Raw genomic sequence first — 68732 nt, forward strand, 5'->3', positions numbered from 1 at the left:
TGTTAGACACAGTTGCAAGGCTACCACCAATACATATATAATTGATGAATGAAAACAGTGACCAGGAGCTAATTGAAAGGTCATTGAAACTGTAAACGTTATTACAAAGCAGGAGAGAGGAACAGAAAAAAAGAAAGAAAACCCAGTTATGCAGAAATATGTAACAGCAGGGCCTTTGAAGACTAAAGACCACATCTGGCACAGACACCTGTTGTGCGAAGACACCTGCCCCTCAGCCCGGGCAAACACCTCTGGGACAGAGGCTGCAGCGGACAGCCTGTGCCCAGCCCTGGGTACCCACGCTCCGGGACAGAACACGCGCATCTGGACCCAAACCCAAATAAGCAAGGCTGGTTCTGCAGGGCATAACGATAGTGATTACACGCATGTGCTCGCACACAGAGACTGATTGCTGGCTGGAAGCCAGTCCGGGCCAGGGACTGAGTCTCTTCTCAAGTTCCAGGTGAACTTCCTAAGTCGCACCCTGTAACTTCGGGCTCTGGCCCGGCCAGGTTCCAGATGACATCCTCCACCTCCCAGCCTCTGCACCCTGCCACCCTCCCCGGCCTCCCTCTTTCTAAGCCAGGGCAGCGGGGACTCCACATTCTCCCCAGTCCGATTCCCCGGACTGACGAGGAGGAGACAGAGCCCAGGGCAGGGAGGGGACGCACTTGCTGCCACCAACACCTCATCTGCAAAGCACAGGGTGACAGGGTGTGACCCCCAGGGGAGCTGCCAGGCATCCCCCCTCCCAGCACAACCGGGTCCCTCTAGTGAGGTCCAGACGCTCAGAGCCCTCGCACAGTGGCCCAGCCACGCCCTCACCCACTGGCCACCCGAGGGCTCTGAGCTCCAGTCTCCCCAAAACCCGCAGCAGGCTGCCCCCCGCCCCGGCAGCCCCCCGTGCTTTCCCTCCCAGTCCCAGTCACTCCCTGCCTTGCCCCGCGAGCCGGGCCTACCTCTGACCTAACAGCCAGCTCCTCCGGGAGCCTCCTCGTCAGTATGCCGCTCTTGTGAGGAAACAGAGACTCGGAAAGAGGAAGCGAAGCCTGTTTCTACACACATGCCCTTTCATAAGATTGCCCAGCTTCTCAGAATTGTGGACACGACATCGCTTGCTGACAGCCCCAGATGCAACTTTTCCCTAATGACTCTCCCCGTAAACGCCTACGCACCCTGCAGGTCTCTGTGCTCGGTGTGCCTGCTGCACACAGCCCGCCCTGACTGCACCCTGGGGAGGCAGAGGGAGGCGGCCCTTGCCAGAGCAGAAAAGCCTAGGACCAGACAGCCCTGCATAGGACTGCAAATCCACTGCCTCTTAGAGCGCCACCTTGTGCCCACCACCTGCACGTGGCTTCTCCAAGCCTCAGGACCCCATCTGTTAACTTTCACAGGAGAATCTGTGCACCTGGCAGGGCTATTGAGGGCACCCAGGGAGGTGCTGCTTGGGCCGATCTCAGCTTGGAGTTGGGCACATGGGAGCCAAGATATGCAGGGGGCTGGTGGCATTATGAGTTCTTGGAGTCCCCCATCCTCTGACGCCGTGCCCCTTTTCCCAGGGGGGTGCAGGGCTGCCTTGCTGACAGCTCACATTCTCTCTCCCGGGGTCCAGCCTGGCACAGGGGAGGCCCTTAGTGACTACCGCATCTGGAGTGAATGAAGAAAGGAAGGAACGAACGAATGAGTAACTCCCTGTACAAGCAAGGCTGGGCGGGATGTGTAGGGCATCCCCTGGTGTCGAGGTTATAAGTGGCACCGAAAATCTCAGTCACCAAAACAAGTGATATTTTAATGCAATATGGTAAAAAAATAAAAATGCAAGAATAGTCATGATGAACAACAACAACAAAAAACCAAACGTTTAAATAAAGACAGGATCAGCCCCTGTGCTTGGCTGTGCCACACTGGAGTGGCAAAGGGAAAAGTGGTTGTATTTCTCCCATGAGAGGTGCGGAGATGGCCCAGGGGCCACCTGGAAAGGACCAGTGGGAGGGTAGGAACAGGACCTGCTGAGAAGCCACTGACTTCTGGCCTGCTGTTCCTTATTGTCCCCTGACTGGAAGGCCAGGGCTGGCCAGGAAGCACCAGGAGGAGGCATTGAGGTGGCTGCAGGCCTCAGAGGACTCTGGTTCTCCTGTTGGGGCTGCAGTCTCCTGATGTCCCTGTCCCTCCCTGGAGTGGCAAGGCCAGGCAGGGCTTACGTAGGGCTGGAAGGAAGGACTAGAAGCGATGGCCCTGCTCTTCTGTCCTGCCGCCCCCATCAGGCCTCCTTCCCTAAGTTCCCCGTCATGCTGGGCTGAGACCGGGGACCTGGAAAAGGGTTGCAGCCAGAGCTGGCCACCAGGCACTCAGTCTGGAGTACAGTGCTGGGCCTGTAGGTCAGGGGTGGGCAGCGTCTTCTCATCGTGAGCTTGGCTCGTCCCCGGACCACCAGGCCAGGAATGAATTTCTGTCATCCGGAAGTTGGGAGGTCTGTCTTTTGCTCAGGGAAGGCCTGACTCTACTGCTCACCAAGAGAGGCCCAGAGACACAGCCAGTGAGTAATCGGCTCAGGTAGAAACTGTGTGGGGTTCAGAGCTCCCTTCTGGGGGTGCTGTGGCCCCTTCCCCATCTTTGTGTTCCTAGCCAGGAGTGGCATCCTTGTGCCCCTTTCTGAGAACTTGGGCTGCGGCCTTCACGGTGCACTGCAGCTGAGGTGTCTTCAATGTCATGGGAGGACAAATTTGAGGACACCTGTTCCCACCCTGACTGTGTCCAGTGACTTCCCCCTTCCTTCCAGGATCTATAAACACCCCAGGCTTTTGTCTCAGGCTTCAACGGTGAGATAAGGGCCAGTCTGTGCCAATCCACCTGATCTTGACCTTGCCTTCCAGGGGGCACAGAGCAGGATTGGTGCAGCCAACTTTGTACCATCCAGCGAGGGATCACAGGCTCCTGGCCACTGTGATGCCCCATCTTCAGGTTACCACGGGGAGCCTGGACCACCATTCCACCAGAGAATTTTAAATTTCCATACACCAATGTGCACAGATCTCGAGTGTACGGAGTAGTGAATATTCATAACCACCTGGCCACACAGCTACCTGCAGACTGAGTAGAACGACCCCCGAGGCTTCTGTCATCCTCTTGCAATCACTGTCTCTCAAAGGCGACCACCACCCTGATTTCTCTCACTTTGACCCAGTTGTGCCTGCTTTTTTCTTTCTTTCTTTTTTAATATTGTGGTAAAATATTCCAAGCAGAACATTTGTCATTTTTACCATTTTTAAGTGTACAATTCAGTGGCCTTAGGGACGTTTGTGTTATGCAGGCAGCCATCACAGCTATCTGTCCCCAGAAACCCTTCCCTCAGTTTCCAAACTGAGTCTTGGTACCCACTAGTCAGCCATGTCATCCCCACCTCTCTGAGCCTCTGAAAGCCACCGTCAGGAGCTCACATGAGCGGCATCATATGGGATTTGTGCTTTTGTGCCTGTTTTGTCTCACTTAGCTCAATGTCCTCAAGGTTCATCCGGGTCACAGCATCTGACAGAACTTCCTTCTGTCTTAGGCACTTTCCTGGTCACTGAGGCACCATACCCAGAAACCTAAAAGAGGAGAGGTTTATTTTGACTCCTGTTTCAGTCCATCATCAGCTGGCTCCAAGTAAGACGGTATGACAGAGGGACCTGGCGGAGGAGAACTGCTTACCTCATGGGGACCGGAGCAGAGAGAGTGAAGGGAGTAGCCTCAAAGGAAGTTATACACTTCCAGGTCACCGCCACAGTGACCCACATCTTCCGAGCAGTCCCTACCTCCTAACAAGTCAGCAATAAGTCTCCATATTCCAATCAGTCACCTCCCCAAAGCTGCACCTCTGAGGTGTGAGGTGTGAGGCTCTTGGGGGACATTTAGATATAAACCGTTACACCTTCCTTTTAAGGCAGGGTGATATTTGATGGTATGGATAAACTACCATTGCTTATTTACTTGTTTTTCCTGGACTCTCAGATTCTCTCTGCCTCGTGACAAGTACAAATAATGCTGGTCTCAGCAGACGTGCACAACTGCCTGGTCAAGCCCCTGCTTCCTGTACTTTGGGTTTGCTCAGAAAAGAATCACTGATTATATGCTAATTCTCTGGCTAGATTTTTTCTTTACTTTTTTGTTGTTGTTGTTTGTTTGTTTTGTGGACCGGGATCGAACTCACATCCTTATGCTTGCAAGGCAGGCAGTGGATAAATTTTTTCTTTTTTTCCTTTTTTTTTTTTTTTTTTTTTTTTTTTTTTTTTTTTTTTTTTTTTTTTGAGACAGGGTCTTGCTATGTAGTTTAGGCTGACCTCGAACTAATGGTGATCCTCCTGCCTCAGCCTCCGAAGTCCTGGTCTCACCACCATGCCCGACTCTCTGGCTAAATTTTTGAGGAGCCACTATTGAGTTGTGTTTAGGCATCTCTGGTATGGAATTGCTTTATACCTGCTTTGCCTTAAATACTTCCATTGCACTAATAGGTGAAGGCTCCCTGGTACCAAGAGCCTGCTCAGTTCTGCTCTTTCCTTCTGCCTTCCTTTCCCTGTATCTGAACCTCAAATTCTGGTCCAAAGACCACCTGTACTTCTGATGAACTGGTAGAGATGCAGATTTTAGATTTCCAGATGAAATGACAGAATAAAGCAACAATCAAAGGCATCATCTCCACGGAACGGATCCAAATGAATGATCACAACCAAAGTGACCACTGAGGAAACGGAACCACCCTCTGGTCTCAGCGTCACACTGGATATGAGGAAAGTCCTGGGGGTGTCTGGTAGGAGTTTCTCTGTCCCTGCAGCCAGAAGCAACATTGAAAAGAAGGCAAGTCGACAAAGCCCGACAGAGATGTCCTTCTCGTGAAGAGAAAGCTGAGGAAAGTGCTAAGGAATAAGGTCTACTCAAACCTGGGAACACGACTTTGAGGGTCTTCGTGTCACCCAGTCACCTGCACGGCACCCAAAACGACTCAGCGTGCTTCACCTTCTCCACAGTGAGTTAGTTTTCCCCCAAAAGGAAAACAGTTATACCTTTTGTGCGGCTGTGTGGACATGCTGAGGATCCATTACACTACAAACTAGATTCTGGAGAAACATAGACTGTAAATGCACTGCTGGATTTCCCCGGAAGTGAAGGAATTCTCTAAGGCTCCTCACCCAAACAAACAAACAAAAAAACATACGATAAACAAAAATAATGAGCTGAAGCCTGAACTTTAGGCAAACAGGAAATAGCATCAAACGAATTATCAGTACAGATGTCAATCAGCAGTTCTGACAGTCTGAAATTGAAACCTTGGGCTTCCGGCAACATGGGGCAGCTGAACCTGAAATTCTTCCTTAATTCTAGGGGATCTAAATGGATTCCAGGGCTGTAAAAGCCCTGCCTCCCAGCAGCAGCACAGGCGAATCTCTTAGCAGAGAGGCATCTTCAATGAGTCGTCAACAAACTCACAAGGAAGCAGATGAGCTGCTGGGTGGACCCCCAAGAAACACACATAGTGGGATCGTCAGATACTAGGTATAAAACATAGCTGCAGGAAAGGCAGAGGCAAAGCTCACGGTCACTCTTTCTCCCCTACTCTTCTGCCCTCTTTTCTCCTTTGTCTTCTATTTTACCCATACTCCAAATCTGAATGTACCTAGGATGGCGGGCATCAGTGGCTGGAGGAAGTTGCAGGTAACAGCAGAGCCCTCATAAGAAGGGCTGTACCTCTGATGCCCTTGAAGGCACAAGGATGCCCTTGGAGGAGACAGAGAGATGAGGTCCTCAAATGCAAAGAAATCTTAGGAATCCCACCACTATTTCCTTGGCCCTCTCTTTCCATTTTAATGCAGAGTGTTATAGTATAAAAATTCCCATTTGAATGAGTCTAAGACAGCTCCTTCAATAAATGTTAAATATTCTCAGCGAGAAGAAGCGTTCTGTCTGGGTTTAATTGAGCACACCCCCAGGGGTATATAAAATAGCACGTCTTACAGTTGAGGCCATTTTACGGGGTCTGAGAAACCCAGCAGAATGTCCGCGGAGTGTCGGAGTCATGGCAACCAGGGACTGAACATTTACATAGCAGCCAGACATAAGAAGAGGAATTCCCCCACCTCTTCCTCCATGCCTCCCAATAGCCTTTGGGTCACTGTTACTATCTTCGTGTACAGATGGAGAAACTGAGGCAGAAAAACAAATCATCAAAAGTAGTAACCTAGGCATATGGCAGCCGGGCATCTTTTTCCCACTTTCTTTTCTTTTTTTAATTTTGAAACTTTTTCAAGAAACCATTCCAGGTGGTACAAAGAGCTCTCACACACGTTTCAAGGGGAAACCTCCTTTGAGTTCCATGAATCGTCTCAGCAATGCCTTATGCAGCGCAGGATCCCATCCTGGACCGTGCATGACATTTAGTTGACACGACTCTCTGATCCCTTCTGGTCAGGGTAGGTGCCTCGGTTTCTCTTGCTGTCTGCCAGTTGTTCTCCAGAATGTCCCTCTGTTTGGATTGGCCTGTAGACCCCGATTATGCATTTGTGACCAGAATAATGGAGAAGGGATGCGGAATTATTCTCAGGGCAGTTTGTCACTAATGAGGTTCACGCTGCTGACTTGATTAAGATGGTGTTGGCCAAGTTTCCCCACTGTGACGCTATTATCCTCCTCTTTTTGTAGCGAATAAGCCTTTGGTGTAGCGATTCTGTGAAATCGTCTCACTCCACCTCCCTGGCCAACCTCAGCAGGGAGTCCTGTTCCTTTCATTAATTATTATGGTAACAATGACGGCTAAAGGGAGATTTTGAAATTATTTTTGGCTGCTTACATCACCCCAGATTTGGCCGGCAGGAGGCCCTTCCCACTGGTCCGCATCCTTTGTGCATCTCCTCCACTTTCTCTAGGACCTTCCCGGCCTCTGTCAGGTGCTGCAATCTCGTTCTGCACTTGTCTTGCCCCAGCCGCGGACCCAACCATTTCTCCAATGGCTTCGATTCCTCTTATTGGAGAATGACATTTGGGGCCACAAGTGTACTTGTTTCCTACTGCTGGGGACGACTGTCCTCAGGCCCCGAAATGGACAGAGCCAAGGAATGGATGGGTGGGTAGACCAATAAATGAATGAATGTACATACTCACTGCTCTCTGTGTCTCTGCACCTGTCATTTTGAAAAATCGTAATTCCACACTGACACTCAGTTTCAATGCCACACCACAAATCTCACTGCAGTTTTATCTCTGTCTGTCTGCACCTTCCTTCTGGCCTTTGAGGACACTGACTTCTATCGTCAGGACATTTACTGAGCTGTTCACCCCTCTGCTACACCCAAGCAGCCCTCCTTTCCTGCTTGGTGGCCCCTTGCCCTGCCCTTGTGCCCTTTGCGATGGGTTTGGATTGTGTCCCCCAAAATAGACTTGCTGAAGTCTAAACTCCTAGTGCTTCCTACAGTGACCTTTTTTGGAAATAGGGTCTTTACAGACGTGATCAAGTTAAAAGAAGGCCTAGGGTGGGCTCTAATCCAATATAGAAAGGGAAAATTTGGAGACAGAGTCAGAACAGAGGAGAGGGAATGAGGAGATGGCCTATGACTAGGGCAACACGTCTGTGAGACAAGCATGACCAAGGATTGCCGGCAAATGCCAGAGGCCAGAAGACGTCAGGAAAGATTCTCACCTGGGGCTATGGAAGATGATGCGTCTGCTGCCATCTTGATTTTGGACTTCTAGCTCCCAGAATAGTGAGACAATAAATACATGTTGCTTTAAGCCATCTAAATTTTGATGATGTGTCACAACCCAAGGACCCCACTGCACCCCTTATATTGGTGCTAGCCAGCCTGGGGCTGCCTTTGGGACTCTTGGGACAGTTTAGTTAGTGACTGTGGCTGTAAAGGAAGGAAGAGAAGAATCAGAATTTGAATACAGACCCATCTGCATCTAGAGCCTCTGTCCTTAATGATTTTGCTATTTTTATAGACTAATTAGAGAGACCAAAATAAGCCTATTATCAAGCAGATCTTAATAGGTTTTCTGGTAGGGACTGGTGTGCTATCTCCTGCTGGTTGAACAGAGCCTGCATCCTGTTTTTGTTCAGCCTGGGAGCTAAAAATGGCTTAAACTGTTTTAAATGGTTGGGAAAAAAAAAATCAAGAGAAGAATAGTATTTTGTGCCATATGGAAATTACATGAAATTAGTAAAATTTCAGTTTCCGTCAGTAGCTTATACAGCAATGTTCTGTCTTTTGTCCTCTTCGGGCACGCTACAGTTTTGCATTAAAGTGGCAAAGTTGAGTAGATGAGAGACCATATGGCCAGCAAAGCCTTGTTTTACTGCAGTATCTGGTCCTTCATAGCCAGCCCTGTGCTTGTATAGGCATCCAAATAGCATCATACGGAGTGTGAGAAAAAGACATGGCCTGCACCTAGGGGACAAGAGAAGACTTCTGGGGGCAGGGACATGGGCACTGGGTTTCAAAGGATATAAAGTTTTGACATTCACTCATTATCATTGATTCATGAAAACTGAGTACCAGCCGTGTGCTCATAGGTGATGCTCAAACCTTTTGTCTGAAGCCAGGGGAAGCCAGAGACTCATCTCTTGAGGGGCCAGAGGATGATGCACAGAGGAACTGTCCCCAGAGCTGGGCCTGGGAGAGAATGGAGGGAGGCTCTTCCCAGGTAGAGGGAAAGGAATATCTTCCTGGAGATAGTAACTCGAAAGGGGTCTGCTTATTGACCTGGCCAGTTAAAGAGGATGCCTGGAATAAGACTGAACCCAAACTCTGTCTTCCCCAAGGTCATAACCAATTAGATGCTGAGCTGAGGCCAACCCGACCTCTCTAGGCCACAGCAAGAGAGCAAATGTGTGGTTCTAAGCCTTCTGCACCTTTCTTCGTGCCGTGCACCCCACTCCTTGAGCCTTGGGGAGAAACATAACCAAAGGAAGCTCATTAGGCCTGGTGTTCATGGGAACCTCTGTGAGAGACATCCCCACCTATCCTGCTTTCCCCGAAGAACCTTTGTTGTAGCATCTCACATGCTCTGGTGCAGCTGCTTGGTCTCTTGTCTCCCTTGCTAGCTTGACAGCCAGTGAGCAGGAACCACACTGTTAATTTCTCATCCACAGTGCTATGGAGTTGTAGATGCTCAATCAGTGTTGGTTTTATGGAGTTGAATTGAATGGAGTGGACAGGATGGGGTGGGGTTGAGGGCCAATGGTAAATGCACCAGGAGATTACTTCAGCAGGGCTCAGTGTCTTCCTCCATTGATCACACATTACAGGCTCTTCCAAAGGTCCTCTTATGAGTAAGTGTTAGATTCTCTTATCTGGGAATCAGTCTGCAAACATCCTTTGGTTTTTTATTTTTCTTCTTCTCCAATTTTATATCTAAGTGGACTTCCTTCTTCTTTCTTGAGCAACTGCAACTACCAAAACCTCAATTCGTTATCTCCCAGGCACAGCCAGCCACTGTCCCGAAGGTCCACCTGGCCCTCTTACCACCCCTCCTGCCCTCAGATCTGAATCTGTGTCCTTTCTGCTATGGCAAAACCTCAGCCATCCATGACTGTGCCTGTCCCCTCTGCCACCCTCGTCCTGCCTTGCAACCCTCTCTGCACCAGCCCTTCCGAATGAGGCCACCATGTTGCCTGACCCTGGGCACCGTTCACAACATTCCGTGGGGTTGGGGCTGGCTGTGCAACACAGTGACCCTGAGTGGTCACCAGAGGCTCAGCCTCTCTCTTGCTCAGGGAAACCGTCACCCCGGGATTCCCATGAGCCTGTACCTCCCACTCAGTCTCTGGCTCAAAATTTCCCTAAATCAGGCCGTCCGCTCCAGGCCGGCACCGAAACTCTTCTTCCCTAACACTTGGTGTCATTCATTCCCGCTTCTCTCTCCTGCGCTGTTGGTACAGAGTTTCCTTCAGCCACGAACGTAGTCAGTGACCAGAATGGACCAGACTCTATACCTTCGGAACCACTATCATCACAGGGAAAATACCCAAAACACAATGACCTTGACAAAAACGAAAGAGTATTCTGAAAGGTGAGTATGAATATCATGTTAAAAAGAAGCAGAGCCATTAAGAGGACTAGGTGGTAAGGAGGGGGCAGGTCCCAGCTTTACAGGTGACAGCCAGTGTCGGCCTCCATGGAGAAACTTGGCCTTTTTGCAGGGGCCTCTCTATACCCTCTGTCACCGTATCTCACTGTATCTCACTTCCTCTATCTGTGGAAGCTGAGCTGACAGGTCAGCAAGGCCCCCCTTTCTGCCCCTGGCCCCTGCCCTTGGTGAGGTGGGAGCCCTCAGCACTGGTAAAGGTCCACTTTCTGACCCCCGCTTGTGCCTTTCTTTATGGACCACTAGGAAGTTCTCGGGAAATCGCTGTTCCCTCTGAGAGGAATTGCTCATCTTTTCCTTGATCATCTGAGAACCTGGACAGGACTTCAGAAGTTAGAAGGGATCCTATGTCTTCTATTTGCTTTAATATGATTCCTAATTTCCACTTAAAATGCTTTTCCCCAGGAGTGCACTGGGTTACAAGGTGGCCTTTCCTGCTAAGCCCATCACGGACATGGCTGTGTCATACAGAGGCTTGTTCTACAGTTTTGAGTTTCTATGTCCAGAAGCAGGTAGGAAGTGAGCTCTTTCCTCTTGGGTGATTTAGATCTAGATGTCCCCCAAACCTCATAAGCAGGGAGGGATTTTGGAAGGTGACTGAATTATGAGGTGTTGTAGCTGACTTGCTGTTAGGGGGTAGGATCTGATCTGAAGAGGCGGGTCACTGTGGAAGTGACCTGGGAGGGGAACCTGTCTTTCCAGCTCCTCCTGTGACTCTTTCTGCTTCCCAATTGCCATGAGGTGAGCAGTTTTCCTCTGCCAAGCCCTTGGCCTCGCTGTCCTGCCTCGACGCTGCCCTAATATGAAATAAAAATATGGGTCACAATAAAGCTGTCCTCCTTTGAGTTGCAGGTGTCCCGTGTTTTGTCCCAGCTATGGGGAAAGCGACTAAGACTGCTCTCCAACAAAATGAATAGGAGAGCCGAGTGTGATGACACACGCCTGTAATCCCAGTACTCTGCAAGTCTGAGGCAGAAGGATGGCAAGTTCAAACCCAGCCTGGGAAATTTCGTGACTTAGTAAGACCCTGTCTCAAAATAAAAAGTAAAAGGAGCTGGAGATGTAGCTCAGTGTGAAGGCCCCGGGTCCAATCCCAATACCACATACACACGCAAAAAAGAAAAGAAAGGAAAAGAAAAGAGATGTGGGTACAGCGGGGGAGAGGTAGAGAAACACTAACCAGGTGGGTCACATGAGCGTTCCCAAAGTTTCACCTAGGATACACTATCTGTGCAATCATTTGAAGAGAATAATCATTTGCAGATTACATTTAGGGAACTGGGAGGAGCCAGGATGGAGGCTCGAGGAGGAAAGGAGAGTTGGGGCTGCGAGAGGATGGGGATGTGGTGAGGGCTGATTCTGGAGAGATTCTGAGCTGCAGTAGATCGGGGACCTTATCACGCACTCAGATGTGAGGGTTTCATGCAGCACATCTTGTGATCAGAGTTGCCTTTTGCAAAGATGAGCCGAGAGCTCGCTTTGGCGCACGTATACTAAGATTGAAAAGATGGGCTGAGAACGGGTGGGAAGGGTCACCGTGTCACCATGAGGACGGCGGTGCTGACTGCTTGGGACTCTGTGGGTGACAATGAGGGGAAGAGTGAATTGCAGAGGTGTTTAAGGGACAGAGTCACGGGGCTTGGTGGTCACATCATTCGGGGCATGAAGGAACTGGGAAGGGTGGGTGGGTGAGTGGTGGAGCCGGAGCAGGGTGTGCGGACAAAGACGCCCATGGCAGTTGGCATGGACCAGCGCTGGGCTCTGCCAGGGGAGAGGTTTATGGAGTGAACTAGTGTCCTTGGCAGTGAGAGCTGCTCTGCCCCCCTGGTGTAGAGAACCAGTCTGTGCTTGGTGGCCTCAGGGTCCCATGCTGCTTCTTTCTGGGCCATCTCCACAGCCTTACCTTGGACGACCACCTCTTCCCCACTGTAGAAATGGACAGCTCACATCTCCCCTCTGCAGGAGCATCCTGAGTCGAAAATGGCAAACTACAGAGAAGGCCTCAGCCTCCACCCGCAAAACCATGGGCTGCTTTCGGAGTGTGGGCCAAGGTGGTGAAAGAGATACCAGGAACCAGCATCGTGGTCGGGAGTCCTGACCTGGTCGAGAGCCTGTTGGTGCCTGATCTGAGGAGGGAGGGTAGGACAGCTGCTCTGAAGGGAAGAGCTCCAGACCCCTGCCCACCAGCAGCACCCTTCTCTAAGCCAGGTCGCTGGCAGGAGACCAGAGCCCAGAGACTCTGGCAATCACTAGTGGCAAGAAGAGTCATCCAGGAGAGGGGTGTCCCCGGGCCAGGCTGACCACGGGGACAGGGACAGCAGTATTGTTCTGAGGACTGGTTGTTCACAGGGAGCTGGGCCCCGGAGCCTCGGGTGTGGGCCTCCAACTTGAGCCTTGTGAGACAGGGACCCTGGCGTGGGAGGAAGGCAGGAATTCAGTTGTCCCATCTGTGAGTATGTGTGGATCCCAGCTCCCCAAACCCAGGCTGGCCCCAAGGATGAGAAGCAAGGCTCAGGACAGGGTCAGAAACAGTCCGGATCCTGGGCATCTGTCCTGTTTTAGAATAGGGCTGAAGATGGAGCTGAGATGCCAGCTGCGGGTAGGAGTCAGGGGACTCAGTTATGGGGAGAGGACCTGGGGCAGAAGCCAGGTGTGTGGTCACTGCAGATACCCAGAGAGGCCAGGCTAGGCTGGGGGCCCTGTCCAGGGTGCATGGATGCTCACACTCTATCTGTAGTTTCCATCACTTGGTTCCCAGAGGCCTCAGAAACCCTGCTTCCCTCCAGGGTCTCACTTGGCCAGGGCCAGAGCACTACTTTCCTCTCCCTCAGTTGCATAATTTGATTCCTTTGAATCGATAGCTGCCTGAGCAAAACCAAGGAAGTGGTGAACCATGTTGTGGGGTGATTAGTGTGGGCTGGTGGGGAGCAGCAGACTCCCGGTCACTCACACTGGACGGCCTCTGGCAGGGCAGGGACGGTTGAGGGTGAAGGAGACAGAGGAGGAGAGCTGAAGAGGTTCAGGCTCTGTGGGGTCATCAACACCAGCCCCAAACCATCGACGCCCTACCTGATTAGGGCTCCCGAGGGCCTTGACCCCAAGCACTGCTCCTTCCATGGCCTGGCTGATGGGCGGCCTTTCACGGAACTGGTCTTCCTGTAGGCCCAGAAATTCCGTGTCATCTCTCGCTGACAAAGGGGCCCACCTGCAGCAGCCCTGGGGGTCCTTGCTTTCTCTGTGGTACAGAACACTTGGAGGACATCTGAGGGTGGGAACACATCTGGTAAATCCGGGGTTGGGGCTGAGGTTCAGGGCCGGTGGACCCTGCCCAGGCCCTGTGCTGAGCAGTAGCGGTGATCTGCGCCACCAACTGCTACCGTGGTCCCGGGGGCCTCCTGCCCTTTACGTCTAGGAGGATGAACCCCACCCATCCCAAGGCTGCCTAACAGAGTGGCCCTGAGGAGGAGTCAGTCCCATGTGGTACCAAACGATCCAGAATACAGGAGAGGTCAGCTGCCTGACGGTTACCGCCTTCCCCAATAGAGTGCGGGGACCAGGTCCAGCATATCGACTTCGTGCTTCGCCCCCATCACTGCCGGAAAGAAGCCCAGAGCACTGAGAATCCCTGAGATGCAGCAATTCATCCTGGAGTACTTGCACATGTCCTCCTCAGGCTCCTGTGTGATCCTCCATTCTTTCGTGGGACTCATGGTTTCTATGGGTCCCCTCCGGGGCCTCCACGGAGAGCTGCCTCCTCTGTCTCTTCCCTGACCACTCCCTTTGCTCCTCCTATGGGTTGAATTCTGTTCCCACCCCTCAGTCCAATGCTCTAAATGTGGACCTACTTAAAGATAGCGACCCATGGAAGAATCACATCTAATGGGGTCATTAGGGTGGGCGCGTCCCTTCAGAACACCGTGTCACCCTGAACGTGGCCTGCAGGCCAAGAAGAAAGGCCTGGAGGAGATTTCTGCACAACCCTGGGAAGGGAGCAACCCTGCTGACACTGGTCTCCACCTCTGGCCTCCAGCACAGAGATAATACGTCCCTGTCACCTCAGCCACCCATTGCTGGCACCTTCAAACCTCCCCTGAGCACCTTGCCTCTCTCTCCGTTGAAGGATGTTTATCACATGGTCCTGTCACTTGCTTGGTTTTGAAGTTCGTGGCAGCAAATTTTACCCTTGCCTTTCAGCGTTGAGGGCATCTCCTACTAATGAGCCCATCTGCCTTCACAGATCCAGGGGGATTGAGGCTTGCAGGCTCCTTCCCTTTCCCTCCTTAGATCAGCATTTCCCAAAGTCCATCCATCCCATACTTCAGCCTCGTGGTCGCTCATTTTCTTAGCGGCAGAATTGGACCCAGACTTGGTTTTTCCCACCCCATCCCCAGCCAGTAAGGGAAGCACAGAGTTTGAACCAGCTACCACCCGGCGCGGCTACCTACACCTTCATGTCCTTCCCCAAATCTCTGGACCCTTCTGGGTTTTAATGTCTTTGTTCGTGACCGGGAGTTAATACTAGCATCTGTGGTATGTTTTGTGAAGGTAGAAATACGGAATTTTGTGATGCACGACAACCAGAAACCTTAGGCTATGATTATTTCCTGGAAATGAGAACAGCCTAGCAGGCAGAACTTTGTAAACTGAAAGGATGGGAACAGAGTAAGAGAGAAGACAGTTGTGTTATATTCCAGTAGTAGATTCAGGCCTGAGACACAGACTTTCTAAGATGCATATAATGATAAAGTAATAATTACAACTAGTTTCTGTTTATTTTGTCTATCAGGGACCAGTCCAGAAGCAGAAGCCGTACTAGTCATTTGACCAGAGAGAGTTTCACATAAAGAATTGTTAATGAAGTATAAAGCTGTTAGCTAAAAAACCTGTAAAATAAAGACAGAGCGAGATGGAGAGAAAAAGTTGAAGATATCTTGCAGGTAGCAACAGTAGGAAGCAGCCAGACTGGAGAACACAGGGCAGGGGTTTGAATTACAAAGACTTAGGAAGAGGAGCGCCCTGAAGGAGCACCTCAGGCCTGGGGCTGGGGAGCACTGCCTGGGTGGCGCTGGTGTTTTGGGTGGGGAAAGCCAGAGCCACTCAATGGAGCCAGTTCCGCTGGTGTTGGAAAACTACTAAACTGCACAGATCCTCTCAGGCCCCAGCCTCATCACTTGCCTTGGAATCCAGCTGACTGCAGAGTATGGCAGGGGAATCCCAAAGAGTGCTGCAGCCCAGCCTAGTGTGGAAGGACAGACAGGCTTGGAGCTGAGACAACACCTCCGCAACCAGCCTTGGCAGGTTGTTCACGTGGAAGGAAAATGAGGAAACAGGCTGAGGGCAGGTTGGGAAAGGTTAAATTCTGAGGCCAAATTACTCAGAGAATTCCCTGGGCGTCTCTGTTCCGAGCACTCTGACGGCCTCAGGGTGCATCTTTCCAGAACTCAGGAAACGGAATCCGCGCTGCAAAAGGGTCGCGGAGCCACCTCTGGGACGGAAAGACGAGGGCAAGAGGTCTGCAAAGCCGCACGAGATGCGGAGTTGGCCCCTCTGCATTGGCAGAGGTGTTGCAATAAATATGAACACTCCACTTAACAGTATTTCAGAGAGGAAGGAAAGTAAATATGGAAAAAAAATGTTGAATCCAGTGAACGGGCAGCATTGGAACCAGGGTTTGTGGGTTGATTTCTTTCTTTCCTTTTTGATTGTTTCATGTTTATTAGGTGGTGGAAAGCTCCCGTTCTTTCTTTGTTAGTTTCTGAAATTTGTATTAGTGCGTGTTTGCAGCACTTAATGATTACATCGCGGTAGGGAGTCGCGTGTGTCCCATCCCCGAATTCTCTCTGCTTCCCCGCCTCGCCCTTCCACTTCCCCTTCTCTCTTCTTGTCCCGTTGCCATTTGCAGAAGATCTGCCCTCCCGTTCCTATCGCCTGTCTTCTATTTTGCTCTTCCGATTACTTACACTTGGGGTCTCTCCAGTAAGAGAAACGGTGTGGTATTTAAACTTGTGTGTATGATTTATTCCACTCAGCGCTGTCTTCCTCTTCGGGGGTCAGAAACATTTTGTCGTTTTCGCACAATGTCAGCCTGGCCGGTCCCAAGCGTCTTTTGTTGTTTCCTGCCCTAGCCCCCTCCCAATGCATGTGTGCACATGCACACGCGTGCTCGCACACACACACACACAAGCATGAATGCACGCTCACACTCTCAATCACTCTTATCTGCAGGTCCTGTGTCTTGGTCACACGGATTCTGGACTCTGGCTGTCCAGTGTGCAAGGCTGGTAGGATCTGTGGGAGCTGCTCCTCCTCCAGGGCTCGGCTTACCAAGGGGGAGAGCAGAAGCCCCAGGCAAACTCAGCAAACCTCCCTGCTGCTGTTAGGTGGGGCCTTGTGTTGTTTCAGTGTGCACCAGGGAAAGGAGCCCATCTTGCCCTGCAGGGAACAGGTTGCTGATTTCTCATAAACAGCTTGTGAAAGGCCACTGAGTGGTCACAGTCATGTCATCATGTGGCTCCTGGACTGTGTCCTGCTTCTAGGGCGGTTTGCTTTCTTGAAGGAGTCGTGCCAGGATTGGTTTAGCAAGGCGGCCCTGGGAGCAGTGGAAACGGGATGGAGGTGCCCCAAATTCCCTCAGAAGTCCCCAGGGCCCGCCGTGGTGCTCCATTATACACCGCCTATTCCAAACTCCGCAGCATTTCTTGTTTCTTATCAAAGCTCAGGGAAGGCTGGGAATGTAGCTCAATGATAAAGCCCTTGCCTGGCATGCATGAGGCCCTGGGTTCAACTCCCAGCATGGAATAAATAAATAAACAAACAAACAAATAAATAAATGAAAGAAAGGAAGAAAGCTTGGGTGACTTCCCTTTAGGCTGTCTTCTTTTTATTGAGTAGGTACCCTGTGCCAGGCTATGTACAAAATATATTTTCTTATTTTTACAAAAACTCTATGACAGAGGAAGCTGCTATTACTAGGCCATTTTGCAGACAGGGAAACTAAGTCTCCTCCCCAAGTCATCCATTGAGGAAGTGGTGGAGACAGATTCACGCTTCCCCCACAGGGTCTCATGGCCTCCCCTGCTTCCCTCCTCTTCAGAGCAGCCGGCAAAGGGTGGCTGTCCACCTTTCGTGTTGAGCACACACCCTCCACACCCAGCCGGATCTACACTTCCTTCCTTTTGTTCCATCCCTCATTGGCCCTAAAGGCAAACCTCCAACCACAGCACCCATCAGGTATTACTGCAAGCATCTGCAGGCAAAGTGAGAATTAACCGGAACATCCTAAGTGGAAAGTCCCCAAGTTTTCACCTTGGAAAGAGAGTTCCGCGTCCTTCCTGACAACAGCACTAGACTTGGACTCCTGCCTTGGCCTTTCTTCTCCAAAGGGAGGCTCACCCAGCCCAAGCGTCATCCTGCCTTGTCTTGCAGGAAAGCCCCTCACTCCATCACGTCAGCCAATAGAGCAGAGAAAACATACTGTGGTCCAGGTCACAGCCGTGGTCACGACAAAGAATGGAAGCCAGTCCCTCGCAGTTACTGGCATCATGCAAGCATTGCAGAGAGGTGAAAGGCCGCCCTCACCCTGCCAAACCTTTCTGTGGCCAGGAGAGAGAGCATTTGGTGTCACATACCAAAACCATGCACATTTCCATGGATGGGACTGGAAGGCTCTCTGGTAAGTGAAATAGGCCAGATACAGAGGGACAGATGCTACCTATTCTCTCTCATTCATGGAAGCTGGAAAAGCCCATCACTATGTAGAGCAGAGATGCCTAGAGGCTCGAAAGGGGAAGGAGACACGGCACTAGAGGGAGGTGGTTCCAGGTACCAAAACACAATTGGATAGAAGGAATAAATCCTGGTGTCCTGAAGCACTGTGGGTAATGCCATAGTCTGCACTTTATGAAGATTGGAAAGACAGGGACTTGAAGACCCCAAACATAAGGAAATGACCAGGACCATGTAAATGTTACTGTCCCTGATTTAATGACTAAATACTAAATTTCTGTGTGGAAATATTACACTATACCCTCTGCATACGTACAATTAGTATATATCAATAAAATTGTTTTGAAGAACTGTGCACTGACCCACAGTCTGCACACAATGCTAAAACTTTTGCCATCGTAGATCAGAATGTCTAACTTGCACAAAATGAAGTCCAACTCATACGAAACGAAGTACAAATAGATAATGTGAATCTTCCATGGAAACCAATTTTAAAACCTTAAATCTATATGATATCTTTAAGGTCATATTTGAGACATACAAACCTATAACATAGATGAAAGCGTAAAGTATAATATACGAAAGAGCTGGGGGCCTCCCTCCCCACCTCAAGCCTGAGACCAAATTGCCCTATGTCTTTCTCTCCTTGCTGTCCCCCTCCCCCACCTCCACTCTCTTCATAACTCTCATCCTGAATTTGCATTTGCTATGTTTTGTTCCTGGTTTTAAGCTACCTAAAAATAGACTCATATCTCCCAATGCTTGATTTTCTAATTTAATTATGTTTTTAAGAATCACTCAATTTGTTCTTGTGCTATAACCACTGGACGAGTTTTCTAGGCTCTAGACAGGTATGTTGTTCACCTGCACGGGAGCTGTTACAAAGAAAGATGCTGTAACTATTCCTGCCTGTGTGCCCTGGTGGTAGGTAAGAGTTCATTCCTGAATTGTAAAACACTTGATTTTTTTTTTTTTTTTTTTGGTACCGAGGATCGAACTCAGGACCTTGAGCTTGCAAGGCAGGTGGCAGAATCACTGAGCTAAATCCCCAGCCCAATACTTGAATTTTTAAAAATACAAAGTAATCACAAATAGCCTTCCAAAGAGATTGAACTAATTTGCATTTCTCTTATGTCTCCTGAGCATCTTTTCCTAGATCTACTGACAATTTGCTTTTTTCCTCCTTATGTATGACTTTGCTCATTTTTATATAACTGAATTTTTCTTACCAAGGTGCAGAAATTCTTAACATATTTTACATATTCTACGCATACTAATATTTTATCAGTTACATGTCTTGCAAAAGTGTTTGGTTTATCTCGTGTCTTTTGTAAAGAGATTGTCTTAAACTTAATATAGTCACATCTTTAAGTTATTTACTTTTGTTTTAAGAAACCCTTCCATAACTGAAGCGATAGTATTCTATACACCTTCTCAAAGTATTGTTTTCCTTGTTACAATTGAGTGCATCTACAATGGCCATTTGGAGTAGTTTATATTTGGCTCCAATCTCATTTGATTTGTGCTCCATGTAACCGAGCACTTGACAAACACCATTCCTAGATTTTGTTTCTCTTTTCCACTGATCTGCAAAGCTACCTCTTCAACCTCCATGTGTGCATGGTATTTCCACACACTCTACTCTGGCTCATGGGAGACTGTCCATTCCTGTGCCAACAACCACCATTTGCATTTTCATTGCTTTATAAATAAGCCTGCTTTCCAGGGGAAATCGACCATCACTTTATACTTCTTCAGGAGCAACTTGGCTATTTCAGGCCCTGAGCTCTTCTGCATAAAATTTAGCCGAAGTGTACGAAACTCAAAGCAAAACAAAACAACAGAAAGAAATTATTAGACTTTTTTTGAATCACATCAGACCAGTGGCTATCTATGGGTCAGTTGGGAGAACTGACATCTGTATGGTATTAGTTTCCTAGTCATGAAAATGTGCTGTTTTTCCCTTTATTTTGGTTGCTTTTAATTTTTCCATTGCTTTAGACTTTTATACAAATGAGTCCTGTATATTTTTAGTTAGATTTATTTCTAAGTAGTCTAAAGATATCAATCAATGTTGTAAATTGTGCCTGTTTTAGAAATGTTCTTCAAATTAATTATTGCTGTCCTGTAGAAAAGAAATTAATTTTTTGCTATTTATATAATCAGCCACATAGTGGAAATCACGACTACATCTAATAATTTGCCTCTATATTCTAGTGGATTTATAATATAGACAACTATGTTAAATGTGAATGATAATAGATATGCTTTTGCTTCCCAGTCCTGTGCTTTTGTTTCTTTGTAATGCCCTGTGAGTCTGGCTAAGGTCTCCAATGTTGAATAGCTAAGTGATAATAATGGCAAGTCCTGCCTTTTTTCTGCCTTCTCAAAGAATTCCTGCTATTATTCTTCTGTTTTCCCATTAAGAATGATATTTGCTTGTAGGTTTTATTGAAGATGACATTGATATGTTACGGACATTCTTTTATTCCAGTATACTAAGAGATGTGTGTATAGAGTACAATTTAAATCATGAGTGGGTCTTACATCATATAAAATTCTCCTTCCCACATCTTTTGGACATTTCTTAGTTTATTCTTTTGTATGGTGATAGATAATATTTGCATATATTTAAATGCTAAGCCTTCCTTTTATGCCTAGGTTAAACCTAACATAAGTATTTGTGTTACTGAGCTTTTGTTGATTAAGTTTACCTTATTTATTGAATTTGCTAAAATTTTGATGTTCATATATGTAACTGGCTTATTATACTTTTTGCTATTTGTACCATTTTTTTCTCTCATTGAGTTTATGGGTACATTCTAGGTATACAGTACAGTTACATTCATCATTGGGATCTTGTACCTTTACATGACAGGTCTTGTGTACCATTTTTGTTTGAGTTTTGCAATAACCTGAATGTGTCCTGCAAAATTCGTGTGTTGAAAACTTAATCCACAACACCATAGTGCTAGCAGGTAGGGTCTTCTGGGAAATGCACTGATCTCAAAAAAATCCAAACAAGATTTTAGGCAGAGCCCATAGGAACAGCTTAATACTGCTGTAAGAGGACTTGTGGAGTGGGTTTTCTCTCTTTGGTTCTTCTGCCTTGCATGGATGTAGTCTTCCTCCCCGCAAAGGACATGGCCTTGACTCTCCATTGTGGTAGCTGACATATTGGATTCTAAGGGGTTGGTGCCTCCTTCTTGGACTTCCAGGCCCCAGAACTTGGAGGAACACATTTCTGCTCTTTATGAATCACTCAGTCTGTGGCATTCTGTTACAGCTGCACAAAATGGGCTAAGACAGATATCAAGATTGTTCTGTAAAGCTGTGTATGCATAGCGAGGTAACTCTTCTGCTTTAACTTCTTTAATTATGAAAAGAAAATCCAGACTGCTTATTCTTCTGACTTTCTAAACCAAGTTATACCATTCTAAGTTTTTATTTAATTTCAATTTTTTAAATGATGATATAAAGCTTTTGATAGAATTCTCTCTACATCTCTTAAATCTCTGCTTTACCTATAATTACAGTCTTTTTCATTTTGAAATACAATTTCTTCTTCTTTATTTTTATTCTCATTAAAGACTTCCCAAAGAACCTATTTTTGGATTGGTTTATCTTTACTATTGTATATTTTGTTGCTGATGTTCAGTTGTAAGTTTATCTTTATTATTAATTTCTTCTTCTTTTTATTAATTTCTTCTAATTCTATTGATTTCCAGTCATTTTTCTTTTTATGTATTTTCTGTATTGTTACATTTAACAACTAAAATATTTTAAAAACTCCTCATACATTTAGAAATTTTAAAACATACACCGTAATAGCCACAAGCTCAAAGAAAATAATCACGATCGAATTTAAAGATTTACAATCAAATGACAATATAAGACATCAGAATTTGAGGAATATGGCAAAGTGACATTTAAAAAAAGCAGAGACATTTGAGGCTCTTTGTGCCATAGAGGCAATAGATAGAGAAAAGAGTTGTTCTATTGTCTAGAGTGACAGGTCCCCACCAAGAAGAAATTAAATTGCTACTACACAGAGAAGGCACAATGTCTATGTCCAGGACCACAGCTGCCTCTTGGTATTTCCCACCCCATGGAATACTGAGAAGTTCTGATGTAACAAGGACTCAGATCCCACAGGAATAAATTCTTTGGTGACTGCACTAAATGATGACCCTGTTTGACGAATGTGCTGCAAAACAAAAAGTAGCTTGAATTGCCAACTTGGAACTGTAGCAATTATGCGTATATTGTTTAACTCATCACCTTCCCTGCTGCTTTATGTAAAGAAAGCCCATAGCAGTCAATGCTTTAGTTTTCAGGTGAGAGTATGTCTGTGTCAATATGAATGTGCAATGACTTTAGAGCTGATGGGACTTCCCATGTCCCCTGTCTTGGGAACATGGCGTTTTCTCACCGATAAAGGAGGAGAGTAGCTAGTAAAGGGTAAAATGGGTGGATTGTACCAGACCTTTTCATTTGCCCATTCACAGCCACTTTGAGTTATAACAGTCTCGTCCTACAGCTTCCAGCAGGTTCTGGTAAGGGAGTCATTTTCCCTAATGGAGATCAGCAGGAGGAAGGCTAGCGAGGATGGGTGTTTATTCTTCTAGTTCCCTCTGTGCTGATTGTGTGCACCAACGAAAGTGCATTGGTCATCTCAAGGGTGTCCTCTCCTTACAGGTGCTGTAAATACCATCAATTTTTTTGCGGGGGGGCCCATGGTCCTTTCTTTGGAATAGTAAAGTATTGTGATTTTCCTACATATTGCTTATATCTTTATAAATAATCCCTTTATTAAGCTCTCTGAATTATTCTGGCCAGAGGACACCATATTGTTTCTACTGATTATCTAGTGATCAGGAGTCAGGAAAGGTCCTCCAACAGTAGCTCACTCAGACAATTGCCTCTTTTTTGTGTGTTTGGTTTTTTTTTGGTACCGGGGATCGAACTCGGGTCCTAAGGCAGGTGGCAGAACCACTGAGCTAAGTCCCCAGCCCAGCCAATTGCCTCTTTAATGACTTCTTCCAGGGCTCTATACCATCATCTTAGATTGCTACCTACGAAGTCTATTTCTAATTGGGTAATTTGCTGTTATCTCCTGCTCATCGTGAAGTGCTAACTGTTCAGGAAAGGTAATCAACTACTCAACATTACCATATTATCAATGGACATATTTTCATCTGTGTTCATCTATCATCATCATCATTATCATCATCACTACTGGTTAAACCTTATCTGAATTTACCAGCAACTTCCCCATCATGGAAACAATGACCTGTAGGTTAGTCACAGTGTTTAACTCATCCTTTCATATCAGGTCCTCTAATTTACTCACACTTTCGGCTGATAAATGTTTTTGTGTAAGAATGAAGTTTACATCACAGTCTTCCTGTTAGTTATAAAATTTATTCTTCAAGCCTTCATAGGGAATTTTTGTTTTGTTTTGATTTGTTTGGTTTTTTTTTTTTTGCAAACATCATTGAAGCCAGAGTGTGTGTCAAGAATTTGTTAATGTTGATTTACCAGCATTGTATTCAATATTGGTAATTGTGTAAATGGCATTGCCAAGCTTGCACTTCTTGGAGTCACGGAGTCTCAGACTATGTGGTTGTAGCTTGCAGAAGGTTGGAAAACACAACTCTTCCTCTAAAATTCTTTGTACACAGGCAATAATACACATCCCACCGGGGAGAAGTAAAAGCTGAAACACTGCCTTTTACAAGAAGTTTAGGAAAGGGCTGTGCATAGCAGTTTTCCAGGGATGATAACATTTTACAGTTGTATTTTCCAGTCCAGAATGGCTACAATAAGTTTATTCCACTGGTATAAAGTCACCACTAATCATTCAGAAAACACTTCTCTTAATAGTTTCACCACATCAACATCACCACATTGGAGCCCAAGCTTCCAGTGCATGAACTTTTATACAATCCCTAGTATCTCTGTGTGTGTGTGTGTGTGTGTGTGTGTCCTTTGCAAATCTGAAAGTTTGCCTGGTCATCTTCTTTTACTCATTTGTCTTTTGACCTCATTGTTCACATCTTCACACATTTTAGTCATGTAAGTGTCCTTTGCAAATCTGAAAGTTTGCCTGGTATCTTCTTTTACTCATTTGTCTTTTGACCTCATTGTTCACATCTTCACACATTTTAGTCATGTAGTTTAACATTCTGTAGGCACTGGGCTCTAAAGCTGTCACTGGCCTTCTCATTCACAGATTTGTTGGTCTTTGACTGTCAGACTTTGCTTGATCTTACTCTGAGTGATGCCTATCAGCCTACACTAGGGACATTTTAGTCCAGAGGAGACTTCCTTTTCTTCTGTTTGGAGCTAGAAATGCCCCTCACCCAGGACTCCTACAGCTCTCACTCCAGAGACTTGACCTAGCACAGAAGCCCCAGCCTGACCTCTCAGGCTCTGTCTCTGACAACAGCATGATCTTTATTCTTCAGAACAAGAGCCATTGTTTTTCTTCTCTGAGCAAAGACTTTTTTTAGTGTGTAGAAGGATTCTTGGAGGAACCCCAGCTTCTTGCAGGGGTCCTGGATCCTCCAAGACTATGTCCTAGCCAGGATGGAGGTGTTCTCTATGAAGAGGGTTCTTCAGTGAATCTGGTCAGGCACCACCTGAGAAGCCAAATGACTGGGTTTGGAAGAGCACACATTGAGAAGCCATTTTACTTCTTTTTCAAATAGATTAGAACGTACTGTTATGGGTTAAAATGTGTCCTTCCTTTCCAAAAAATATATGCTGGATTCCTACTCAGGAATGCGACCTTAAACGAAAATATAGTCTTTGCAAAGGTGATCAAGTTATAACGAGGTCATGAGAGCAGTGTCTTCATGAAAATGGAGTTTTAGACAGGCTTGAATAGAAGGATGGCAATATGAAAAACACAAGGAGAAGATGGCCGCTTACAACCTAAGGAGAGAGGCCTGGAACTGGTCCTTCTCACACAGTCCTCGGCATGAACCAACCCTGCAAACACCTTGAATTCAGACTTCCAGGCTCCAGCCTGTGATATATTTCAGATGTTGTTGAGGACACCTAGTGTTTGGTTGCTCGTGTGGTAGCCCTAGCAAACTAATACTTGCATTAATTTAATCTACTGAAAATTTTTAGATCTTTTTGGAATCATATTCTTAGCTCTTAGTGGTGGCTACCAGGTTTATGATATCTAGTCGAAATGATCAGAATATGCTTCTGATATGTGCTAACAATTCCAGCAAGATACAGAAACCTTTTACCTAAATAGCTCCATTCCCTGCTCTCTGTGTGCTAAATGTGACACAAACACAGTAATACATTATGATGATTGCTGTACACAATCTTAAGTCTTTTAAGTAAGAGGATGAAGGAGATGAATTATCATCTTACTTACTACTCTTGTCTGTCATAATTTCTTCCCATGGACTCAAATTACCATCTACAGCCATTTTTCTACTCTAATGATTCCTACCCTCTCTTTTGTGTTGTTATTGTCAAATACATTGTATTTCTATATAGGTTTAATGTTACAATTTTATACTTTTTCCAGGTTTCTTTTTAAATCACTTAAGAGATGAAGGAAAAAGAAATGGGCATCCATACTGTCCTTTATTATTCACTGTATAATTACCTTATCAAAACTTCCTATTTTTTTGTGTGTGGATTTGAATTATTATTTATTGAAAGCTCCTTTCAACCTGAAGAGTTTTTAATATTTTTTGTACAACAAGTGTGCTTTAACAATGCATTCTCTCAGTTTTCACACATCTTGGAATGTTTTCATTTCACTTTAATTTTTGAAAGACAGCTTGCTCAATACAGAATTCTTGACTGACAGTTACTTTTTACTTTCAACTATTTGAATTTGTCATCGCCATTGTCTTTCGGCCTCCCCCGTTTTAGATGAGAAGTCAGTTGTTGCTCCTATTGTATGCTACTCCTCTTACATGGGTGAGTCATTGCTCTCTTTGTACAGTGACACCTCAGTTCACTAGCATCCATTCCACCGTTCTGGGAAAGATGACTACATGTGACTTCGTGCCGGTATGATGGCCATGGTTGTGTTCATCGCCTCATGCAAAGTTCATGAATGGAAGCAACATTTTGCTAATCACAAATACAGTAACACCATTCATGAAGTGAGGTATTATTGTATTTGTCTGCCTATATTTTGACTATGATAGATGTTGTGGCTCTCTTTGTATACTACTTAGGGATATTTTTAGCTTTTTAACATATAGATTAGTATTTTCCCTAACATCTGTGAAGCTTTCAACCATTGTTTCTTCTAATCTTTTTTCTTTCTCTTTATTTTCTGTCTGGTATTGCCATTATGCATATGCTAGTACGCTTAATAGTGTGCCATATTTCTCTGAGATTCTGTTCACTTTTCTTTATTCATGTTTCTTTACTAAGTTCACATATTCTATTGATCCATTTCTCAGGTTACTTATTCTTTCTTCAGCCAATTAAAATCTAGTCTTGAGACATTAGGGAATTTTTCATTTCCATTATTGTACTTTTTAACTCTAGACTTTCAATTTGGCTTCTCTTTTAAAAATCATTTTGCCTTTATATCGCTCTTCCCCATTTAATAAGTGATTGTTACTATACCTTCTTTCATTTATTTATTTATTTATTTGTACCTGGGATCAAACTCAGGCCCTTGTGCTTGCAAGGCAGTTGGTGGAACCACTGAGCCAAATCCTGCCCCTTTCTTTCTTTTATTTAAACACGATTTCTTTCAGTACTTTGAACACATTTATATATGCTTTGAAGTCCTCATTAGCTAAGTCCAATATCTAGCCCCTCCTCACAGGCAGTTTCTGTTGCCTGATACTTTCCCTCCCATAGATAGGTACTACTTTCTTCTTTCTTTGAAATTCTCATAATTATGTTTGTAGAGAATTGACTATTTTAGATAACAAATTATAATGACTTTGGATATAAATCCTCCTTATCCCTCTGGGGTTTAATGCTGCTATTATTGATTGGTCATTTGTCTTAGATGAACTAATTTTTGTAACATTGATTTTCCTCACAGTGTGCAGCTGCCTCTGATGTCCCTGTTTAGAATTTTTCTCCTTAGTTTTTAAAGCTTGTTCCTAGGAATTGCCCTTGGATCTCCACAAGACACTTCTTGGTGAATGGTTGTGCCCAAGTCCCTTTTCCAAATAGTTTTATCCTTCATCTTGGATTGTGTTTGTGGGTTGGAGACTGCTTTCACAGCTTGGAGTGTTTATAATTTTGTCTCATGTTTGTTCAGAATTTCTTTCTCCATTCATTCCTGAGAGCAAGCAGCCATGGGCATGCACAGCGCACACTGCACACAGTCTTCTAGACCACCAGGAAATGAACATAATTTCAGCTTCCTAAGAATCTGTGAATGATAGTATCTTACTATGCATCCACTGTTTCATCAGAAGTTATGGCTAAGTGTGTTTTTCTGATAGATCTGCATGCGGTTTACAGAATTATTTTAAGTCTGCCACTGTTCCTACTCTGATTTCTCCTAAGTGGGTGCCACCTGCAGAAATAGTCTTCTACAACTCCCAAGGATAACTGTAATCCTAGAGAAGCTAAACTTGGTTGTATCTTTCCTCGGATCTCCATTGCATTTATGACCTTGCATTTCATTTCTTGTGATTATTATCTTGGAGCTATTAGTCTCTTAATTTCTGTCCACTGAGATTTCCATTAATTGTGACAATGCCTCAAGTCTCCTTCCAAAAGTCAGTTCCCTCAGGTAAAGCTACGGGATTCTCCATCCTTCAGTCTTATCTCTCTCCACCGGCAGAACCTTTGCACCACTACAACAGAACTAGGGCAGGGAAGCAAGATGCTTCGCCTGGAGTGACATCTTCCTCTTGACAGCCTCTTCTACGTGAACACTAGAGTGTGGGGTGGTGTTGATTTGTTGTTTTAGGATATCCCTCTTTGTGTGGAATCTATTGTGGTTTAAATGTCCTCCCCAAATCTCATGTGTTCAGAGATGGGGCTGTGGGAGGTGATTAGATCTGCGTCAATGGATTAACCCATTGATGAATGCACAGCTGGATGTGGTCCTGGGAGGTGGAGCCCAGTGTAGGGAATTAAGTCACTGAGTACTTGCCTTTGAAAGGCATAGCTTGCCCCTTCTCCCTTCTTCTCTGGTCGTAGGTGGAAGCGTGCTGGAGCTCATGGGCCGTGGAGTCGGTTCTTCTCATTGACATTCAGCGATCTTCCACCAATAAGTCTTCCTCCAACTGCTTAATGCCCTAGAGACTCCAACTGGCTGGCAGTGGGTGCTTCCATGTGTTAAATGGGTGCTTCACTGGCGAGAGGGCCCCTCGCACTCCTCACACTACCATTCTGGAAGAGACATCTGCTGAACTCTGATGGCTTTGGGTGGAAGGAGCTCCAGCTCACAGAAGACCTCGTGACTCGGGCTCCCCCTCATCTCCGGAAAGATCAAAGCCCTTGCTCACCTCTGACCTCACCCCTATCTGCAGTACTGACAACTGGCACCAAGATCCATCTATCTTCCTCTGCTCTGCCAGGCAATGGCACCAAGGGGGCAGAAGAAGTCCTGAGCTCATCACACAACAAGGATGGGCATCAGAGGGACCCCAGGGGCCCAGGAGCAGACAGCCAGTACCAGGAAAAGGGGGTGGGGGAGGGGCAAGGGGACAAAGGGACAGCAGGCAGCGGAATGGGTGTCCCTGGATTTCTCCCTGCTAGATGTAAATGGCCACAGATGATACTCAGACAATGGTATTTTAATCTCACTTCTCTCTCTCTCCAAAAGAAACTATTTCCCCAGGCAGGCCCTGTGAGATGAAAAGGTTTATTTAATCCAGAGTTAAGTGTAGACACTGACAACACACTATCAAGCCCAGGGGGGGTTCACAGCCTCTGAACCTGGAGGTCTTCTTAGTCCTTCCCATCTTTCCAGAAGGTTCTCATCTCCAAGTGGATCGGGGCATCGTGTTGTAGACACTGTAGTTGTCCTGCTGGGTGACGTGCAGCTTCCAGGAGAAGAGGCGCTTCTGGGTGGGAATGCCTTGTGCCTGCCTCACCATGAGCCCCACATCCTCGTCTGATAGCAGCCGCACCAGGTCCCCCCGAGCGTCCCGGTAATTGAGGGCGATGTCTTCCCTCTGGAACTCCCTCCTGGGTGGGGAAAGTGAGGGTTAACCCAAGGGCCAAGGAGAGAACCCAGAGGCCTTGGGCCTATGCAGAGGAGCAGGGAGATGCTTGTAGTTTGGATCTGAGAACCAAAGGAGGTCAGAACTTGATATGGACTCTTGGCGTCTAAGAAGAGCTTCTTCGTGCTACTCAGATGGGGAAACAGATCTAGAGGGGAGAAGGGATTTTCACAATAAATACAGGCAGAGCCTGAATGTCCTGCACGTGATTTTGCTAGGGCTGAGGAATTGTCACAGGAAGAGAAAATGGCTTGGGAGGGCACAGAGTAGAGCAGAGGTGGGGGCAGAGAGAGATGGAGACAGAGACTGAGAGACAGAGCCCTGTGTGAGCTGTGCAGGAGGACCTGGCTCCTGGAGAGAACCGGGTTGTCTGATGAGGGCTGCAGGGCCCAGGTATCCTCCCCCTGGTGGTGGAAGTAAAAATTGACCTGAACTCCCTAGAGGAAATTTGACCCAAGGGGTGCCACTGCACATACTTGGATCCCTGCATTCCACTTCTGGATTATGATCTCAAGGAAATAATCAGATGGGACATCAAATATGGGGACAAAGATGCTCCCATGTTAGTTTATGGTAGTATCACCGTGGGAGGGGACTAGGTGCCCGACAAAAGTCATTTCGCCTTAATTCTAGTGTATCCACCAAACGACGCACGTGTGTATGCATGTGTGTGTGTGTGAGTAGGCTTTACTTTTATAGTAAGAAATATAACCACACTACTACTGTTCCATGGAATAACTATTCAGTGATGCCCTGGATCTGGAGGAGCAGTGATTTCCCTGACAGTACTGTGTCCAAGTTCAGGGCTGTTAGCTAGAGAGACTTTAGTTCTAGTGCGAATCTCTGGCCACACACTGTGTAACCTGAGGTAGCCCCTTGGCCTCTCTGTTGCTGTCTTCTGGCTCATGTCTCACCTGGGAGACAATGCTCAGCCTTCAGGGCCAGGAGCACAGCAAGAGGGCAAGATGGACTCAGACTCCTGCACCTTAGGGGCCAGCAGTGCTCCCCAGTCTGACCTGCAGGCAGTGACCCCTCTGAACTCTGCTCTGGGCCCCTTACCTCATAAGCTCCAGCAGGTCTTTGAACAGTGGAGTGCTGTTGAGGTCCTCCTCCACCGCGATGTCCCTAAGGGCAACAGGAAGGGGAGAGGGGCATCAGCCTGAGTGGGAACATAGGTCGGGGGGGTGGGCTGGGAATAAGGCTGGACTGATTGGGAAGACAGTGGGAGCCACAGCAGGCTTTGGAGCGGTCAGCAGACGACATGAGAATGTAGAATGGGGCACAGAGACTGGAGGAGTGGCAGGAAAGGTAGCCCAGCCCCTTCTCCCAGCCAGCCACAAACTTGATGGTGCTGATCCTGTCTTCATAGTAGTAGCAGCGCAGCCAGTTGGTGGGGTCGTCCTCCTCAGGAAAGTCCTTGAGGATCTTCACAAAGGAGACTGGGAAGATGCCCGTCACTCCCTTGGCAGTTCCCTAAGGAGAGGAAGAAGGGGCTCCTGGTGTGCAGAGGGGAGGGAGCAGGGCAATGGCTTGCAGCCCCAGGCCTTTCATAATGATGAGGAAAACAGGCGACATCCTGCTCCCCTCAAACAGAGGGAGAGTGCTATGGGCTCTGACTGTCCCCAGATTCCGTGTGTTTGGGGGTCGGTCTCCAGGTGATTGCTGGTGGTCTCCAGCCTTTAAGGGGTGGGGCCTGGAGGCAGGTGTTAAGATCACTGAATGCCCTTAGAGGTAATAGTGCAACCATCGCCCCTCATTCGTTCATTCAATCAACCAAGGCTTCTTTTGTTGTTGTTGTTTTGTTTGGCTGTTTTATTTCTGAGACAGGGTCTCACTGTGTAGTTGAGACTGACCTGGAACTCCCTATGCAGCCCAGGCTGGTCTCAAACTCACAGGGATCCTCCTGCCTCAGCCTCCTGAGCGCTGGGATTACAAGCATGAGCCACCACACCTGGCTTCAACCAAGACTTCTTGAGCACCATCTATATGCAGGCTCTGGGCACTCAAGGTACATCAGTGCCTGCGCCAGCTTGGAGCACCTGTTACAGTGGAAGCTGGCACACAGGTGGCTGCGTAGAGACCAGGTGGTGGCAGGTGTGATGGAGGGAGACAGGACAGGAGAGAGGGATGGGAAGGGGTGTGGAGGGGCCTGCAGGTGACTCCCACTCTTTCATTCATTCCCCAGGCACCACTGACACCCCTACGGTGACTGAACAGCCGGAAATCTTTCCCTCCAGCCCAGGCCTCTCTCCCTGCCTGCTCGGACGGCATGTGGGGGCCCACCTTTCCGACGGCAGGGTGGAAGACCGCCTTCTTCACAAGCTATTGCAGGCACACGCTGAGGACCACAGTGGCCGCTTCCTGCTCCCCTGGCCCCTGTAACCTGAGGCCAAAAGGTGACCAGCACCCTGACTCATAGGACTTTCCAGAAAACAGGAAGGCAATAGCATTTCCTCGTTCTGCAGAATGATCAGAGTGGGCCCTCCAGCGATCGTGAGAGCAGCCAGCTGTTTGCAATGGCGCTCCAGGACCTACACCAGATGCCTCTTTTTCCTCTCCAGCCTCTAGACACCAGGGACCCCACCCTACCCCCCAGTGGCGATGGTCCACTGGAGCTGGCCCTGCCTCGGCGTATCCTAGAACCTCCTTCAGACACAGCCCAGGGGCACTAAGCAAAGAGCATCTCTTTAATAACAATGGGATTTGACACAAAAGGCCAGGACTTCTGCATGTGGCCCCCTCCGTCCTCTCACAGAGTCCTTATGGGTCCCTCTTCTAGGACCATGCTGGGACAAAGTGAAGACTAGAGCAGGTTCCGAGTTTTATCAAAGTCACACCAGGACCCTGCCAGACATCAGGCACCTAGGCTCTGTGTGAACAAGCCCTGTGCATCTGCCTCTCCTTATCCCTCCAGGAAGCTGGGAGGAACCTGTCAGTGCTTCTCCATTTACAGGAAAGGGCACTGAGGGGCCAGGTGAGTTCCCAAAAGTCCACAAGGCTACTGCACAACAGAGCTAGGAGCTGGTTGTCGTGGTGCATGCTTGCAGTCTGGGCCACTTGGGAGGTGGGAGGATCACCTGAGCCCACGAGTTCCTGGCCAACCTGGGCCACCTGGCAAGACACTCAAAAGCAAAACAAATGAGCAGACCATCAGAAACGGAGCTAGGAAATGACCCACGCAGGAGGATTCTAGGGCTCACACTCTTAATTGCAATCTGTTTTGCTACCTGCAAGGTGAGTAATGTTATCCCACATCACAGACCAGGGTCTCCACCGCGGGTGATGTTGTCCCCACGAGCAAATGTCTAGAGACCTGTATGACTGTCGCAACTGACACCTCATGGGGAGGGCAGGGATACTGCTGCGCACCCCAGGCTGTACAGGAATGCCCCTCGCCAGCACTGTCTAGCTCCAAAGGTCAATAGTGCCGTTGCTAGGAAGACCAAGAAATAAGCTCAGGGAGCAAATGTCTGTACCCAAAGGGACATGAGCTTTGGAGCTAGAACCATAGGGAAGGTCACAGACTCCCGCATCTTCTCTTTCCACCTTATGCTTCTCTCCCTAGGGCCTGGATTCCCGCAGGTTCCCCAAACCTGCCAGGGTGTCATCACCTGGGGTCTTCCTAAGGCCTTCCCTGGCCTTCCCAAGTGGCCCTGGCCTTGCCAAACTCTCCTGAAGTGTTTTCACCTCCATCCTCACCTCTTTCTCCCTTCTGCACCCCATCCTCATCCTCACTTCCCCCCTCCTCCCTCCTCCCCTGCCACTCACCTCCAGCCAGTCTTTGTTGATCCGACTGAGAAGGGTGATCACATCTCCAGCCTTGAAATTCAGCTCCAGCTTGCTGTTCCCCGTGAAATCGAACAGGGCCTGGGGAGAAGAGCAGGGTGTGTAGGGAACAGGCGTTCACCAAGCTCTTCCTGAAGCTCTTTCCATCCTTTCGTGTCCTATTTACAAGTGAGGATGTGCTCGCTTCGGCCGCACATACACAAGTGAGGAAACTGAGGCTCAAGCGGGCAATTCCCTGATCTGAGGCTTCTCCATTTGTTAGTGGAGGAACCTGGCCCTGGATGGTGATGCTTGGAGCACGTGCATGCTCCGGCTTCCCCTGACCCAGCTGCTGTCCCCCAGGCACTGCCCGCACCATCTGTAGGTATGTGCCCAGCACACTGCGAGCTGAGGGACAAAGTCTTATCTGAGTCACTTCTGAGACTTCAGTCTTCATGGCGGTGCTGACCCTGAGGAGCCTTCTCCCCTGCCCCGGACCCTGTCTGCTGGTCTCTGCTCTCCCCTCAGTGGGATGGAGGCGCCCCTCACCCACCCCCGACTGCCACTGTGGTGGGGGTACCTCTGCACGTGGGGCCGCCAGGTGGTCCAAGCCGGTACCTTGTGGGGACACGTTCTTGCTGTGGACAGGGAGGAGGGACCGGTCAGCTTCCCAATTCTCCTGTCTTTGTGTTCAGAGGGGCAGGACAGGCAGGGAGGGAGAGGACATTAAAGCGCAGCACCGCAAGAACTTGTCCTTCCCCTGTGCTTCTCCTGCCGCTCTCCGGGCAGTCTGGAGGTGGGACTTTCTCCCCTGTGTGAGCCCAGAAGCGAGGCTGAGGGGGCTGGGAAGAGGATGAAGGACCTTCCCTTGGCCCCCTCAATTTTTGGAGCCTCCACCACTGTTCTTTCTCCTGCTCCTGACAGCTACCCTCCGCTAAATTTTCTAGCTGGGGAAACAAAGGCTTGGAGATGTGACAAGCCCTGTTCTGTGAGACACAGCTGGGGCTCAGGCCACACTTTTCTGGGTACACAGGGGTGACATCAGGTGCTGATTGAGAGCAGGAGACACTGCTGGAGCAAAGAGGAGAGCTGGGAGGTATAGGCTGGGCTTGGATCTCCTGTCCTGCCTTTTCTGGTTTTTTGTTGAGACAAAGCCTCCCTCAGTTGTCCAGGCCGGCTTCCAAATCATAATCTTCCTGCCTCAGCCTCCTGAGTACTGGGATTACTGGTGTGGAAGCCACGCCTGCTTCTTCCCTGGAATTCTTACAATCAGCAGACTTGGCTTTGGAAGTTTGGGTGGCTGAAGCCAGTGGCTGGGAGTATGGGTAGCATTTTCTGCTTGGGGCAGGGCAGGAAGGGCGTGGTAAGTCTTTTCCTGTTGGCAGTGGGGAGCAGCAGCGTCCCCTGATTGGAGGGCCAGGCCGCAGCTGGCCCAGGGGAACCCTAATATTAGGGACAAAGTGTCTGAGGAGGGACAGTTTGCATGGAGTGTCTCTCTCCCGGCCAGCTCCTCCTCTTTCCAGGAAGCCTTAGCAACCCCCAGCAGTTGCCGTGGCACCAGACCCTTCCGGGCCACCATCCTGGTCCTCGACCTCCACACCTGACCATCACACAGCAAAACACACTCCCTATAGCCCCAAATTTGGTTCTCCAGACTCATCCAATTGCCAAACTGTGCGGGAGCATCCAGGAGCAGAACCGGCCCTCCTCCCTCTCCCTTCCCAGGGCAGGAGGCACCGACCATGTACAGCTACTCACACTTTCCGGGTGCGAGGGCGGAGCCGGCGGAGGGCCTGCGGCACCTGTTCCGCATCATAGCGCGACTGGTAAAAGAAGATCCTGACATCGGCGTCCATCAGCACCCAGACCGGCAGACTGAGGAGGCTCTGTGGGGCGAGCAGGTGGGACAGGGCTCAGCAGGAAGATGGGGAAGCCAGTCCAGCTGTGCAGCCTCCGCCTCCTGCTGCTAGCCCTCCGGTCTCCACAAACGTATCTTATGCCTGATGATAGAAAGCAGCTTCTTTCCGAAACTCAGCAGGCTGGAGGTAACATTTCACAAGGTTGCTCCTGGGCACTAGGTTAGCAGGGGCCCCCCTGGCGCAAGGGAAGTTTATCTGGAAACACCTAAAGGTCCCCCAAACAACGACAGTGGTGAGGATGGGGACCACGACCTGGCGCTGACTGTGCCAGCCACTGAGCTGAGCACCACACACGTAGCCTCTGTCTGCCTCGTTTAGGATCAGAGCGGGAAGGGACCAGTCTAAGGCCACACAGCCTAGAGAGTGAAAGAGCTGAGGCACCCAGAGCCATCAGCCACTGAAGCCCACCTCTTAGTTCCCTAAATAACCAAATTGACAACCGATCGTGGCACTGCAGCTCTCAAAACGCTTCTTGTCATTTTCATCTCACAGTTGGGGAAACTGAGGCCCAGAGAGCCAAAGGGCTCGGCTCAGGGGCAGAGCTGGAAAGCGGCACTGTGGGAACTTGAGCCCCAGACTCCTCGCTCCACTTGTGCTGGCTACACGCCCCCATGCTGTGAGGTCCTGGAGCCTCAGCCTGGCGGGGAGCCCAGCCACGCCCTCCACCGCCCTGTCCCACGTGTTCAGAGGAGGGTTTGGAGGCCACAGCATAGGAGTCACCCAAAGAATGCAGGACAGGGGATCACCCCAGAAGCACTGGGGTTCTGGAGCCTGGAAAGACTGGGCTGGGACCCAGGGAGGGCAGGGGCGTCAGGATCCCAGCTCTACTGCTCACCTGCAGGGTGACCTGATGTTCATTAATGATGGGGGACAAGAATAGTCTCTTCCCGGTGGGGTTACATGAGGGTTAATAACTAACTAGCGCTCACTACTAGGCATCTAGGCACCAACCATTCTCGTGTGTGTTGTCATTTTACTACATCCCAGCCCGCTGGGTAGAAGTCAAAGCCTGGAGTGGCAGGTGTGGCTCAAGTCCTATCCAACTGCCCTGTGACACCCTGTATCTTCACCCCTCAGTCCCCCTTTCCCCCCATTTGTAAATGGAGGTCATAGTAGCAAACTCACAAGTTTTGGAGGGGATTAAATGAAATGATCCATTTACCCCCACAAAGGTATATCAAGAGCCTTCTGCTTGCCAAAGAACCGACACCGTCCCAGTGAGCTGTCGTGACCATGTGACTCTTGGTCCTCATGAGGACGGGGTAAGTCCAGGGGTGAGATTTATAAGGAATCGGGCTTTACTAGTAGCTATCCAACAGTGGAACAAGCAGCCTTGATCCGGGTAGACTGGTAGTGAGCTCGCCATCTCTGAAGGTGTGCAAGTGCAGGATAGGACGGCTTCACTGCCCTGAAGGCTTGCAGGACCCCAATCAGACAAAAGCAGAGAGAGGATCCCCTGGGAGGCTGGTTGCTAAGATTGGTTGTGAGGCAAAAACCTCTAGCTTTGCAGCCTCTCTTCCCATCTGCTCCTCAGTCCAGAGCGTCACCCTTCTACCAGCCCGCAGCAGACTAGAGCCTCAGCCACCAGCAGTGGTCACAGCGCCCCCTTGAGGGCAGCGCCTCCAGTGCTGCAGCCGCTGGCTTCCCTCCCTCTTCCTTGTTCAGAGCCCAGAATTACTGCAACCACTGTGGCTGCCCATTCTCCGCCCTGCTGCCCGCTGCGGCCCCCCTGCTTCCTCCCTCTGCCAGGAGTCGGAGCTGTTACAAGCAGATTCAAGCTCACAGAGCACCTTCCCACCCTTTTCTCCACAGATCCTAACCAGAGGCAGGAGGTGCTGGCCCAGCTTGCAGGTGAGAAAACTGAAACCTCTCTAGAGCAGGGTCAAGTCAACCCACGTCACCCAGCCGTCTACATCAAAGCGACGACGAGACTCCCAGTTCAGTGCTCTTCAGTTGTGAGGACACCTGAAGACTATGAAGACAGTTTCCTTCCCCTCCCTCCTGAGGCTGCTCTGAAGCCATGGCCTGAATGCCGCTGGTTGTGGGAGAAGTTCAAGCCTGGCTGGGCCAGCTGAGCCGCACTCCTGTCGCCTGAGCTAACTCGAAGACCTTGCTAAGGCTGAGCTAACTCGCCCAAGTGCGTAGATGCTGGGTCCAACCGGCTACACCTCTGCCCCAGTCCATGACTCTTTTGCCTCACCCAAGAAAAATCACTCCGCCATGTCTGGCCAATAAGATATCGCCAAACGTGACTGCTCCTCCCATGGTTCCCAATATAAGCCTGTGCATTTCCGGAATAAAGCGGAAGCGTTCCAGAAACCTTCCGGAAGTTTCTGTCGTGATTCCGCTCCTTGCCCTCCCAGTCCGGCCCCTGAACCTTGTTCCGCCAGCGGGCTCGTGGACGAAAACAATAGCCAGTGACCAGGCACTCTTGGCTCAGAGTCCTTTGTGGAAGACCCCGCCTCTGCCTTTAGGAAGCTCCTACCCCCGTGTCCCAATTTTTAGGGATGTGGATAGGTTGAAGGTTGGGGAATACACCAGGGTGTCCAAACAGAACAGCAAGTGCAGCTAAAATCCAGCCTGAGTTTAAGGGAGGGGCCGTGTCAGCCTGGGGGTGGGCGTCCTCCTCTAGTTGGCGCAAAGAGCTGCCTCAGTGGGCGTGGCCTGGACCGTCCTGCCCCTGACCTGGGCCGTCCTGCCCCTGACCTGGGCATATCCCTGCTTCCGTGTGATTTCCGGCTTCACCCCGCACTTGTTCCCGCTGGGCACCTCGGGGCAAGCATCGGCCCTCGTCTACCACAGTATGCTCACACTGTACCCTCACCGGTGGGCTTGGACTGCTAACTGAAGATTTATCCATTCAAAGCGTGGCTCCCTGTACCTTTTCCTTGCTCCTGGCCTAACCTATAGAACCCTAAACGCTCGTCCAGCTTCTTTCCCCAAACCAGGCCCTCAAGGACTAAAGATGGGGCCATGGGAGCCAGAGAGCCAGCCACTTCCCACATGGTGCCAGGGTGGTACCTCCCACAGCACACAGGCAGTGCCCTCCCCAGCACAGGCCACAGGCTGCAGATACCTTCATGTAGGCATTGAGGGCCGGGATCCGCATCTCCGCTATCTCCTGCTTCACGCCCATGTAGACTTTGGCTAAGGAGAGAAGAACTATCCTCAGAGCCATCCTTGAAGTGCCAGGCCCCATCTCTGGCTCAGAGTTTCCCTTTATCTTTCCATGGCAATGAGGTGGGCAGTCTGGCCACCACTCAGCTGCATTCCCCTGACCTGCACCATCCACTGCTGACATCCGTGCTGTATATTCTTGTGTGTGTTCCAAGGGAGCAGGATCTTTGCCTGCTCTGCCCACAGCTGTACCCCTTAGGACAGGGTGCTAGGGGAGAAGTCACTTCCGGTGGGTGAGCCCCACCTCCTTACTTGCAGCCCAAGGAACAGAGGGGAAATGAGAGGCTGGAGCTGAATGTGGTCATTGATTGAGATAGAGATAGAGATAGATATAGATAGATAGGTGATAGATGATAGATAGGTGGTTTAGGGGGTTTGTACACAGTGGGGCATTGGGAAGAAGGGGAAGTTGGGCAGGGTCTCGGAGGCTTGGGAAGGGTGCAGGCCTGTCCTGCAGGACCTGGAGGACCCTGCTGAGCCCACCCCCTTAACACACGGGTGCTGGGTTTTCTCAGGGGTCAAAAGGCAGTGCAAGAGCTGTGAAGTTAGAGGGGTTTGGAGCTGCCAAAGGTATGGATGAGGACAGGCGGGCAGGGAGGGAGGGCAAGGTGTGGGTAAGGGGGCTGTCCCCAAACGGGACTGTGGTGCTGCACTTCCCGGAGGGCCAGGGCAGGGAGGTGAGCCACAGGACACTGGAGGCAGAGTGGAGGAAGAGGGCAGCTGCAGGTGCCCTGTGTGCTTAAGGAGGCAGAGGGAGGATTCCTGTCCCCAGGCAGAGAGGACAGGTGTGGCCGTGCCCCGTGCAATGGCCACCCGGGAGGTAGGTGGCTGAATTAGGGAGGCTGAAAAAGCCATCAGGGCCTGGATGTGGTGGTGCACGCCTGTCCTCCCAGCACTCTGGGAGACCGAGACAGGAGGATCAGGAGTTCAAGTCCAGCCTCAGCAATTTTTTGACTTAGCAAGACCCTATCTCAAAAATAAAAAATTAAGGACTGGGGATGTAGCATGGTGTGAATGCCCTGGGGCTTGGGTTTAACTCCCAGTACTACAAAAAAGGAATTAAAAATAAGCAAAAGCCTGTAGGGGTCAAGAGCTCCAAGGTAGAGCCCTGGAAGACGGAAGTGGCAGCAGAAAGGGAGGGTCCGTGGTCGCCACTGCCAGGCCAAAGCAATGGTTTCCACGTGGGCTGAAGTGAAAGCGTGGTGGAGTCGGGAGCTGCAGGGGGAGCCTGGCGCAACCACCTGGGAGCGGGGGCAGGCGGCAGGTGGTCGGGCTGCTCTTGTTCTCTGGCCCGTAGCGCTCCTCCAGCTTGCTCTGCAGGGCGTAGAACTGGCGGTAGCGGCGGTAGATGAGGTACTTGGATCCTCCTTTTGTCTTCACCTCGATGACAAAAACCTAGGAGGGTGGAAGAGGGGAGGGCAGGGGCTCTAGGTCGGAGCGAAGCTGGAAGGCAGAGGCTGGTGGCTCAGAGGTCACACGGAGAGAGTGGGGGCTCCCCCACAGAGCTGCACTGGGCGGTAACCCTTCACGGAGCCACCTGTGTATAGCGGCAGCCCCAACCCTTTCCCCAACCCCTTGCCTTTCCCCCGCTTCCGGAAGGGTCTCCCTGGATCCCCTCCAGATCCCTTCAGACACCTCCTTGACCCGCCTGGATTCTTCCCCTGGATCCTCACCACAGGTCCCCCAAGTCCTCCTCCTGGACCCTCCCTCTGTTTGTTCCTACTGGGCACCGGCAGCAGTCCCGCCCGAGAGGCAGCGGGGAGAGAGTCTCAGAGATTGGCCAACGTCCCCCAAAGGGGCCAGTCGGCCCTCTTGAAAATGGAGAGACAAGAGATGACGAGTTGGAGACTCAGGCCGGAGGGCCATGGGGCAGGGGTCGTTCTCACAAAGTGGCTGGTGAAGCCCCTCTTCTCCTCGATGTCGGCGATGTTGGCTGATACGGCCACGTCATCCGGAAGCTGTTCAAAGTCACTAGGGCGGGAAGAGGGAAGGATCCTGGTTATCACCGCTGAGCTCCAAGCCTGCTGGGTGTGAGGCCGGTGCAGAGAAGGCTGATGGAGTAGCCTGCAGTCCTCATGGGTGCTCCTCCCTGTGCCAGGCCCCCGCGGGTGCTGGGAACCCGGAGATGACACACACGGAGCAGGCCTTGGGGGTGAGGGCGAGAAGATGAGGGACAGGTGGCGCTGGCCAGGTCTTGGTCTAACAGGCCGCTGTGCAGTGGATGGGTCACCAGGATGGTCTCCGGGATAAGCAAGGCCACAGCTATCCTGGACAGAGTACCCTGGGATCCCACTGTGGTCTGGAGGAGCCCCCTAAAGGGCTACGGATAAAGACTTTGTCCCCAGAGTGGGGCTACTGGGAGGTTGTGTGGGCCCTCGGGAGGCGGGGCCTCGGTGGAGGTCCTTAGGTCACTGGGCCATGACCTTGAAGGGGACCCTGTTCATCCTGAGTCTCTGCTGACAGCTGGCCCTTGATGTAAGTGGTCTGGTCTGCCATGTGCTCCTGCCACGATGTACTCTGCCTCGCCGGAGGCCCAGAGCTCAGACTGGAACCTCCAGCACCGTGGACCTAGCTAAACCTGCTATCCTTATAAGCTACTTGCCTCAGGTATTGTCTCATAGTAACACAAAGCTGACCCACACAGAGCCACACACAGAAATGGCTAATTATACCAGGGATGGTGTCGGCAGACACTTGGCAGGCTGTTAGTATCTGCTGTGTTCCTGCTTCTTCCTGGCTAAGTGTCAACTCTGTTCAAAGTGGCCGTGTGCCTAGACCAGAGGTGACAGGTCATGCTTGTCTGAACCAAACATAATAATCCTGTCCTGTTTCTCAGTCCCCTAGCAGCACAGAATGGCCTTGTGACCTGCTCTGGCCAATGAGACCTAAGAGGAAGTCTGGTGCAGGAGCTTCTCAAATGTTTGTTTTACTGATCTGGAGAGATGGGCAAGGCTGGTTTGGTCTTCTCCCTTGAAAGCAAATGTGACATCTGGATCACTAGCAGCCTCACTGTGTCCATGAGGCAAAAACATGAAGAAAAGCAAATGAGTCTCTGGGATGCTAGTCCTGGCGTAACCAGCGGTAGTTTGAATTTGACCTTTTTATTATGTGACAAAACATACCCTGTTCGTTGTTTAAGCCCCTCTCAGTTCCTCTTTCTCCTGCAGCCTAATGCCTTTGCTAGGGACACATTACCAGTCTGCAAATTGAGACCAGCAGGGTGTGAGCAGTTTTTGGATGTGGAGGTGAAAGCAAGAGCAATGCCAAGGTGATGCCCACATTTCAGGTGGGTAAGGGACTCAGTTTGGGGCAGCTTGTCGGTGCCCAGCAGGAGGCTGGGGTTCATATGTGGAGCTCAGTGGAGTGGCTGAGGCGACAGCCATCTGGTGTGGAAAAGAGGGCCGGGTGGGACAGAGGTAAGAATGTAGGCAGCAGAGGAACGAGGGAGGCTCGGCCCCTTGTGCACAGAGGCGGAAACAGGAAGCAGCTGTGATTCTTCTGTCCGCACAGTTGGGAGATGGGGTGGACCCCACACTCAAGGGCTCATTGCTGGTTGGGACTGCAGGAGCCCTCGTCCCAGTCCATGCTTTCCCCATGTGACCTGGTCTGCCCACATCCAGGTCTGCATCAGTGGCTGCACCCATCACGTGGGTGAGACCATGGTCACCACTGGAAAGTGACTCAGGGGAGCAGTGGGCAGGAGGGAGAAATCCCTGCCCTGAGCCTCTGGGAACTCTGTGGCTGCTGAGCAACCTTCCCTCTCACTTTCTTCCCCTAGGAGGAGCTGCTATCTCTACTTTCTCCCCACAGGCTGTGTATTTCATGAACCTTTCAAATGTAGCAAGATGGGGAGGGCCCGGAAGTTACTAGAGGCCAAACAGCTCTGGGCAGCTATTGGCTGAGCAAGTTGGGTAACACTAACTGCATACAGCAAGCTACTTCCGGGTTGTGCGCTGGACACTCAGAATTCCTCTGAGAGGATTCTGTCATTTTACAGATGAGGAAACTGAGGCACAGAGAGATTAACTAGCTTGCCCAAGGAAATCAGAAGCTGGGATTTGAGCCCAGTCAGCCTGGTTCCAGAATATTCTCTCAGAACACAGCTACACTGTCACTGAAAGCCCCCGTCAGCTGTGGGTGGACTTGGACAAACCCAGGTTCCTTGAAGCCCACATGTGCAATGGTCCCTTTCTTAGCAAACCCTGTGTAGCGTTAAGCACAGGCCTGACCCTGGGCTGAGTGCCCTGAGGGTGGCTTCCTGTTCAGTCCTCCCAGCCCCACAGGGGGCGTCTTTGTGCCGCTATGAGGAGCCTCAGCTTTTTCCTGGGATGGAGGTCGCCGACAGGTAGGCTGAGCAGGGCAGATCTGAGCAGACACAGGACGCTGGTCAGGGCTCCGGTCTAGCTCTGTGAAGACAAGTTCCCGCTGGACCACGGCCAGTGTGGACCCTGGGAAGATGCCTCTCTGTGCACCAGCCCCTTCCACCCCTTTCAAAGTGGGGACAATGGAAGTACTGTCTCAGGCTGGTCAGGATGCCCCCCCTGTTGCAAGCACAGGCTAAACCCCACGGGGGCGGGACTCGGCCCACACTGTGTCCCCAGGGCCGAGGAGGGCCCTAGACACTTAGTAGGTGCTCAACACACAGCTGCCACCTCTGTCAGAGTATGACAGTGGCCAGGCTGCATGCGAGGGAACAAGGAGGCAGCTGGGTGGGGGGGGACTGGCACAGCGAGCCCAGCAGGGCTCCCCCAGTGTAGCCGCTCCCTCGCTGGCTTCAGGTCCTACTGGGCTAGGATGCTGGGCTCAAGACACATGTGCAATTCTTGAGAGGTTCTGAGGGGCCCAGGAGGGCAGACTGAGGACCACAAGGGCCCTGAAAGGCACTGGCACACAATAATCCCCAGAATGTGGCTTAGAGGTCAAATTCTCAGCCACCACTGGGATGGCCCTGCCCATCGTCACACCTCGGGGTTCTGGAAAGTTTGTGGTGTGTCCTTTGCTGTGGCCTCAGGCAGAGCGAGGGGGCCCAGCTTCCCAGAAGCGCTGGAGACGCGGGGAGGCCCATGAGGGAGGGAGTCGGGGTGTTGCTCCCTGGGTTAAGGTTTCCGTCAGAGGGGCAGTATGGGAAGCAGGAAGCCCACAGTCCTGTGGGCCAGTCCTCGCATCATCTGCTGAAGCAGGAAGTGGCCCAGCCCCAAGCTGCTGCTGCTTCTGGGGGAGTGAATTCACTGTCTCTCCTGAGCACCTGTGGGGAAGAGGATCTGGAATCCAGATGACCTCACTCGGCCCCTGGGTGCCACGGGAAGTCACTGGGATCGCCCACCTCTAGGCAGGCACCTCGCTGCCCCTGCCGCCTTCACAGGGTTGAGCCCTTTTTCTGACCTTAGACCTTGGGAAATTCTTCCCCTGCTTCCTCTTCCAGCCCCAGGCTCTGCCTTGGACCCTCTGCTCCTACTGGGCCTGGCCTCTGTCCCACAGCACTCAAGTGGCTAATGTAGGCACTTGCCCCTAATATCACTGCTGTTCCTATCCAGGGGACAGGAGCCGCACTCTGACCTCAGGGTCCCCAGAGCTGGGAGTGGCAGGTCTGGCTACTGAGAGGTAAGGCCCAGTCCTGCCACTTACTCAGCCCCAGGGAAATCCTGTGTCCTCCCCTGGGGCTCGGTTTTCCCATCTGTATGATGGTAGCATTGGCCTAGAAGGATCTAAGCCATTCTTTAGTTCAGCGATCCATGCATTAATCACTTTAGTGACATTTACCCCATTCTTCCTGGGCCAGTGCTGTTCTATATCACTGCCTTGGCCAAAACGGACAAATGGATAAAGATAATGGCAAGGACAAAGAAATAAAAACAAAAAGGGAGAATATAACGTGACACCAGCGATATAAGGACTGTGTAGAAAAAGCAAACAGTGCAAGGGTTCAGAGAGCAGAGGTAGGGGCTGTCAGGGAAGGCATTGCGGAGGAGGTGACATTTGGGCTGAAAGAGGTGTGCAACCTGGGCAAGTCACTACCGCTCTCTGAGCTTCTCTGTCCTCGTCGTGCCTGAGGCCGGTGAGTCATTACGTCAAGGCTCCTGAACACAGTTCCAAGAGCTACAGTTCCGTGTTTCACGTTCAAACTCAACCCAGCACCTCAAGTTGTGCGTGGGAGGGGGCAACAGAAGGGTTCACCTCTGCTCCACACCAAGGCCTGCAGGGAGCAGAGGGGAGGCCGGGAGGGGGTGCCCCACACTCACCTCTCTGCCCGCAGCTGCTGGGCCAGGGCCATGGCAATGGGTGCTCCAGGACGTCACCTCTCACTTCCTCCAGGCTCCCGGTGTCTGGCTGTGGCCTGTGATCCCGGGAGTCCCCAGGAGCCGCCTTGAGGAGGCCCCACCCTGCCTCCTGGGGCCCCAGCTCAGGCTCCTCCTCCCCAGTCACCCGAGTCCTTTCCAGCCACCCTGGGCCTGCACTTCCTGTCACTCTACCCAGATGCACAGCAGTTGGGGAAGTGGCCACCCTCCGGTTCCAGGCTTTGGCAGAGCATCGGGAGCCCCCACCCTACCAGAGACCCAGTCCTGGTGCTGGCCTAGCCTGCAGGGGGAGTGACTGTGAGGAGCCACTGCCCATCCTCTGGCACGAGATGACCCTCCCTCCCATGCTGCCCAGCCTCTGCCCCGCTCTCCTCCCGGCCCAGCACGCAGGCTCCCCGCTGCCTGCCACGCCTTAGGTGCAGCCCGATGCCATTTCCTCCAAGGAGGCCTCCCTGCTTCCCCCACCTCTGTCATGCTAGAGTGTGAAGGTTGGTTTGGGCACCTTACCCACGCACCCTGGGCCGCACTGACCTCGGTCCCCATGCCCAGCTTGCCCTTCCTCGGGGCTGTCAGCCACAGGGAGCTTTGGAAACCTGGTCACAACCCTCCTGTGCTGGGAGGGAGTCCCCACCCCTGGCCCTGCAGCCTCGGGAGTCCCACAGCCCCGTGTGCTTTGCCTCCTCTGCCACACTCGCTCTTCCCTCCCCGCCAGGACCCAGGGCCGCTCCTCGGGGCCTGCTTGTGTGCTGCTTCCTCTGCGACAAATGCCATCTTCCCGGCCCCCGCAGGTCTTGTCTGGAAGTCCGCCCTTTGGTGAGGCCTTCCCGGACCCATCCCCCGAAGTGAGGCCCCTGCAGGCCGGGAAGCCCACGGTGCTCCTGCAGCTCTGCCGACACCCGGCCGCCCGGAGAATGGATGAACAGCTCCTGCTGGTGCGCATGGCTATGAGAACCTGCAGGAAGCGCGGTCACCCTGGGAACCCACTGTCACACACGCTCAGACGCTCGTATTCACACCCGAGCGTACGCACGCGTCGTGGACACAGAGCAGAAAAACAGCAGAGTGGGGAGGAGAGGAGGCAGCAGGGGACTCTTCACTGCCATGGGCCTTTCTCACAGCCCAGCCTGCTGCCCCTGTGCCCTAAACCGATGCTGTGCTTGGACAGGGGTCTGTGGGGACAAAGCCAGCCTAGGGGGGCCTGCAGCACCCCCAGATCTCTCACATCCCAGACAACAGGAGTGGGACAGGACCCAACCTTGGCCCTCGTGGGCTGTCTTGCTCGAGAACAGAGCTGCTGGTAGTCGCAAGTCCTTCCTCTGAAACTTGTCCTCGCTCCACCCAGCCACCCCAGGGGGCCTGCTGTCCCCCACACAGCCCAGGGTGGAGCGTGAATGCTCAGGATGGGACCTGCCGTGTGCCCAGCCCCGCACCCCTGGCCCAGTGAAGTCAGCCAGCCAGGCAGGGCGGTGGGCGCCACTGAGACCAGCACCTTTTGAGGGTTCCCTGAAAGCCTGACACAGAAGTGGAGGAAGTTCAAGGAGGGGACAAGAAGGCAGAAAGAGGGAGAAGGGTACTGGTTTGAACTGCAGAGGGAAATCAAGATGTCAGGATGAACAGAAGGTGAAATTTCCCGTGATACTCCGAGTGCATAAAATGCTGGGTGACATGATTTTAGGTATTTTAAGCATACAAATCCCAGCTCAGAAACAAGAACATGTAATTTTCAGGTTTGAAGAGAGGGACCAGGGAATTATACAAGTAAGAGGGGATCACAGCCCACATAGCCCACGGGAATAGCAGGGCTTGGTACACGTTATTGGGTTGAGGTTTTTTGTTTCCTTTTTGGCAGTACTAAGGATTGAACCTGGAACACTGATACTGAGCCACATCCCCTGCCCTTTTTTAGTTTTTATTTTGAGACGGGGTCTCACTAAGTCACTAAATCACCCAGACTATACTTGAACTTTTAGTCTTCCTGCTTCTGCCTCCCAGAGCGCTAACGGCTGAAATTTTAATGCCTAGTTTGACACTGGGATCAGGCTACCAGTCCTTCTGTTGTCATGAATGTGAACCTGAGCTCCCAATTCGAAGCTGGGTGTCGGAACCGATGACGGGGCCAGAATTCTGCTGCCAGCCTGGGGTCACCACAGGAGTTGAGGGACACCACACCCTCCCAGAGCCTCAAGCCTGTAACCTGCACCGGTGTAAGGTCCAGGTGTAAGCTGCCTGCACAGTGCAGAAATGGTCAGCTGAACTGTTGCATAAAAATAGTTTGAAGTCACCGAGGCTTCGGGGAGCTCAGGACTGGAACTGTGAGTTGCATAAAGGATGTGATAGCACACAGATGCAGCATGTGGAGGGATTCACACCTGAGGAGCTAGAGATGATACCAACTACGACGCAGACCAGGCCGTGTCTCCAGCAGGCACCAACGGATGGAGCAGCAGTGGCCCAGGCCTGTTCATGGCAAGTGGAGAGAGGGACAGGCATTTGGCCAGGGCCAACCAGAAAGGAGGCACCGGGCAGGAGGGACAGGAAGTGGCAGAACCATCTCAGCGGGGAAGTGCGGTTGAGCACGACATGGGCTTGTGTAAGCTGCGAGTGCATCTTGTGTGTAGCTGAAAACACACACGTGTGTATAAACTCATACTATGTGTAGGCATGTGCGCACCTGTTTGTACCGTGTCCTCTGATGGTGACACTGAACAGGAAGAATATCCACCTGCAAATTGAAGTGGGTATCGTCACAGGTGTGTTTCAGTGGCGTGTCCCGGGGACACCACTGCAGTCTCTTTGAACCTTCCTTCATTCATCTGCAAAGACAGGCTTACTTAGTGGGGTTGTGGCAAAACAATGCCAAAAATGTATGAAACATGTAAAACCTCTGGAATTCTCTTATTCGTGTTCCTCAATTGCAGTGTGTGTGTGTGTGTGTGTGTGTGTGTGTGTGAGTTTCAGGTGAGACAATTCCTCAAGTTCACGACTCCAGGTTTCCCCCGATCTTGCCTCCCCTCATCCCAACCTCCCCTCTACCCCAAGAGCTCTCCTGTGACCCTGATTCAGCAGCGGGGCAGCCACCTCTGCAGCGGGGGACGCAGGTGTGTCCCTTTCCCTCCCAGCTTCCTTCTTTCTCTTCTGCGCCTGCCTGGTTCTGCTGAATATGAGGATTTCTCTGGCTGCTCTCACACAGAACATTGCTGCTAATTTTATGCCAGAGCTCTGATACAGTGTAATTTGAGACCAGACACTCTGTCAGCAGTGGGTGGCAATCCTGCTGCTGTGTAGGGGTTCCTGGCCTTCTCCCCTGTCCCTTTGCCAACTCTCCCACTCTAGGCGCCCCCTGGCTGCTGTCACCTCTTCAGGGGACAGAATGATCCGGAAGAGAAGCCAGATTCTTGGCACATTTCCTAGGCAAGTGTTTGCCTCGGGGCAGGTACGAAAGGACGCCTGACTTGACCTCTTCTGTTGGAATTGTCTCAGTGCAGGAGACCGCTGGGTGACCTGTGTGTGCATTCACGGAGTTGTGAGGAAGTCCTGACAGCAAGAGATCAAGGATGATCTCCCAGTCGTGCACTTGCAGTGTCCCAGGTACTCTCTGATCCTTGTAGATAAGGAAAGAACGGCTCCCTGAGTCCGTTTATTCAGACATATGCTTGCCATACCTTGGCTCTAGAAACAAAATTTACTGTTGCCATGTATAACCTCTGTAAGGTTTTACCTTCTGTAACAATTAATGTAGCTTGTGACTAGTGACATGTAGCAGCTCACTGTGTAGGATATAAAAAGAGGAACAAATAAAGATCTGGCTCTCTGCTCCTCAGAGCTCAACCCCCTGTGCCATGCTATTTAGTGTTTCTTTTCTGAGTAAGTCCCTCTCCCTCAGAGACCCCCCCCCAAACTCTCCCAAACAGACTTCTGATAACCAACTTCTGATAACCTCCTCTCTCCATCCAAATGAAAACACCATCGAGTGTCTCCAACTGTGAGCCCAAAGCCCACCTTACCAGTTTGTACATTTAATTCCCAGAAGAAAGCACCGGGGTCTCCCTTCCCTCCAGGTTGCTTTGAGAGCACACCCCAAACTGTCAACTTTGATATCTGAAGCAGGTGACAGAAAGCATGGGATGCTGAAAAGATAGACTCAAGGACTCAAAAGCTAATGCTGGGGGCAGCATCTCTGCACGTCCTGAGTGTTTGCACGGATGCCCCTTCATAATCTTCTCACACGGGGCAGGCTGAATATGCACCCAGAGCCTAAACAAGGGAAGGATGTGCAGATTTCAGGGTGCACAGCGCCTCTCATACCTTCCTCGTGGAGGTGCCAGGTGCACAGATAAGAGCCCCATGTGGGGGTGAAGAAACTGCCTCTAAGCAGAAGTGGTCAGGGCCCAAGGCTTCAGCGCAGGACCTGGAGAGGCCAGGTGCTCATTCAGGGACCAGCAGATGCCCACTGTCTGCGTCAGCTGCTCTCCTGGGGAAGAGAAGGAAAATCCCTGATTACACTGAGCAAGATTCCTGGGGATCTCTCTCACACTGAATTCCCCAATCCTGGCCCACATGTGCTTGCCATTATAATTTATGAGGGGAGTTTTGCTGGACCTCATCCCTGAGCCATAAATAGGCAGCCCTGGCAGGCCTGGGACAGCATTTGAAGGCAAGAAGGGTGTGGAAGGAGCCAGCGAGACAGCAACTGTCCTGAAGGCAGGGCGCCCACCCTCCTCCAGGAAGCCGACTGACTCTGGAGCGCACACGCCCTGGCTCTACCGCACGCCTCCCAGACCACGACTCTCCTTGTTTATTTTTCCAAATGGTCATAATAACATTTGCCTCATAGGATCTATGTACTAATCGTCTGCTCAAAAATGCATCAAGCACCTATTATGTGCCAAACACCTACTATGTGCCAGGCTCTAGATGAAAATTTCCTTCATATGACCTGGTCCTTCCCTTCTTTATCTCCCCTGCCCTTGCTCCTCTCTATCATACAACCAATCACATCCACCTCTCTCTTCCCACCCCGTTATCTGTCATCCACTCTTGCCTAGCCCTCTGGTGGAAAAGCTTGGTACTAACCACAGCGTTGTTGAAACCCGACCACCTCTATTGAGGCTGCGACTCGGCGGCCGGGCTCTCTCGCTCTCTGCAGCGCCACCTCGAGGATAGATGTGCTAAGTGCGATAGAAGGACCAGTCCAGCCTAGGGTAGGAGTTGTGTGGTAGCCGGGCAGATGGTCCCCTGCTGGAACCCACTGTGTCTCCTGGAAACTACCATCGGTCAGTCTGAGAAGGACTCAGGAGAGTCCCCGGCTTGTGATACTGACCTTCTCTCCTTCGATCATAAATATGACAACAGCCAAGGTGCACCGAGAGTTCACTCAGTGTAACCATCCACCCCCGTAACATTGCAGGGAGCTGCGTGTGAGTCAGCACTTGGAAAGCCCTTAAAACAGTGCTCGCCCCACAGTCCAGTTCAGTACACGTTGGCTTTGATTATTGTTATTTAATCCTCACACCACACCCATACAATGAGTGATATGCTTATCCCTGTTGTGGAGAGGAGGAAATGAAGGCTTTAGGAGGGGATTAGGAGATTAAGCCAAAGTGAGTGTCAGAGTGACATTTGAACCTTCACTGTGGCTGCTTCAAAACTCGCACTGTTAATAACTGCTATTCCAGCATTGGTTCACTCATTCACTGTACCAGCATTCATTTAGCATCTGCGTTGCAGCGGGCAGCAGAGTTATAGCTGCCTTCAAGCAGCTCACACTGCTGTTGAATAAACACACACACCACACGAGCTTACACGCACATATGCACACACGCCTGCATGCGCACAGAGCCAAGTACCATTCGTGGAGAAACATACTTAACATCCAGTCTGCCTGGTTCCATCTCCAGCAACAGCCCCTCAGGGGTTGGCAAACATGAACTTACACAGGGGCCTGGCAAGGAGCCTCAGTTTTAGATGGGACGGGGCTGGAAAGGTGAGAAGGGACTTAGGCTGCAGCCTGGCTGTCAATGCCATCAGCTTCTGGCACAGCATGCCAAGGACTCAAGCGACTCTTAGTTTGAACCTGAACTTCCAGGTTGTCAAGAGTGGAGGTTGGAACTTGCTCTTTGGCAGTTGCTTGGCTTGACTTGGAACTGTGCAGAATTAGGATCGTGATGTATGGACCTCTTCTTCTGCTCTTGCTTCTGGCCCTCAAAGCGTTGCAGGGAGTAATCAGAGCAAATGGACTTGTAGGCCACTGTATTCGCCTGGATTTCATTCAAAGAGGAAAGAACACCTCTGAATGTTTTCAGTAAGAAGTGACATTGCTGGATTTATGCTTGGTGGGATGGGTAGCAAGAGAAGGAAGTACCTCTTCCAGTAACATTTTATTTGGTTTTTTTAAAATCAGCTCTATCAAGCTATAATTCATGCTCATCAAACTCACCAACTCAAAATACACAACACTGTGGTTTCTGACAATTATGTAACTACCACCATAGCCACGGTGGAAGACACATCTATGGTCCCCAAGGATTCCTCTTGCTCCTTTGCAGCTGGTCACCTCCCTCCAGCTCCAGGCCTGATGGTCACTGATCTACTTTCTAGCATTTTTCTGTTGTCCTTTCTGAAATGTCCTAAAAGAGTCAGAGTAGATAATTCTTGCACCTGGCTTTTTTCACATAGTATAATGCTGTCGAAATTCATTAATGTTGAGGTAGACATCAGTAATTCATTCTTTTTACTGCCAAGGAGTATTTTATTTTGTGACTATACCATGGTTTGTTATCTATTCACAAATTCATGGACATTGGAGCTGTTTCTAGTTTGTGTGGAAACAAAACTGCTACAAACATTGGAGCATAGACATGTTGGCATGGGCAGGGGTTTTCTTTTCGTCTTTATAAATATCTAAGTGAGGGCTGCCATGTTGTACAGCACATGCATATTTAACTTTGTAAGAAAACTATTTCAAAGTGATGGCACTATTTTTGCATTCTGGGTTAGCCAGCTCTCTGTCTTCGTGACAATATTTATGACCTCGTCAAAGGGTTCAGCTAATGACAAAGTGAGAGCCCTTTTGAAAGCCCTGCCTCTGAATACATGAGAATTTGGGAGACACTTTTAAAAAAAATCTAAACCAGAACCCGTCCCTCCAAGCCGATATATCAAAAGACAGACGCTCAAGATACCTGGTCCCACTGGCTCAGAGAAGGTAGCTTCAGGTCTGTAGACGCTTGCGCTGTACGTGCACTCAAAGTCTCTGGTTAGTCATTAAATTCTCTCTGCTTGGCTCCAAACCTACCTTCTGTGCTCGGCTATATGGTGTCGGCTGTGACTACAAATGTTGTTTCTGCTTTGCCCCACTGAATCCCATTAGTTTTTACTAAATGTGGGTCCTGGAGGAGGCTGGAGGGAGTTGAGGGGAGGAAGAGGCTTGCTTCTTTGAACTGCTGGCTGTAGCCAACTGCTCTACATTGCTTCCAAGGTGAATGTCAGCTTCTGGTCTTTCCCAAGACCAGTGTCAACTCACCCCCTTCCCAGAGGTCTGACGTCCTGGGTGCCAGCTACCCAGGGCTCATCCTCCTCCAAGTTTCTGGGTTGTGATCACCCAGATTTCTTCCTCATCTTCTGACAGTCACAAGGGTCGTGGCTGCTTCCTGCAGTTCCTCGCTGGTTGCTCAGTGTCTTTTGCCTTCCTTAGTCTTCCAAGATCTTGTCAACCAATCCCCTGTTAGCTGAATCCCATTAGTTTCTACCAAATGTGGGTCCTGGAGGAGGCTGGAGGGAGTTGAGGGAGGAAGGGGCTTGCTTCTTTGAACTGCTGGCTGTAGCCAACTGCTCTACATTGTTTCCAAGGTGAATGTCAGCTTCTGGTCTTTCCCAAGACCAGTGTCAACTCACCCCCTTCCCAGAGGTCTGACGTCCTGGGTGCCAGCTACCCAGGGCTCATCCTCCTCCTAGTTTCTGGGTTGTGATCACCCAGATTTCTTCCTCATCTTCTCACAGTCACAAGGGTCGTGGCTGCTTCCTGCAGTTCCTAGCTGGTTGCTCAGTGTCTTTTGCCTTCCTTAGTCTTCACTTCCAAGATCTTGTCAACCAATCCCCTGTTTTAAGTTTTCCCTGTTGAAAAACATGTCTGCATTCTGTTTTCCCAAAACCCGGTGTATCAGTCAGTGCTTACTAGAGAAATAGATTTAAAGCAAGATATGCAAATATATAAGAATTTACAAGGTAGGCGTACAATGCCCCCAGCCACAGAGTCCAGTATGGAGGAGTGCAAAAGGTCTATCTTTGCACCGGAGATCTGAAGGATCCAGTTGAAGGCCTGGAGCTCACTGTGCTGTTCTGGGCGATTCCATATCAGGAGGCCAGAGGGTCTGAGGTGGGAGTTTGATGGGTCTGCACTGGAAGCCAGGAGATGATCTCCAAGGTGAAGGTGAAGACTGGAGGAGCTCCAAGGAAACAGAGGTGAGCCTTCCTTCTTTGTCTCCCTTTTAGACCATTCAAGAGACAAACCTACTCAGATGGGTCTTCCACACCCAGAACTATGCTGATTCAGTTTAGTTGGGTGTTTCCCACTGAAGCTGACACAGTCGGTTAACTATTGGAAGCCAGGAGATGATCTCCAAGGTGAAGGTGAAGACTGGAGGAGCTCCAAGGAAACAGAGGTGAGCCTTCCTTCTTTGTCTCCCTTTTAGACCATTCAAGAGACAAACCTACTCAGATGGGTCTTCCACACCCAGAACTATGCTGATTCAGTTTAGTTGGGTGTTTCCCACTGAAGCTGACACAGTCGGTTAACTATTACACCCCCACCAGGAGATGATCTCCAAGGTGAAGGTGAAGACTGGAGGAGCTCCAAGGAAACAGAGGTGAGCCTTCCTTCTTACAGATTTAAAGCAAGATATGCAAATATATAAGAATTTACAAGGTAGGCGTACAATGCCCCCCGCCACAGAGTCAGGTATGGAGGAGTGCAAAAGGTCTATCTTTGCACCGGAGATCTGAAGGATCCAGTTGAAGGCCTGGAGCTCACTGTGCTGTTCTGGGCGATTCCATATCAGGAGGCCAGAGGGTCTGAGGTGGGAGTTTGATGGGTCTGCACTGGAAGCTAGGAGATCTCCAAGGTGAAGGTGAAGACTGGAGGAGCTCCAAGGAAACAGAGGTGAGCCTTCCTTCTTTGTCTCCCTTTTAGACCATTCAAGAGACAAACCTACTCAGATGGGTCTTCCACACCCAAAACTATGCTGATTCAGTTTAGTTGGGTGTTTCCCACTGAAGCTGACACAGTCGGTTAACTATTACCCCCAGCCAGCTAAGCAGACAACAAGATCCAGCCCCTCAACTGCAGAAAAGGCTGGGGGAACAAGCAGGAGGGAGGAAGAGATGATGAGGAGCAGAAGGGCTGCCTACTGTCTTGCCCTGGGTCCTCAGACTACTCACTCGGCTACCGCAAGCCTCAGTTTACCTCTCTGTGAAAGGCACTCGGGACCTGATATAATTGCAGAATTAAGAAACATTTCAGGAAGGACATCTACATAATTTGGGCATATTATCATTTTATACTGGTATCCTGCAGGGAATGTATCCCCATCCCCCGAATCTACGTTTTTATTTTTCTTAAGTGTGGCGGAGACTGCTGATGTGTCCAGAACACATTTCCCTCCTCTCCTCTCCTCTCCTTTCCTGATGAAGTTCCCCGCTGGCAGGTGTGCTCATGACCAGCCAGCTAAGGACAACATTTCCCAACTCAGCCCATTTCTCACCCCCATAATGAAGCCATGGAGCACACAGTTTTGGAAGCTGTAAGTCCACACAGCACGGTACCAGTTCTCCCAACTTGACCTCTCTGAGATGTTTCCCTTCTTCCAGGCCCCTGCTCTGATGGCTTTAAAAAAAAAATCTTTTTGATTCTTTGCATCACCCTAGATTCAAAACCTGTCAAAGATGTCTCTTGAAGGCCAGGGACTGCCCACCCCAGCTCTCATGGCTTGGTCACTATATTTACCTCTAGCGTCTTCTTGACTCTTTCGACCTCCACACCATCCTGTGAAGGATTAGGACGCAACAGGGAACATTTGGGGCAACCATTGTGTCATGTTCATCTGTGAATTTCCCGCGTCCAGAACAAAGGGGAGGAAGGATAGGAAGATGCAGGGAGGTGGGGAGACGGCAGAGCAACTGGGCTCAGCCCCAGAGTGCCCCCTCCTGCTGGGACCAGAAACCTGCGTTTTCTCCTCCTCCGAGTTCTGTGCGCCTTCTTTAGACTTCGTTCCTTCCTTGTGCCCACAGCATGGCAGTGACTGCCAGAGGGCCCGCCTCCTCCAAATGGCGCAGCCCAAAACCCCGAGAGCTTTGCCCCAGAAGGAGATAGAAATCTGCAACTGTCTTTGCAGCTCCACTCTCTGTGACGACAGACTGCCACCCGTGCTCTCCTGGCTGTTGCCCTCAGCGTCCCCACCCCCAACTCTGGTCACTGCAGATGCCACAATGCTGCCACGGCTCTGGCTGCTTCTCCTCTTCCTGTGCAGCTCCTTCTTGGCCACCTTCTTGCCCCACCTGCTCTCCTTGCACCGCCCTGGTTCCCCAGTCTCTCACTGAGTGCTGAGCCCCCTACTCCCACCCAGCCTTTCTTTCTGTAGCAGCTCCTCCTCGTGAATGTTGTTTCTGTTGTTCACCAGAGCAGAAGGTGGAAGCCTCCTTGGCCTCTTGAGACCTCTACCTGCCTCAGCTCATGGGTCAGGAATGCATTCACTTCTGTGCAGCACCTCCGACCGCCCCATCCCAACACTACAGCCCTGTCTCTCTCCTGAACTGTGTCAGCAGTGGCCTTCTGGCTTCCTGTCCCACCTTGGTCCGATGGTCTACCATCCACACTGTATTTCTGGAGGACTTTCTGAAATCTGACTCGCCTGTGTCTCTCACCCCTGCAGGTGTCCCCATGGTTAAGAGAAGGAAGCCCTGCCATTCTGACTCCAGAATGGAGGAGGCCCTGACTCCAGCCTGTTCCTCCCGCCCTTCCAGCAGGAGCTCGAGGTGCAGCAGCTCAGTCCACGGGATCCCCAGACCTTTGCACACTGATGCCTTCACCCTCTCCCGCGTCTCTGCCTCACCAGTTTCTGTCTCCCTTGAAGACCACATACCATCCACTGTCCCAGGATGAGAGTTGGGGTGCCTGCCTGGTACACAGTAGGTGCTCAAGACAGGGTAGTTAAGATAGCTATGTTAGGGCCGGGGATTTAGCTCAGCGGTTTGGTGGCCTGCCTCGCAAGCGCAAAGACCCGAGTTCAATCCCCGGTACCAAAAAAAAAAAAAAAAAAGATAGCTATGTTACAGGGGGAGACCAGAGGCTGGGGGTAGGAAGTGACACCAAAGATCTTGATATCACTGCTTTCGTGCCATCTTGTCATCGAGTCGATGACATTTGATGTTCAGAGCAGTGGGCAGTAGAGGGCAAGGTCACCTCTTCCTCAGGCCACTGAACAGCAGAATGTGATTTTTTTTCCAGAATCAGACCCTGGTTCTTCCTAAGAGCCTCCTTCTTGTAGTATGAGGAGGTGGAGGAGCTTGCTCTGCTGTGCTCTGCAGCTGGGCCCTCCCACCACACCCCTGCGTGGCCCTGTCCCTCATTCCCCCAGACCACATTTACTTACACACTTACATGGAAAGGAAAGACACTGGGATGACCACAGTGAGGATCTCCACCCCCACACACACACCACAGGAAACTTCTCACCCACCCAGCAGCTCCATGGGCTGGACACCTGGATCAGTGTGAGACACTTTCCCCCGTGTGAATCTTCCCTCCCAATCCTTCTCCTCTGCCTCCACCCATGTTATTTCTTTGCATTGATTTTTCAGTATTTGAATCAAAATCACAGGTTCTAAGACTATAACCAGAAAAAAGAGTATTGAGAAATCCCTGTTCCACCCTCCAAAGAATGACTTAAACCTTTCTCATTACTTCTCCTAAGTGTCTCTATATTTCTAAATTATAGGCATTAGGGTCGGGGATTTAGCTCAGTGGTTTTGCCACCCACCTCGCAAGTGCAAGGTCCCTAGTTCAATCCCTGGTACAAAAAAAAAGTCTGACCAAATTATAGGCATATATTGGCATCTTTATTGATTGATTGATTTTTAGATATTATATATTAGTCTCCTCTTATTGTAAATGTGAATTCAATTCCCTTGGAAGCACATGCATATGTCTAACACCCAATATTCCACCTTCCTCTTGTCCTTCCAAGATATCTGTATCACTAATTTTGGTTAAAACAGTAACTCTGAGGGCTGCGGATTTGGCTCAGTGGTTCTGCCACCTCCCTCACAAGTGCAAGGTCCCAAGTTCAGTTTCTGGTACCAAACAAAACAACAAAAAAAAAACAGTAACTTTGTGTACTTATTTATGATTATGTACATTACTCTTTCAAGAGTCATCATTATATAATGATTAACTTTTTCTTTTGAGCAACTTTTCTTTTTCTAGTTAGTAAATGCTTTGAATTTTTACATGTAGCAATGTTTCATATATTGTGATTTTTTTTCATATGCTCTGTGATGTCATGTAACTTATCACCTGCTCTACTGAACCTCCTTTTTTCTCAAAACCTTTGGGCTGTCAACCCAGCTTACTGCCCTCTATTCCTTCCTGAGGCTTTTTCCCATTTTTCTCATTCTCCTGATTTGGATCTGCCATTTCCTGGACACCATATTCCTATATATATTTTTTTACTCCTTCATTTTGCTGGAGCACATCCTGTGATATTTCTCTAAACTAGATGCACTGTAAGGAAATGTTGAAACTTTGCATGCCTGAAAATGTCTTTTGTTTAATCCTCACATTTTTATTGATTTAGCCAACTAGAGAATTATTTGTTGAAAATCATTTACCTCAGATTATTGAAGACAGTTTTGCTTGTCTTCTTGCATTCTATGTTGATCTTGAGAAAAACGTAAACACCAATGCCATTCTGATTTTTGTTTCATTATATTCAACCTTTTTGTTATTCTTTAGAAACTTTTGGGACTCTAGTCTTCTGGAGTTGCATGATGTGTGTTGTATAGATTATTTATCATTCATTTTGCTACTCCATGGTATACCTGCTCAACCTGGTGATATAAAATCTGTAGTTTTGGGAATTTTTCTCCTATTAGTCTTTGAAGTTTTCCCCTATTCTGTTTTTCTTTTCTTGTTTTCCTCTCTTAATGCCTCTAAGTCAGATGTTAGATCTCCTAGATGTTTGTTTTTTGCCACTATATTTCTTATCTCCTATACTTCCTATCATGCCCTTGAAATTATTTCTGATTTATTTTCCATATCTGTTACTGAAATTCTTATTTTATCCACTTCATACTGAATTTAAAAGTCTCTCTCCTGTTCTCCAATTATTCAGCATCATAGCATCCTATTCTTGTTTTATGAATTGCATCAGTCAGCTTATGCTGTGTAACTTCCATAACAATAAGCAATTTGTTCTTCCTCATGTATCTGTACCTTGACAAAAATCATTCTCTCCCAAGTGGCTCATTCCTGAATTCAATTTAGAGGAACAATGTTTCTTCCTGTTTCCTTTTTGATCTTTTTTGACATCTCTGCTTCACATGGGAGCTTTCCTCATATACCTAACACTTATTTGCTCTGCATTCATTTTGGAGACAAAGAAGCTTCTAAGCTTCTAAGGCTGCTAGAGGCTCTGCATCATGGATGAGAGCTTGTGGGGTGCTAGGTGTCCATATGGATATTTGGTGTGTGTGTGGGGGGGGACTATGTTATTGGGATGCCCACAAATGACAGTAGTGAAAGTCTTTTTCCTTAAGAAATTTCTCCAGGAATTAGTGTGGCAGATGAGAAGCTGTGCTTGAAATACGGAAATGAGCTATGATATGCTGGGGCTGAGAGGATGCTCTGACCACGCAGAGGGCTGACTCCAGTCAATACCCTGTTTTCAGCTCAATGTCTTGTCCTGTCCTCTGCTACAGTCTCTTCTCAACCATCTTTGGAAAATGTACTTCCTGCAGGAGGCTCAAGGCTAAGCTCTTGACTACTGGCTCTCAATGCACGGCCACCGTCCTCTCCACCTGTTCCCCCTTAAATCATGGGCTTTGGGGGTTCTGGGGTTTGTTCATTTTCTTCTCGCTGGTACTCTCCTCCCCTCTGAGCTTTGTCATTTCCTCTGCTCTTTCTAATACATCGATTCCTCCCTCGAGGCCTGTTTTCCACCAGAGTGCTGCAGTTTCTTCTCGGTTGAAGCTCCTCTCCTCTTTGCTCTTGAGGGATTATACTTTTTATATGCATATTTTCTCTGTGTTAGAGAGTGCTCAGGAGGAAGGCGAGGTCAATGCCTGTAGCTTTCTCTACAAAGAAGTTGTCACTTTGGGGATGTGTAAACAAATGCTTCCCATGCAGACTATGCCCAGGGCCTCCCTATTCTCACCATAACAACAGAAACATTCATCACAGTGCTTTCCTGAAGCAAGAAGTCTCTGCTTCTCTCCCTGCAAGGACCACAGCTGGACAGGCATTTCACTTTTAACATTTGCAATGTGTCTTTTTTCTTTTCTTTATATTCTTCCTTTCACTTCACAGATGAGGAAACTGCAGCTGGGAGAGAAGAGAAAGACTTGCCCAAGGTCACAGAAGTGGCAGGGACTTGAGTTCCTTGCCTCTCATCACCAAGCACCTGTTACTTCCTGAATAGCACTAGGCTGAGGCAGCAGAGACTCACCTAACGGAGAAGCCAGGTGCAGGTCCCCAGGGCAGTCAGGTGATTTACCTTCTGCTCTCAGCTCTGTTGGTGCCAACGGTCCCTGTTTTACACATGAGTAAACTGAGGCTCAGAACTGCCAAGGTGACCCACTAACAGGCTGGCCGCTCGAGAGTGTTGCCCAAAAGGCTGACCCCTAACACTTGCAGCTGCTTCCCTGCAGACATTTCAACGTGTTTCAGTTGTTCAAAGATGGGTGCCTTGCAGAACATGAAATTACTTGGCAGGGTTTCCCCTCTGCCTGACTGATGAGGACCCAGGGCCCAGAGAAGCAATCATGCAGGACTCCAACAAGCTCCAGAGCTCTCAGTCCTTGTCACTGGAGAGGCAGTATTATGTCTCTCTCTTTTCCCAGGCTGGTCTCAAGCAATCCTGCTGCCTCAGTCTCCTGAGTATCTGGGACTGTAGGTGCATTCTGTGTGGTTACTAAACTGTTGTTCAGTAACTGATCCAATTTGCAAATCTATTCTTTTTACACTACTGGGGTTTGAACCCAGGGCCTTTGCACTGAGCTGCTTCCCCAGCCCATTTTTATTTTTCATTTTGAGACAGGGTCTTGCTAAGTTGCCCAGGCTGGCCTCAAACTTGTGATCCTCCTGCCTCAGTCTCCCAGAGTGGTGGCATCAAAGGTGTGCACCACCAAGCCCGGCTTGCAAACCTGCTTGAATGTGGACTCTGGTGGGGAGTAATGGTCCCACACGCCTCCGTGTGCCCCCTGTTCAATCTCTGTTGGGGAAAGCTGAGGAGAGCAGGCTCTGAGCTCCAGGTCCCTGTTCTGATGGGGAGGGTCCTGGGGGTGAGAGATCTTTAGGCAAAAGCATTGGTCCAGATGGGTGTTCACAGAGCCATGTGTCCAAGGATGCTTTCCAGGCCCTGGGGACAAACCCTGGGAAAAGCAGGTCACTGTTTTTTGAACTCTGTTCAGGCTTCAAAATAAAAGCCTCCAAAGAGTAGTGAGTTGGGAGTAGGGGCAGGGGGGTGGGGAGAGCAATGGGGAGAGGCCTGAGGCAGCTGAGGGAGGAGAAGGAGACAGGGCCCAGGGATGAGAAAGAACTTTCTGAGGGGAAAGGCAGAGCTGAGCCATTTGTCAAAATAGTGAAATATGTCCATACCATCAATGAAGAGCACCAACACCTCCCAGCAACCACACAGACTCCAGAACCTCCTCACAGTAGAGCAAATAAAGGCTTAGTGCTCAGACCGCCAGGAGGCCCCTGGACATTGCACTCAGGCCTGATGTTTGTGGTTTAGTGGTTAAAGATATTGAGTCTGAGCTGGAAGAAAACAATGACATTAGCAGACATGGATGCCATCCAGGCTCACAGAGCACTGGCCAGCCAAGATCTGCAGAGCCCAGGGTGTCAGGCACTGTGCTGGGCTCTGCAGGTCACTTAGGGCAGGAGCAGTGCAAAGTCAGGAACTGGGAGTTGGGTCATCCGGACAAAGATGGAGCAGGAGGGGTGGAGAGGTCAGGTGGAGACAGGCCAGAGAGAAACTCCCATGAGGCCTTGGAGGGATCTGAGCAGGACCAGCCTGAGTGATCCTGAGGGAGGCAGAAGCTCAGAGGAAGAAGAGTTGAGCTCTGGAAAGACCAGAACCCAAGGCTGAGCTACGTGTATCTGAGGATGAGAGTTGAAAGAGACTAGACAGGCAGGTGGCTGGGTCACAGATCCATGGCTGGCTCCATCGCCAGGTAATGATGTCACCCTGCCCAGTCTGTCTGCCTGCTTGATGGAGTTGAAGCTCTGTCCCATCCTGATCTTGTTTATCTTTGAGGGCAGAGGCTCCTCTTCAGGTGGGTGGGCCAAAACCAGTAGGGTCTAAGCTAACTGCCACAGTGACCCCTGGACAACCTCCACTTTCAGTCTAATCCCATCCACATGCTAACTGACTGCCCCGGCTCCAGGACTGCAGACCACTACCATGATTATGACCAGAAAGAACAATAAAAGTGAAAAGAGATGGGTCCTAAACCCCAGAAAATCTCCTTCCAGAACCCAAAAGATATAAACATTTTCCCCCTTATTATTCCCCAATCCTGTCCCCCATTCCTTTTACCCTATTTTTACAACTTTCTTGTCTTTTTTTTTTTTTTTGGTATCGGGGATCGAACTCGGCACCTTACACTTGCCAGGCAGGTAGTGAAACCACTGAGCTAAATCCCTGGCCTTTGTCCTGTTCTTAATCAAGAATAAAATCTTTACTGCTCCACGGGCACTGGTCTTGTTATTGGTTTTACGATTCTGGGAGGGGAAAGAGGACCTGGCTTGGGATCCAGAGTTGGTAACACTGAGCAGCTTTCAGTGGCTAATCCCATTTGAAAGACTGGGCATATTAAGGCTGCAGAATGAAAAGAGCAACTCTCCTTTATTGAGTTCTGACTGTATGTATGGTTGAGACTGCTTCTGGGTCTCTTCAGTTAAATACCCAGTGAGGCAGATATTCGTATTATTCCCATTTCACAGATGAGGAAACCAAGGCAGAGTGGGCAAAGACACACTTTCGGCAGAGCCAGATGAGACCCAGAAATGTGAGAAAAGAAGAAAACTCAGAGAGACTCATGGTGGCTTTGAAGAAATGAAGAGTCACTCTGTCTTTAAGAGGAAATTCTGAGGAGAGTGGTAGAAGGAACTAGAAGGAAAAGGCAGTGAAATAGAAAGAATCTTCTACCAATCCAAACTTCCTTGTGAAGCAAGGTCAATGCAAACACGGAGGCTGAGGCTGTGCCCCTGCAGAGCAGCTGCCTGGAGAAGGGGTGTCGGCTGAGAGGCTGGAGTAACAGGGAGGCTGGATCCAGTTCACTAGGTTCGAGTCCGAGTGTACTACTCTGGCTGAGTGACTTTTAGGAAAGTTACTTGGCCTCTCTGTGGCTCAGTTTTGTCATCAGTAAAATAAGACAGGGCCAGGGATTTAGCTCAGTGGTGCCAACGACTGCCCCAAAAGCTCAAGGTCCTGAGTTCAATCCCTGATACAAAAAAAAAAAACAAAAATCAGTAAAATAAGGCTAGGAGAGCCAGTTATGGTGGTGCACACCACCCAGCACTCTGGGAGGCTGAGGCAGGCTAATCACAAGTTCAGGCCTAGCCTGGACAATTTATGTCTTAGTTACTTTTCTTATTAATGAGACAAAACACCCAACACCCAAAACTAAAGGAGGAAAGGTGTATTTGGCTCAGGGGTTGTAGAGGTTTCAGGTCATAGCAGGCTGGCTCCAAGGCAGGGCTGCACAGCTGGGGGGCCTGGCAGAGCAGGCAAGCAGAAGGCAGCAAGCAGCCAGAGACAAAGGACGACAAGGGACACGCAGCGATCCTCTTTCTCTCCCTAAGAGCGACAGCACTCACAACCTTAATCAAACCAATCCGTGGACTGATTTGTAATTATACACCCTTGATCCCAGCATCACACAGTCTAGATCCAGCCAGCTCTGAAAAGCCCCACTTATGACCACAGGAGGCTTCGGGGGGCATCTGGACACCAGCCATAATGACTCAGGGAGACCTGGTCTCACAATCAAAAATTTAAAAGGGACTGGGGGGATGGCTGAGTGAGAAGGCCTTGGGTTCAATCTCCAGTGCTGCAAAAAAGGGGACTGGGCGAAGAGTAATGTCTACCTCCCAGGATGTTAAATGAGCTGGTGCATGAATGAGCTCACCGTGGTCACCATCCTCATCACTGACGGGCCGGCAAGCCAAGCAGACAACTGGGATCACTGGCAGGCCACTGAGCTCAGGGAAGCAGCACCTTGGGACCCAAGAGAGCGCTCTTCCTTCACTCTTAAAGGACAGGCTGTAAGCACTGGGCTGGGGCTGAGCAAGCCTTACCAAATGCCCACCTTCTGTGCTTCCTTCTCTTTAGCTCCTCCTGAGCAATTTGTAGTCCTTTGACAGTTTCAGTCTGATTCTGACATTCTAAGAGAAAATCCAGGAAAGAGTCTGAGGTCCTCATTTGGCCAGAACATTAAAAGGGTGCTGCGCCCCTTGCTGGTCCCGGAGGCCAGAGTGGAAGTGTTGAAAGGGGTCAGGCCCCGCCTCTTGGGAAGGTCCTGACTCCATGCTGTGCCTGTGTGTCCCCTTGCTCATGCCCTTCCTGTCAGGGCTGCAAGAGAAGGAAACGAAAACCACACAGAGGAGACAGCGTGGTAGGTCATATGATAAAAAATCCATTTCGTGTTAGCCAGCTTTCTATCTCTGTGACAAAAAACCTGGGAAAGTCAACTTTAAAGGACACAAACTTCATTTGAGCCCTGACTTCCATCCATGATTGGGTCCTTTCTTTCTGGGCTGTGGCGAGGTACAACATCATGGCGGTCGGGCAGGGAGGGCAGGACAGGGAAAGGACTGGAATAAGATAGCCTCTTCCAGGCTACACCCCGATAATCAGCTTCCCCTAACTAGGCCCCACCTCCTAACAGCTCATTCCGTGATGAACTCTTCCATGAATTAACCCACTGAGGACGTTGGCACCTCTTGATCTAGTCGCCTTCCATAACGCCGCCTCTGAACACATGAGCCTTGTGGGGGTTGTTTTTGATCCATAACACTGGCCAAGTCTTATTTCTGATACAAGAAAGTGTTAGCCAGCCTGACTCCCCTACCTATTCCCCAAGACTGAGGTCTGAAGGATGCTTACTGTCCAAAATCTAACTGACCTCATACACCGGTCAGGGCCCAGTCAAAATCAGAAAGCACACATACCCCAGGAGAGAATTTACTACAGGGAACTGATCAGACTGATCTCGGAGGACTGGGGAGGTGGAAGGGAACCCTGAGGTAACCAGAGATTGTGGCTTCAGGAAGTACAATCACCCTCACGGTTGGGGGAACAAAACAAGAAAAAGGACTCCCCAGATCGGGGAACTGCCCCAGGAGGAGGAGCCGGACAAGCACTAGCCAGCTGGCTCTGAGATCTGGAGGGAGTAGGAAAGGGTGAGAGAAAACTGGAGGTGGGCAGCTGGGAGCAGCTTCAGGATAAAAGAGTCAGTGGGAAGAAGTGATGTGAGGTGACCAGGGGTCGCAACCAGAAGGGACATAGCCAGGCTTTTACGCCAGCCTCATTTTCCCTGTAGTGCCCCCTGTAGTGGCAGTGCCTTGCAGGATGCAGCTGGCAGTGCAGAAATGGGTGTGAAGAATCCTGGCCCCAGAACCAGTGTCTTACTTTTCTTTTGTTGCTGAGACCGAACACCCAACACCCAAAATTAAAGGGGGAATGGTTTATTTAGCTCCCAGTTTGAAGAGGTTTCAGTCCATAATTGGCTGGCTCCAAGGCAGGAGAGCATGGTAGAGGAGAAACAGTTCATGGCAGACAGAAGGTAGTAAACTAGGCCAGAGGCAAGACAAGTCTTTTTCTGTCCTTTATATTGCGTCCAGGCTGCCAGGATTAGGGCAGTGCCAAACCAATCCGTGGACTGATTTAGTAATCACCCACCCTTAATCCTAGCACCCTTAATCCCAGGATCACAACACGAATCAACCACACACGTTAGATCGAGCCTCAGCTGAAAAAGACCTGCCTATAACTGCGTGAGGGTTTGGGGAGACATCTTGACACAAGCCATAACAACCAGGAAAGGTCAAGGTGCAGCTCACTCAAGACAAATGCTTAAAAACCACAGCACTCTGGAGGAAGGCCACCTTCACTGCCAGGGACTCACCAGGAAATGGGACACAGGCCTCCAAGCAATTCTGAGGCCCAGCATAAAGGGAAACACTTGAAGAGATAAATTAGGATTTATCTCATGTTTAGTGAGCACCTACCATGTACCAACGGCCGTGCTGGGCACTGTGGGGAGGACTGGAGTCTAAAAGAAATATCCACAGCTGCGTGTTCAAGTGCTGGGTGACCTCAGCAAGTCACCACGTCGGTGTCTGTGTCCTCGGTCATAGAACTCAGGTGGAGGTGCTTCCGTGCGCTGCAGGACTTCCTGAGAAATGATGACAAGTTCCTGGCACACAGTGGGTGTCCAGCTGCTCTTTTCATCTTGGCCCTTCCTCAGCTCCTCCTGCTCCTCCAGCATCATCCTTCTTGTCACAGTCATCAGAGTTGTCATCATGATCATCTATCAGGCGCCTACCATCTAGGTGCTGTGCTGTTTGTGGTTTTGTTTTGTTTTGTTTTTTGTTTGTACCAGGAATCGAACTTGGCCCTTAGCTTGCAAGGTAGGCAGTGGAACCACTGAGCTAAATTCCCAGCCCAAGAAAGAAACTTGGGTCGAGAAATTTTTTTTGGTACCGGGGACCGAACTCGGGTCTTTGTGTTTGCAAGGCAGGAGGTGGAACCACTGAGCTAAATCCCCGGCCCTGTGCTGAGTGTTTTCGTGCATTGTTCCATTTACTCCCCACACCCCTGAGAGTGGAGTCACAGCCGTCACCCATATTTTAGAGCTAAGGGGCCAGAGGATTACAGAAGTCAAACCCTCCCGCAGTCACAATGCAAGCAGGAATCGTGGCTCCCACGTGAAGAATGAAGGGACCAAGGTACCCAGAGGTTACATGGCTGTTGCAAAGCCACGTTCCCGTGCAATCTCCAGACAGTGCACATGGAATTTGCAAGTTTTTCTATTCCATTTCTTATTACTTATAATGGATTTCTTTTCTATAATGGATTACTTATTATAGATTTCTTAAGTCAGGAAAGAAATGGGTCAGTCATCCTGCAATTCAGATTACCCCACCCCTTTTTTTTATATATAAAAATAAATCATGTACAAGAAAATAAAAATACTTCCACAGTATGGTGTATTATATAGCTAATCCATAAATATATCTCAGTGGTGAAAATTTAAATTATTTACAGTTTATATTTGCTATTCCTAAAATATTCTCAAATGGACATTCCTTCTGGATAGTATTTCTAAATATATTTATATTATGTATTTACCTAATATATCAAGAATACAAAAATACTTAGAGGTAAACTCGAGGTGGACTTCCTGGGTCAAAGGGCATGTGCTTTTTAAAAAAAAAAAAAAATTCCAGGCATCAGGAATCAAACTCAGGACCCTTGCAAGGCAGGCTCAGTGCCAGCGAGATAAATTCCTGGCTCTAAATTTTTCTTTTCTTTCTTTTTTTTTCTTTTTTTTTTTTTTAACCGGGGATCAAACTCGGGACCTTGCACTTGTGAGGCAGGCAGGAGAACCACTCAGCTAACCCCCCCAGCTTCTGCATTTTTAATCTGAATAGAAATCACCAAACCTTACTCCTTAGAGGGGAGCTTCCATTCCCCCACCTTATAGGCTCGCAGGTAGAAATGCTTGCCCAGTTGACAAACCCAGTCTCTGATTTTGACTTGTGCTTCTTCACAGGCAGAGGAGACTGAGCCTTTTCCCACACACCGCCAGGCACTTTGTGTTTCTCATCTTTCACCCTCCTGTCTGTGGTCGAGATCCTTTTCCTCCGTTAGCTTGTTCATCTTTTGCTTACTGGTTACCAGCTCCTGCATGTCCATAGTGTCGGTTCTTTCTCCATTGCGCGTGTGCCCAAGGTTTTTATTCCCATTTTGCTGATTGCTTTTGACTTTGTCACAGGTGCTTTTGGCCTGGGGGAGGTTTCACATTTCTCTACAGTAATGCTTGTCAGTCTACTTATTTATGGTTCCCAGGCAGCACGAGGGCCACCCCTGTCCCTGTCAGCAGGGTGGAGGAACAGCCTCACCCCGTGCTGCCCCTGTGCTGCCCCTCAGGAGATTCAGCAAACAGCCCCTTGGCCTGCACCAGGAGCGCCTCTGCCCCACCTTACGCGGCCAACTCTGGGATGCACCGGCTTTGCTTCTCCCTGACGTCCAGAGCCTTTTAAGGAGCTACGCATCTTATACGTTCCTTAATCCTCCAACTAAATTTACCAGCTGTTACTTGCAGCCAAGACATCAGCTAAATTAAACTTTGGAGTGGCGGACTCGGTGTATCAGATGCACCCCAGTGAGCGTGGTGGGAGTAGCCACGCCCCGTCTGTCCTGACGGCCAGGGGTCAAGCTCCTGGTGACGGCATCTCTTTCCCCTGTAGCACTATTGTCCCTCCTGCCACCCCAGCAGCATTGATACTGAGTTACTCCCACCGTTGCAAAGATTCAGCCTAGTATGGAGTGCCTAGTATTGGTCAGGCGTCTTTCCGGAGGTGGGAAGACCCTGGCAGGTTTGTTTCCAGAGGAGGAGCGATGAGGAGCCAATGAGTAGAGAATCCCCACTCGGCAGCCCCAGCGCCTCAAAGAAACTGAAGCACAGAGGGCGGCGCGGGGAGAAGGCAGGGAAGGCCTCTCTGATGATGTAATATGTACACTTTGGAGACTCAGAAGAAATCCTAGAGAGCTGTGTGGGCATTTGGGGAAGAAGGTTCCGGGCAGAGGGACCGTGGGGTGAAGTCACCCCAGGTAGGACCTGGCACGTATGTGGCACACCCTCAGACCAGCAGGTGGCCTGGGCCCATGGCAAGGGAGGAAGGGCTGGGTGGGAGGTGAGGGTGCAGTGAACCACACAGAGCCTGGCTGGGGAGGGGAAGGAGCTGGGATTGGCCTCCTCTAGTGTTGGGAAGAGATGGGAGCACTGCGACCCGGGAGGAGTGGGACATCTAATTCCCATCACCAGTGGGCTTGGTGCACTGACCCTCACCAGCAGCGGGACACAGAAAGGGAAGAGGAGGGAGAGGGATGCGGGCTCCATGTGACTCTGACGGCAAGAGTTCAAGCACAAGAGCACCGCTCTGACAGCGAACGGTCTGACTGAGCAGAGGAGTGTAGCTGATGCTGCTCCTGTCCATGCAGAGAACTTTTGTAAATAATCTAAAAGCCTACAAAATGTTAGGAAAATGTAAAAATGACTTCTGCTGTCTCTAACAGCAATCAGCTTGGTTCAGTTCAAAATTAACAGACGCCGGTGACAATGACCATGAAGCGGGACATCTGGCCTCATCCCTGACCTTGAACACCCCCTTCCTGTGCCCTAGAGTAGACAGCTAGATGAATCTTAAGGTAACTCCCTAACTACGAGGAATTGTTACATCTGGCTTAAAGTGAGCTGTCTTGTTACATGATTCGTACATGGGCAATGTGAACTGAGGAAATGAACTGTAACCACCTGAATGAGATCATAGCTGTAAAACCTATAAAGAGGAAGCTGCAACCCAATAGGAGGTCGATCTCTGGCACTGCCGTTTTGAGTGTGACTCCACCTTTTCTGGCAAATAAACTTTTTACTATTTTGCTTCCGTTCAGCTCTTCTCTATGTTCGTCATCCCTGGGGAGGTACCCAGGGCCCTCCTTGCAGGGCACAGAGTCACCACCTAGGAAAGTTTATCTGTGTCCCTCTCATCAGCAGCGAGGAAACCCCGAAATGCACCTAGACGCACAAGCTCAGCAAACTGCCTGCTGGGTCCAACTGTGACCTCACAGCCCTGTTTTGGGCCTCAGCTGCTCAGACTGGCCTCTGAGGACCAGCCAGGACCGGTAGGGGGTGATCATGAGGTGTAGTTCTACTGCAGACCAGGTCTGGCCCCGGATGCTGAAGCCTCCATTGTTGAACTGGCTGAGGCACCCAGAGCTGAGCCAGATGTGCAGCCCTGAGCCAGCTCACAAGGAGGCCTGCAGGAGGAGCAACGCTCCACAGAATCAAGCCACACTCCACGAACAGCTGGTGGGGTCACAGCTGGGTAAATACCAGCTCATCTTCCCCAACTCCCTGTCCAATTATACAGATTCCCACCTCCCCAGGGGCTCTGGAGAAAGGAGAGTCAGGGACCACTCAGTAGAAGCTGGACCACAGTGTGTAGACTTGATCACACACACACACACACACACACACAC

At 49.9% G+C, this 68732-nt stretch overlaps 2 protein-coding genes and 1 long non-coding RNA gene across 6 annotated transcripts in view; all 3 read right to left on the reverse strand.

The window, feature by feature from the left end:
- Positions 1 to 1166, reverse strand: part of LOC104855306 (cytokine receptor common subunit beta-like) — a 24576-nt gene extending 23410 nt beyond the window's left edge. Inside the window, 1 exon segment of the mRNA XM_033765941.1 lies at positions 960 to 1166. The gene's annotated coding sequence lies outside the window, so the exon portion shown is untranslated.
- A 27488-nt stretch (positions 1167 to 28654) lies between these two features.
- Ncf4 (neutrophil cytosolic factor 4) lies at positions 28655 to 46063 on the reverse strand. Of its 3 annotated transcripts, none has more exons than XM_010613678.3 (10): positions 44131 to 46060; positions 39778 to 39862; positions 39133 to 39286; positions 37791 to 37861; positions 34554 to 34681; positions 33376 to 33478; positions 32799 to 32897; positions 30373 to 30503; positions 30090 to 30155; positions 28655 to 28995 (listed from the first exon to the last, which is right to left on the reverse strand). In XM_010613678.3, exons 1-10 carry the CDS (start codon positions 44160 to 44162, stop codon positions 28785 to 28787), a joined length of 1080 nt encoding a protein of 359 aa, XP_010611980.1. In that variant the 5' UTR covers positions 44163 to 46060; the 3' UTR covers positions 28655 to 28784. The 3 variants fall into 3 exon arrangements, with proteins under 3 accessions (XP_010611980.1, XP_010611989.1, XP_033622146.1); XM_010613687.3 differs by having other exon boundaries at positions 33376 to 33433; positions 44131 to 46059; XM_033766255.1 differs by lacking the exons at positions 28655 to 28995; positions 30090 to 30155; positions 30373 to 30503 and adding an exon at positions 30928 to 31413 and having other exon boundaries at positions 44131 to 46063.
- A 10-nt stretch (positions 46064 to 46073) lies between these two features.
- Positions 46074 to 51906, reverse strand: LOC104854965. 2 transcript variants are annotated; one of them, XR_778255.1, is made up of 3 exons: positions 51369 to 51906; positions 50121 to 50444; positions 46074 to 48658 (listed from the first exon to the last, which is right to left on the reverse strand). It is a non-coding gene; the product is annotated as an uncharacterized LOC104854965 (long non-coding RNA). The 2 variants fall into 2 exon arrangements; XR_778257.1 differs by having other exon boundaries at positions 50053 to 50444.
- Positions 51907 to 68732: the final 16826 nt, after the last annotated feature.

This window comes from Fukomys damarensis, unplaced genomic scaffold (assembly GCF_012274545.1).
Source record: "Fukomys damarensis isolate Sample0158 unplaced genomic scaffold, DMR_v1.0_HiC HiC_scaffold_19, whole genome shotgun sequence".
Lineage (NCBI taxonomy): Eukaryota > Metazoa > Chordata > Mammalia > Rodentia > Bathyergidae > Fukomys > Fukomys damarensis.

Excerpts from the sequence above, each read along its gene's own strand:
- Ncf4 (XM_010613678.3), bottom strand. The coding sequence starts at position 44,162 with ATGGCCCTGGCCCAGCAGCTGCGGGCAGAGAG. Across the intron at positions 30,504-32,798 it reads TCAACAAAGACTGGCTGGAG|GGAACTGCCAAGGGAGTGAC; the intron begins GTGAGTGGCAGG and ends TCCTCTCCTTAG. Across the intron at positions 30,156-30,372 it reads GACAGGATCAGCACCATCAA|GGACATCGCGGTGGAGGAGG; the intron begins GTTTGTGGCTGG and ends TGTTGCCCTTAG.